Source organism: Ixodes scapularis, unplaced genomic scaffold (assembly GCF_016920785.2).
Source record: "Ixodes scapularis isolate PalLabHiFi unplaced genomic scaffold, ASM1692078v2 PGA_scaffold12__126_contigs__length_90152505, whole genome shotgun sequence".
NCBI lineage: Eukaryota > Metazoa > Arthropoda > Arachnida > Ixodida > Ixodidae > Ixodes > Ixodes scapularis.
Window position 1 is genome coordinate 35,492,590 of NW_024609838.1, and position 72,089 is coordinate 35,564,678.

The window sequence follows — 72,089 nt, forward strand, 5'->3', positions numbered from 1 at the left end:
TCTGGTGGAGGTGCGGGGTACCGCATGTTCGTGCAGCGCAGCCCTCCGAGTTCCCGCCGTACAAGTCCGAATCCAAGCTCCCGAGGACCCAACGAAGACCAGATCGAGACTCGATCAAGTCGCCGCACCCAAGGGCTAAACCCGGAATACGGACTTCTACCACCCAGGACCAGGCAGCCGACGATGGCCAACCAGTCGCAGACCCCCGCCGCTCCTGCCGTCGTCTACCTACCCGTCGCTCCTCGGACACCGGCTCCGTTCCACGGCGAACTCCACGAAGACGTTGAAGATTGGATCGACCAATTCGAACGCGTCGCCCGCCACAATAGCTGGACCAACGAGCAACGGCTGCAAAACGTGTATTTCTCGCTCGAGGGGACTGCCAGAAGCTGGTACGAAAATCACGAGTCTTCATTGACATCCTGGGACATTTTCAAGAGCCAGCTGAAGGCGACATTTGTCAACCAGCACCGCCGAGAGAGAGCCGAAGACTTACTTCGTACCAGGACTCAAGGCCCCAACGAGAGCATTACCGGCTTCGTGGAGGATGTTCTCCGCCTAAGCGCCCGCGCCGATCCTCAGGCTACCGAGGAGAAGAAGCTGCACCACCTGATGAGGGGTGTGAAAAGCGAGATTTTCGGCGGTCTCATCCGGAATCCCCCAACAACAGTCGACGAGTTCATCACGGAGGCGACAAATATGGAACGGGCCTTGCTAGCCCGCGCCAGACACTACCAACGACACCCTGGCGTAACTACTCTAGCGACATCTGGATCCGACCTGGGCACCACCCTCCCCGGCATCCGTGACCTTATCCGTGAAGCCGTCCAGGAGGAGTTGAAGAAGTTGCTACCTGCTGCCACAAGCCTGGCTACGCCCTCAGTCGCCGAGATTGTCCGGGAAGAACTTCAGCAGGCGCTGCAGCCAGAAGTTCTCGCCAGCGCCGCTCCTGAACCACCGAAGCTGAGCTACGCCGCAGCTACCCGACGACCACCGCCCCCTGCTCACCCGTATACGGCGCCACCTCGACGTGAACCTCTAGCGCCGCAGTATTCACGACGCCATGAAGATCGGGCGTACGTCCGCCCAGAACAAGCTGCTCCACGAAAGACCGACGTGTGGAGGACGGCCGATCGACGCCCGTTGTGCTACCACTGCGGGGAGGCCGACCATATCTACCGTCGTTGTCCCTACCGGCAAATGGGCCTGCGTGGGTTCCACCCGAACGACCCACGCCCGAGGTACGGCGAACGCCCTCACGACATCGAGGAGTACCTCCGACGTTCGCCCTCCCCAGTGTCGTCTCTCCGCCGTGAAGCCCGCTCCCCATCGCCACGACGTTCAGCCTCCCCAGCGCCACGATCCCGCCGAGAGAGCCTGTCTCCCCTGCGTCGTCGGGAAAACTGAGTGCGGCAACGCCTGGAGGTGACGTTGCCGAAAACGACGGAAGCAAACAGCCTCCAAGAACGCCGGAGCGCTCCCACTCTCTCGACGCCCCGCATTGCACCGACGCGCCTGCAACGGTGTCCAACAACCTAAACGTTGTTATCGATGGCCAAAACGCATCGGCACTCGTTGACACCGGGGCAGACTACTCAGTATTGAGTGGGAGGCTCTCTCGCCACCTTCGAAAAGTCACGACGCCGTGGGATGGGCCGCAGATACGAACCGCCGGAGGACACCTCATCACGCCTGTCGGAAGGTGCACCGCTCGCGTCGAAATTCACGGCGAGACGTGTCCTGTGAAATTCGTCATTCTACAAGACTGTTCCAGAGACGTCATTCTCGGCATGGACTTTTTGTGTGAATACGGCGCCGTCATCGACCTTGGAGAAAACAGACTGACGCTGCGGACACCTGTTCCGCCTTCAGAGAAACTCCAAACTGCGTCAGCCGCCGTCCGAGTCGCTGCCGACCACGTGAATCTGCCGCCGCAATCAAGTGTTGTCGTACCTGTCGTGACCGATGCAGCTACCCATAGCGAAGTTCTTCTGGAAGGTAACCTCCAGTTGCTCCTGGGAAGAGGAATAGGCGTCGCACGAGGAGTAGCTGAACTTCAGGATGGCCGCACTGTGGTCCTCGTGACGAACTTCCGGAATGAAACGCAACACCTCACAAAAGGTGCAGCCGTTGGCCACGTCGAGGATCTCCGAAACTCCGCCGAAATCGCCGCCATTACTGATGAATCCTCGCCACCTCAGCAAGACGGTACGTCGCCAGCGCAGCTCGACATCGACCCTAAGCTTCCGGACCCGAAAAGACGGCAGCTGATTAACCTCCTCGCCGAATACCGTGACTGCTTTGCGACGTCGTCGAAGGTACGCCAAACAGCCGTTGCGAAGCACCGCATCATTACCGAGGACGACGCGCGCCCTGTGCATCGATCACCGTACAGAGTCTCCGTTAAAGAAAGGGAGGTGATCCAGGAGCAAGTTCAAGAGATGCTGAACGACGACATAATCCAACCATCAAGCAGTCCGTGGGCCTCTCCAGTCGTGCTGGTTAAGAAGAAGGACGGAACGCTTCGGTTCTGCGTGGACTACCGGCAGCTGAACGCGGTGACGAAGAAAGACGTCTACCCACTCCCCCGAATCGACGACACGTTAGACCGGCTGCGCCACTCTCGATACTTCTCATCGATGGACCTGAAGAGCGGCTACTGGCAGATCGAAGTCGACGAACGGGACCGAGAGAAGACAGCTTTCGTCACGCCGGATGGGCTGTACGAGTTCAAGGTAATGCCCTTCGGACTATGTACGGCGCCAGCAACTTTCCAGCGTGTTAGGGACACCGTACTGGCAGGACTGAAGTGGCAGAGCTGTCTGGTCTACCTCGATGACGTCGTGGTGTTTTCCAGCGACTTCGACGAGCACTTGCGACGACTCCGAGCTGTTCTTCAAGCCATACGGACCGCTGGACTCACCCTCAAGCCGTCAAAGTGTCGGTTCGCCTATGACGAACTGAAGTTTCTAGGTCGCGTGGTTAGCAACGAAGGCGTACGCCCAGACCCTGAGAAGACTCGCGCCGTCGCGTCATTTCCAGTGCCGACCGACAAAAAGGCCGTGCGAAGATTCCTTGGACTTTGCGCCTACTATCGTCGCTTCGTTCCGGATTTCGCACGGATTTCCGCACCGCTCACAAACCTCACGAAGGACGCCGAGAGGTTCGAATGGGCCGAGAAACAACAGCGGGCATTCGACGAGCTGAAGCGACGACTCCAGACGCCTCCGGTTCTTGGACATTTCGATCAGGATGCGGACACCGAGATTCACACTGACGCAAGTAACGCAGGACTTGGCGCGGTACTAGTTCAAGTACAAGAAGGCACCGAACGAGTCATCGCCTACGCAAGTCGTACACTGTCCAAGGCAGAGAGAAATTACTCCACGACTGAGAAAGAATGCCTTGCGGTCGTCTGGGCAATCACGAAGTTTCGTCCGTACTTGTACGGAAGCCCGTTCCGCGTAGTCACGGACCACCACTCGCTCTGCTGGCTTGCGAACCTCAAGGACCCGTCAGGACGCCTCGCTCGGTGGAGCCTCCGGCTATAAGAGTTCAACACGACTGTGGTTTACAAGTCAGGACACAAGCACAGCGACGCTGACTGCCTGTCCAGGGCCCCTGTCGAAACACCTTCCGGCAGCAGCGACGACGATGATGACGAGTGCTTTCTAGGGGCAGTGAACACCGATGACATGGCACGACGTCAAAGAGACGATCCGGAGCTGCGAGCCTTAATCGAGCACCTGGAAGGGCGCGGCGGTACCGTACCCCGTGTTTTCTCACGAGCCGTGCCGACCTTCACCATTCGACAAGGTGTACTCTTCAAAGAGAACTTCGGGAACAACAACTCGCCGTGGTTGCTGGTAATCCCGACCGACCTTCGAGGGGAGATCTTTCAAGCATGTCACGACGACCCGACGTCCGGACACCTTGGATACAGCCGGACACTGGCCCGTATTCGTGAAAAGTATTACTGGCCCAAGCTCCCCAAGACCGTCCACCTGTACACACGATCATGCCACGAGTGCCAGCGACGCAAGAAACCTCCGACGAGGCCGGCCGGACTCCTGCAGCCTATTTCTCCTCCAACTGCACCCTTCCAGCAGATCGGAATGGATCTACTTGGTCCTTTTCCGCCTTCGACGTCGGGGAACCGCTGGATCATCGTCGCCACAGATTATCTCACGCGGTACGCCGAAACGAAAGCTCTTCCTTCGGGGACTGCTGTGGAAGTTGCCAAGTTTTTCATTGAGTCCATCGTCCTCCGGCACGGCGCTCCAGAAGTTCTGATTACAGATCGCGGATCATCGTTCATGGCACAACTGACCCAAGAAATCTTCCGACTCAGTCACACCAGCCATCGTCGTACAACTGCGTACCACCCGCAGACCAACGGGCTGACGGAGCGACTCAACAAGACAATCGCCGATATGATCTCTATGTACGTCGACGTAGAGCACAAGACGTGGGACGAGGTGCTGCCCTACGTCACGTTCGCCTACAATACGGCGGTTCAAGAGACCACTGGATTCACCCCTTTCCAGCTGGTACATGGTCGGAAGGTAACGACCATGCTGGACGCCATGCTGCCCCATGAGCCATCTGACAACGAGAGCGACGACGCCCAGGCGGTTGCTCAACGCGCCGAAGAAGTTCGCCAGCTCGCCCGACTCCTGATTCAAGACCAGCAACGCGTCGACGCCGGCCGCTACAATCTTCGTCGCAGGGACGTCCACTTCCAGCCCGGAGATAGGGTGTGGGTATGGACGCCCATCCGTCGCCGCGGCCTCAGTGAGAAACTGCTGAAACGGTACTTTGGACCATACAAGGTACTTCGTCGCCTCGGCGAGCTGAACTACGAGGTGATGCCCGACGGAACACGAACATCGTCACGCCGCCCACCACGACCTGAGGTCGTCCACGTCGTGCGCCTGAAGCCGTACTACGCTCGATAGGACTGTGGACCTTTTGTGCTCCAAAAGACTCTTTAGTTTATCGTTCTTTTTTATTTTGATTTGTTTTACACTGCATCGGGGCGATGCACTTTTAAAGGGGGGAGTAATGCCGCGCGCAAGGCTGAGAAAGCAACGCTCGGTCACGGTCCTCCAGAAAGTTCCCGTTTATTCATGTACCACACGTAACTTCTATCATTTATCCCTGCTTTTGTTTTCTAGAAAGTGCGTGTTCATTCTCGCCCCGATCACGCGACGCTCGAACCGCTTTCGCCGAATCTTCGAGATAGCGGCGCACTCTAGATAAGAGGCCGCCCGCGACCTTGTCGAGTCAGTCTCGCCCTAGCGCTCGATTCTGCTGACACGCCGACTTCGACGCCCGCGACGCTCTGCTTTCTTCTGTTTCCTTCTTTATTTTTATCACAAGTTCGCGACATTAAACGTTTATTTATTTCTGTTTATTTCTTCTTATTGGTCACGACTCACCACCCGTGACAATATAAACCACAACTGTTGAGACGCCGCCAGGGTCGCGACCGGCGACAGTATGACATTTCTATGGCGTCATCAGGCAGAAATCAAGGGACCACTTTTTTGGTCGCGGCAAACACCAGTCGGAGACGCGTTCCAGGCACCATACTGCACTCGGAGTACGCCGCTATTTCTCGTTAGGGCTAGGGAGCGCTCACCGCTCTCGTTCCGACGGCGAGGTTTCGGCGTTCGATGCCGGTCTCTTGCGTTCCATTTCGTCGCGGGAACTCGCGTTTCGATAAACACAACGCACACTTCCTGCTCGCAACTTCAAGATATGAAACACCCGAATAAAGAGAGCGACAGCCACGACGACCGCCATCCCGCTGAGCCTCCGACGCTCCGACTCCTCTTATGAACGGAAACGGAAGTGGCCTCACAGTGTTGCCGATGTGTGGAGACTACAGAAACTCAACGTTGTTTACGCTTAGTGAAATAAGAAGTGGGAAAAAATGGCGGTGGTAGAGGATCTGGGAAAGGGTAACAAGAAGTTGGCGCCACCCTAAAGCGGAGCGGAAACATGTAGGCTCCCTAGGCACACCTACTGTAAATGACTTGACGAAGTTAATTCTTCAAAAGAAGGTGATTTTAGCTATAGTTAATGTGCCACAATCAACCCAAACAAAATAAATTTCTTAAATCCTTAAACGTTATTACGGTAAACAACCTATACGACTACAATCTTCTTCGATATATATTAAGTATTAAGCAAAACATGTCTTATATTAGAAACATATTGGAATTAACTGGGAATATTAAATTTTACAACGCAAGTCCAGAGGAAATTCGGAAAATACCATACAGTAGAACCACATATGGTCATACCTCGGCAGACTTCACTCATGAGGGCTTTCATTCACCCTCACCTTCACAGGTGAGGTGAGGGTGAGTGAGTTTCTGAATCCCGAAAATTCATGTGTGAGGGTGAGTGAGGATCGTGAGGGGTGTGAGGGCCGCGAGTGCGTGAGGGCCGTGAGGGCGGTGAGTGCATGAGGGGCGTGAGGGCTATGAGTGCATGAGGGGTGTGGGGGCCGTGAGGGGTTTGAGGGCCATAAGTGCGTGAGGGTTATGAGTGGGTGAGGGGCGTGAGGGCCATGAGTGCATGAGAGGTGTGACGGCCGTGAGGTTTTTTTTTTAGGGCCTTGGGTGCGTGAGGGTTATGAGTGTGTGAGGGCGGTGAGTGCGTGATGGCCATGAGTGCGTGAGGGCTGTGGGTACGTGAGGGGTATGAGTAGGTGAGGGCGTTGAGTGCATGAGGGGCGTGAGGGCCATGAGCGCGTGAGGGGTGTAAGGGCCGTGAGGGCTGTGAGGGCCGTGAGTGCATGAAGGGTATGAGTGCGCGAGGGCGGTGAGTGCATGAGGGACACCAGGCCAAGCGTACATGAGGGGTGTGAGGGCCGTAAGGGCTTGAGGGCCGTGAGCGCGTGAGGGTTACGAGTGCGTGAGGGCGGTGAGTATGTGAGGGCCGTAAGGGCTATGGGGGCCATGAGTGCGGAAGGGTGTGAGGGCCGTGAGGGCTGTGAGGGCCGTAAGTGCGCGAGGGGTATGAGTGCGTGAGGGCCATGAGTGCGTGGGTGTGTGAGGGCTGTGACGGCCGTGAGTGCGTGAGGGATACGAGTGCGTGAGGGCGGTGAGTTCGTGAGGGCCATGAGTGCGTGAGGGGCGTGAGGGCCGTGAGGTTCAGTGAGGGTGAATGAAGGACTGAAGGTGAGTGTTACTGTAAGGATGAGGTTGAATGAGGGGCCGAGGGTGAGTGTAGTTGTGAGGGTGAGTGAGGGCGACCTAAAATGCCGACCTCTGCATATGGTACTCAAATGCTTAAACACCATCTTTCTTTGAACTAAGCCAATTACTAGAAGATAACATCATCATCGAACACTTAACATATCTCATTCTTTAAAATTGATGTTTCTGTGAAGATTTCTTGAGATGTAAACTTAGGATATAAAGCTTACGTTTTATTTTGACATAGACTATTATAATTTTCCTAAATGTTTCTGACTATTATTGCGTTTTTTTCTTTACTTTTCTTTCTTTTTGTCATCTGCCAATGAAGTAGGAGGGACGTGGACCTCGCTAAGCCGACAACTGTCAGATTTTTGTCCATGGCTCCTATGTGTGTGTTTCAACATGCAGAAGCAAATACATTGAATAAATGAATGTAACGCGTTCATTTCGTTTTAGGTAACATAGGCCTGTAACGCGTTTCTTTTCTTTGCAAGTAACAAGTAACGTATTTTGTTACTTTTTTCTTTCGGTAACGCCCATAACACTGCCTTTCGTTGTGCTTTGACTGCGCGCAGGCGCTCGAGGTGCAAGAGACACCGAAACGCTGTCGAAGGTAGGAAGCTCGCTCTGGCGGTGCGACAACTGAAGCTCCTCCCTGCCGTTCTTGCCTTGTCATTGACTATTATCTAGTGCAGTATAGATGGCACAAGCGGACCTTCCGTTGTAAAGCGAGCCGGAAAACACGGCACCCACACATAGTTTAAAACTTCACCGAATGTGCACTTGGCAGGTCAGTTTTACAATGCAAAATTTTAACGCGTAGTTCTTTTGCTGTAAAAAAATATGAGTGCAAAAAAATTGTCAAGGTCAAAAGTGTGAGCGTTCGCAGACGGCCAAGCTGGCGACGGATGGATGGATGGATGATGGATGGATGAATACGGCTGAGCCCTTTGGATCGGGCGGTAGCTTACGCCACCTAGCCATTTTGCTTTACCATTTAAGCTTAGAATATTTAAATGTGAAATCTATATTCACTCCGCAGTGCAAAGAAAGTGAGGCTATGAAACCCCCTTGCCATCAGTGGATAAGAAAATACCTAGTTTTCTCTCGATTTCTGCCACCATTCACTTAATCTTTGCTTGGTAATCTCTACAGTCTTGAAATCCACTCTCCCTTCGCTGTCTCTAAAACCCAATGACTTTATTAAGTCTATGTTGTCTTCGGTGGGCATAGGGTGAAGCCCTTTACAGTAGAGTATCAAGTGCTCAGCCGTCTCGTCCTCCTCTCCACAAGCAGTGCACACTGTATCAATTTCCTGGTACTTCACTCTGTATGTTCTGGTTCGCAGAACACCCGTTCTTGCCTCAAACAGCAATGAGCTTCCCCTAGAATTGTTGTAAATGCTTTCTTTGGCAATAACTCTTTTGTTTAATCTATAGCTTTCCAGAGCCGTCTTTGTCTGCATTCCCTCTAGCCACCAATCTCTTTCTGTGGCCTTAACTTTCTTCTTAACTGAGACTTGCTCTTCCGTATCTTCGCTATAGCCCAAAAACTATCCTCTTAATTTCCGAGTGCGCTGTCTCCACTTTGTGTCTACACTCCTCATGTATAAATAGCTGAAAACCTTTCGTGCCCATTGCTCCCCGTCCATTTGCCTCAACCTATCCTCAAATTCTACCTTGCTCACCGCTTCCCTGCTCTCAAATGATGCCCATCCCATGTCTCCTTGTACTCCCTGGTTTGGCGTTTTGCAATGTGCCCCCAAAGCCAGTCTACCTACTCCGCGCTGTTTTATTTCTAGTCTCGCATGCACTTCGGATTTCATGCATAGCACTGCGTTTCCAAAAGTCAAGCCAGGCACCATGACCCCTTTCCAAATCTCTCTCACCACCTCATACCTGTTGTAATTCCAAAGTGCTCTATTTTTCATTACAGCTGCATTTCTGTTGCCCTTACCTATTATATACTTTTCATGGTCTCTGAGATATTCTGCACCATCACATATCCATACTCCTAGATACTTGTATTTACTAGCTCTCTCAACTGTAATATTCTGTATCTTCAGCCTCTCAACTTCATCCTCGTTAAAAATCATGACTGCCGATTTTTCGCTACTGAATTCTAAACCTAATTCCTCTCCTTCCCTACCACAGATGCTCATTAATTCCTGCAACTCTGTCCTGTTGTTAGCCATTAGTACAATATCATCTGCATACACTGCATACACGACGCTGTTTACTTGGGGCGCCATCTCCCGGTAGGCGCAGAGAGCAGACGACGCACTCTGTTGTCCGCTTGCTGCGCCTGTCGAGAGATGGCGCCACATGTAAATAACGTTTTTAAATCGGTCGCCTCCGAACGCGCTCAGCCTTGACCTTAGCAAGTTGTTTCCTTAATTTTTCTTCTTTTTTTTTTTTTTTTTTTTTTAGAGGAAGAGGATTGCGTTTTGGAATTTCACACGGTAGAACTGACCCGCTCAGTGCACATTCGGTGAATGTTGGAGCTTTCCATGTGCGTGCGCCGATTTTTCCGGCTTGTTTTAGAGCGGAAGGTCGAGCCGAAGGAAGTGCTCTTTTGTTCAAATCGAAGCGCCGAGCTTGATTTCTACCTTCCACTACGTTCGTCATGTACTTAATGTCCCATTGCAACAAAAGCATACCGCAAAAGAAAGAAGCGAAAATTATAAAAGGAATTTCCTATTGCAATCAAATCGGAACACAAAAAAATCAATTAAGGTTTGTTGAAAAACTAGGATAATGAAAATCAAGCTGCTTTCTTCTAGTTTGGCGGGGGATTCCAGTGATAAAAGGTTGTTTAATAAACTGCACTTACGTACACTGGTGATTATTTCCCTTTTTCATGGTTTTCAGTGATCGGACGAATTGATCAATCAAGCTGCCATGTTAAAAATACATCTGGTGGTATAAAGAATCACAATTTCCTAGCTCCAGTCATTTAAATCAAATTAGTCTAATTTAAATCAAATCAATTTATTGCTTTTTTTAATTGTGTTTTTACCTTGGTTTGGATGCCCTTTCTTTTTAAAGAGGGCGTGGAACAAAAGTTCATTTGTCTCCACACTTCAAGCAATCTGGACGTTGCCCAAGCGAATCCAGCACAGCCGCCTGAAACAGCCTCACAGAAATAGCCTTTTATGAACAGAAGGTTATGGCGCAAACGAGCGGTGGTTGTTGAACATGGTAAAAACACTCCGAGAGCTTTCCTTTTTTCAATCTCGGAGTGTTTTTTGTGTGGTCTTTTATATTGTTAAAGGCTGTGCCTTCTGCAGTATACATTTCGTGCCATTGAATTTGTTTTACTCAGCAGGAATAATTAGCTGACCACAAGCATGATTTGATAACGTCAAGTACAAACCATGTATGACGTTGCTGTTTCTCATTGCATTATCTTATTGCGTGTAGCAGTAAGCTAATTGAAAGAAAGAGAGAGAGAAAGAAATATAAAGAAGGCTTGCGAGAGCCAGGCGGTCATCATTAGTTGGGGGTGGACGGGATTACAAGTAAACAAATTTAAACGATAGGTCCTTGAATGCATTATGGGACTTTGGAGATAAAGGTCGCTGGTGGTTTTTATATTTTGTACAGCAGGACAGGTGTCAGCTTGCTACGGACAACTGGGCTGCCTCAACATGTCCGGCTTCTACGACTCCAAAAGGCGCAACGTGAACGCCCTGCCGGCATCGCGCAAGACCATCGGAACGCGGTTCTTGCTCTACACGCGGAGAAATCCTACGGTGCCGGACACGTTCCTGTGGAACTCGGAACCCGACAGCCTCCGAGACACACACTTCGACCCCGAGCGGCTGACCAAGTTCTACATCCACGGATTCATGCAAGTTGGAAAGTTCCCGGATTACCCCATTGTCGTAAGCGGCTGCTTTGACGTCTTTTTCCGATATATCACGAGGCCGTCCCATGACTTCATGACCCGCCCCGGGTGGTAAACACGCCGAAGTACGATAAGAGTCGCCGCCACTGAACTGTATTATAATAAGCTGGATCGCAGATCGAGTCTTTGTCTTGCTGGGGTCGAGCGGCACCACCGGCAACCATATCGGTAAGATACCAGCTGAGATTCATGAGAGTCTATGGGTGAAACAGGGAAAACTGAAATTGCTAGCCTTAGTAGCTTGTTCTCGACGATGAAACTTTTATCGTGTTTTCCGAGAATGACACATTCATTTTCTGGGCGCAAATATCAAAAGCGTCAGAATACCAATATTTTCTTTTTCCCCCTCTTTTTTTTCAATAAATATTTTTTGGTTGAGGGTCTAGGGTCGCGGCTTTATTGGACGTAAACTGTAATGCGGATCATTTAGACAAAGGATGGCAAGAATCAATGTGGAGTCGTGTTCGTGATCTCGAAGATCATCAGAGCTTAGCAGACGAAAAGTTATAGGAGGCCTTTACTGGGGGCATTTGCGTCGTTTCGAGCGCCTGTACGGAGTACTTCTGGTGCAGTCATTGGCTTTATATTGCAGCGAGGGCCTCTGTGACGCACTAAGACTCGGAGCATGTCATTCATTTGTTGAACGTGTCATTGATTTAGCAACTGAAGCAAGCGACGCCGGCACAATCAAAAATGTTCCGGCACATTTTCTTTTTTTCTGGATGGGCGTTCGAACGTTTCACAAAGACTGATTTCATTTCCAGACACCCGATATAATGATTGCAGCATGTCATAAAATACTTGCCTTCGAGCACCACGCAGTGGCTTCAATATTCCTACCTTTGTGTGTTTCTCCCATAAGTTAGCCTGTATTGCCTGGTGTCAAGCATTGGCCGCCGCGGCGGTGCCACCTAAAGTCACCCAGAGCCGTTTATACTGAGAGAGTTTGGCCGATGGGCGGAGCTTGTTGGCCGCTAGAACCAGCGGATTTCGCGATAACACAATATGGCGTTACTTCTTTGTCTTGTTCATTCCTGTGAAATCGCGTAGAGTTCCTATGAGGCAGATCCACAATATGGCGGACGGAAGTAGTCATCCCCCGGTTGTCAGACTACGCTGCTGTGGTTGTCAGACTGCCAAAATCTCCTTAAGAAGGCCAAACTCTCTCAGTATAAACGGCTCTGAAGTCACCGGTTCCTAGGATAGTAGCGCCATTTTGGTTCATGAAGTGAGCAATTTCTCCTTGATCTCACCGCTTTTGGTAAGCCAATCTTTGGCTGGTGATGGGTAGCTTTATAGAGCCTTTTCTTTGCAAACGCCACCAGGTGGTGCTCCAGTCTTGGACGTCCCAGAGCTGTTTTTACTGAGAGTTTGGCATTCTTTGGGAGGTTTTGACAGCCTGGAAAACACATCAGCGTAGTCTGACAACCGGGGATGACTACTTCCGTCCGCCATTTTGCGGATCTGACTCATAGGAACTCTATGCGATTTCTCAGGAATAAAGAAGACAAAGAAGTAACACCATTTTGTGTTATCGCGAAATCCGCTGGTTCTAGCGGGCTACAAGCTCCGCCCATTGGCCAAACTCTCTCAGTATAAACGGCTCTGTGACGTCCATGACGTCGCAGCGAATTTTCAATTCATAAAAGAGCGTGAACAAATGCCATCCTACCTCCGCTGCTTGCAACGTCGACAAAACATGTAATCCCCAAGTCTCCAGACGAAGCCAAAAGAACCAAGAGGCGCAAGGTCAGTTTTAATTTTTCGAATATTATTGTAAACCAAGTTGTCTCTCCTAGGTCGTTAAATCAAACAGCTAAAGGCCATCCCTAAATCTCCAACTTTGTTGTCCGCATACACGAGCTTATCTCTCCTACGTCACTGCGCGGTGGTGGCGCGTCGGGCGCACTTCCGGTCTGGGGCTGTGGGCGGAAGTCCCCACGTGAGACGTGTATTCCGGCGTTGTTTTGCATGGAACCAAACCAAAACCTGCCTTCCCGTCAAAAGCCGCGACTGGGGCTATACACCAACTCATATTTACAAACAAACCGGAACACCCTAGCGGACGCCACCGGCGCCGCGCATGCGCGATGGAGTGTGGGCAAGAAGCTCGCCGTCGCCCATAAACAAGCCATTGAAATGAGATGTCGGCGTCGGTGTCAGTCCCCCTGCCCTTTTTCGCGTTCGAATTGTTAAATCTACGTCTTCCTGGGCAATGTCCTACTACTTGAGCAGCCTCAGTGAAATTACCTATAGACCTTTTCACCCTCCGCCGCATGGGCGCTGCCATCTTGGAATCACGTGATGCGGCCGCCATTAGGTTGCTTCAACTTGTTGCTCCGCTCTCCCGTCCGCGCCTTGGCGGATGCGTTGAATTCGTGCTTTTCGTCGCGTTTCGCCGCGTCTCTTGCCTTACTCCGTAAAGTGTCGTCAGATACTCATACTTACCATGCAATTCCATTACATCATTATGCGCGCATCTTCTGTAGTTAATTTTGTAACACGTTTTGAATATTTGTTTACCGTCGGCGTGCGGGATACAGGAATCAGCGTTAGCACTTGCGCACATTGAATGCATATATGACTTAAAGAGAGCCTCGAGGGTTCAAATATCAATATCTTAGGAGAACTGAGGTTGGGTTACTAATAAGGGCGGAACATTTTGCAATAGGAAGCTCACTGTTATTATATATATGAGTGCGCATTGGTGTCAAGGAAGAAAACAAAAACACTCAGCGTAATTAGCCACGTGTTTTTCCCGAAAGCATGGTGTTTTGTAGTTACAACAAATCGAAAACAATTTCTTTCGATTACACTAGAGAACTTGTGGACAAGACGCGGGAAGAAACGTTTAGTTTGAATTATTTTTAATGCTAGAAATAACGGTACCTTAACATCAGGCAACTTGTTTGTTCGCTATATCACACTTATATCTGTTTTACGTTCTTAATCGCGTGTGCGATATGAGCATTCGGTTTATCGGTTTATTTATGAATTCCACGAAATTGTATATCGTGCGGTCCCATGTCCATAGTCTTTAAATTGCTTAAGTAATTTTTTTAATATAACCATGCAGATTTAATTAATTTATTTCAACACAAATATTTGGACTCCCCGCGTAAGAAACTGTCACAGACCACTTGATAGAGCCTATGATTTACAAAATGTGACGCCGAAAAGAATCCTTCTGCATGAAAATCACCTGAGTGCAGCCGGTTGTCGACGGCGAATAGGGATTTACTTTCAGTAGCTGGCGAGGTCAAAATGTGCAAAGCGCATCGCTTCAAATCAGTGAACAGCTTTCGTTCATTGGGTGGCGCCTGGCGCTCGACTTCAGTCAAGCTTATCGGAGATCATTTCTTTTGCGCTCTTCAATTTCATTCGGCAAATTTTACGGAAGTTGAATGTTAGACTTTATTTTAAGTTTGGCATTCACTTATCGCACGATTTTCATACCTTGAGAATGTCGTAAGCAAATGTCCATAGAACAAAAAAGCTTATTTCATAAGGCCAATATTTTGAAATGCTGTTAATGAGTAGTTTAGTTAAAGAAATTTTCTAGTCAGCCTACGCTGGTGTATCAAAATATTTCTCGAGCGCTTAATTTCCTTAAATAAAACTTGTCGAGACAATATCACTTTTTATATTATCTACGTGATTATATGAAACTTTTCTAGTCATTATAAAAGACATTTCCAGTCTCGCAGTTAGGAAAGGTTGGTGTACGGAAACCAAATATCGAACAGTAAACTTGTCAGTTCATCTGTTCTTGGTGATTCAGCAGATTGTTAATCATGTTGTCTACCTGTTTTTTCACTAAGCACGCATGCAATATAGTCTGTTGGAATATAAGGTTAGCAGTAGCAGCTCTGACTTGAGCGCGAGCTATCTACCTTCCGTACCACTCGGTGCACGCACAGCCAAAGCACGGCGGCAGGCAAGGAGCGCACGGTGCAGGCGGAGCTTGTCCTGCTCTTTATTTATTTATTTTTCTTCTGGAAATTGGTGTCCGCGAGTACGGCCGTGGACAATGGTACTTTTCCCTGTGCATGAGCGCAGTTGTTTCACCGCCGAACCTGGCCGAAATTAACGATGGACGGAATCAGACGCATATAGTGTTCGTAAAAAAAGATCGCAATTTAGGCTCAAAACCACTTCGTGGTTTGTCAAGTGGCTCAGTACTATTGTTTCATTCGCTGTGTGCTACAAGAAAGAAATTTATATCGCAAAATTAATCGAAAGTGGCATCAAATAGCATGACAATCGCGTGCACGTTGAAACCGAAACCGACCAAATTGAAGCAACCTAATGGCGGCGAGTGCGCCAGCGCCCTCTACCCGCCGGTCAAGCAACTACTGAAATGAAAAGGTCTATAGGCTCGTTACTCCGCAAAACGAATACTACAACATGCGGCGATTCATTCAGCGTACGTACGCTAAAGCCTGATTCGCACGATGAGATTTCGCTCGCATTTTTCAGTCGCGACGTCGCTCGGGCTGCAAAAGCTTGAACCGTAGCTGAGATGGTCGACGTCGATACTGAAAATCGCAAGCAGAATCGGGCCAAGTGAATTGGGCATAACAAGTCGGTGATAGTCACTGCTAAGAATGATCAACATCTCCTTGTATCTAGTGTTTAGATCGAGCCAGCTTACCAACCATCAAACTTAAGCATTTTGAGGCCTGCACTTACTTCTTGTCGTAAGTACCGGGCAACATTTGGTCTACGGGCCAGTGTCGTCTAAAAGAGCAGACGACAAGCAGAAGCGTTTGAAAGAGCAGACGACAGTTCGAACGATCAGGCGGCCGTTTGAACTTGAAGACGCATTGGACGTAATCTGCGGGTGGTCCGCACAACTTGACGGTTTTCTGGCGTCCATGTTGGAACAAAACAAATAAATTTGGTGGCCACAAGTATCCGTGAATTCAACCCAAAATACTTCCCGCCCAAGCAATTGTGGTCCGACGGCGTCTGGTTTTCCCTTTTCACGGCACATATCCACGTTCTCGGACGAACCGAGCACGTGAAAACTGACTTTCAAACAGGCGTCTGCCACAGGTGGCCACAGGCGTCTGCCACATTCATACCTCGGCAAACCTCACTCATGAGGGCATTCACTCACCCTCACTCACCCTCATCTTCACAGGTGAGGTGAGGGTGAGTGAGTTTCTGAACCAGGAAAATTCATGAGTGTGAGGGTGAGTGAGGGCCGTGAGGGCTGTGAGGGCTGTGAGGGCGGTGAGGGCGGTAAGGGGTATGAGGGCCATGAGTGCGTGAGGGGCGTGAGGGCGGTGAGTGGCGTGAGGGCCATGAGTGCGTGAGTGGTGTGAGGGCGGTGAGTGCGTGAGGGGTGTGAGAGCCATGAGTGCGTGAGGGCAGGGAGTGGCATGAGAGGCGTGAGGGCCGTGAGGGCCGTGAGGGCGGTGAGTGCATGAGGTGTGTGAGGGCAATGACTGCGTGAGGCCCTCTTCAGATCGAGCATCTTTCTCAGCAATTTTGGTGTTAATGGCGGGTTGTTCTCTAGCTTTCCCTAGATCGACACGAATTGCTGAGATCGGGTCCAGCTCGAAATAAGCAAGCAACTCGGAGCAATTTGAATACGTTTGAAGCGGCTGCATCCAATCAGAGACGCAAACTTTTCACATGATACCTCGTGCCGGTGATGATGACACCGAAAGACTTGGTTCTGGTTTGAAATCGATCGTTTTTTTGGAAATAAACTGTTTCAGAAAGGTGCATTAGTATTCTTAACGAGATTTAAATGCATAAAAACACGTTTATAACGCATAATTGTGTCTAAATAGTGCAAGCAAAATAAAATTTTATGATGACGATGGCAAATTGCAGATATTGGTGTGATGGCGGGCGGCCCGTGTTGCTGGTGTTGCGACGTAAAGTTTCTGGGCGAAATTGCCCCATCTGAAGCTGGCCTGAGTGGCGTGAGGGCCATCAGTGCGTGAGGGGCGTGAGGGGTGTGAGGGCCGCAAGGGCGGTGAGGGGCGTGAGGGCGGTGAGTGGCGTGAGGGCGGTGAGTGGCGTGAGGGCGGTGAGTGGCGTGAGGGCCGTGAGGGCGGTGAGGGCGGTGAGTGGCGTGAGGGCTATGAGTGCGTGAGGGCGGTGAGGGCCGTGAGGGTGGTGAGTGGCGTGAGGGCGGTGAGTGGCGTGAGGGCCATGAGTGAGTGAGGGGCGCGAGGGCCGTGAGGGCTGTGAGGGGTGAGGGCCGTGAGGGGCGTGAGTGCGTGAGGGCCGTGAGGTTCAGTGAGGGTGAGTGAAGGGCTGAAGGTGAGTGTGACTGTGAGGGTGAGGGTGAGTGAGGGGCTGAAGGTGAGTGTAGCTGTGAGGGTGAGGGTGAGTTTGGGGCTTAGGTGAGTGTGGCTGTGAGGGTGAGGGTGAGTGAGGGCGACCTAAAATGCCGACCTCTGGCCACATTTACCACCGCTGCCCTGTCACCACCAGGGTCGCGGCTGGTGGCAACAGGACACTTTCCTGACGTCCGCAGGCGGAAATTGAGACCACTTTCCTCCACCCGTACACGCCACTTTGCGACGCCCAGCCGGCGGCCCAAGCCCCGCTGTTTCCCATTGCACTTCCGTAAAGGGAGTTTTTCGGTTGATTGGTTGATTGAGGTTTAATGCCGCAAAAGCATCTAAGGACATGACGCGCCAGAGATAAGTGGTTTCAGGGAGGAATGAGCATTAGCAGCTTTCGATAGATAAAGACCATGTGTATGATTTGTAAATAGGTGTGGGCATGAAGTTGTAATATAAAATAATAATGGCCCGTTCACACTCTTGCGACCGAGTGCGACTGGGAGAGAGGAGACCCGTTGAAACCTCTTAAAATTTCTAACTACGAGAGAACACACTGCCACGCTGGCGCCATCTATGCGGTGACCCCGGAACTGCATTTCACAATCTTGAGCGAAGGTTTTGCGGGATTTTCGAGGTCAAATGTGCGTAATACCTATGAGAAAGGCTCGTTTATAACGTTAAAGGCCTGTTCACACATGCAGCGGAGCGCTACAAGCATAGCGCCGACCTCGCGCTCAGCACGTGCCGACGGGAGCGTTCACCAGCTTTGTATTGCACCGTCAAAACTGTTGCTCATAGGAGACGATAAGTAGCTGACGGCACGTGAGCAGCGCTACATCAGCGCTTCGCTGCATGTGAGAACCGGCCTTAACAGTAGTTTTTTGAGTCAAGAAAGAAGGTATAATGCGCGAGAGAAATAGAAAATATGCCGTGCCGCCAAGTTTACACTGCTACCCAATAGATGGCGCCAGTGTGTCCTCCAAGGCACCCGGTTCGAAGATGTCGCAAGTGTGTGAACGAGCCCTGATGGGTGTAAAAAACCTATATCTCTTAAAAAGTTAACAACACAGTTATGTGGGACAAGTGGCTCGTCACCGAGTAGGATTATGAGGTGTATGCTCGTGATATATCTGAGAAAAATTATTCCGTCAGGCTGAGCCATACGCTCAGCATTCAAGCAATATGAGTTGAACAGTCAATGGTTCATGGTAGTGCTCACACTCAGAAGCCTCTTCCCTGCGCAGAAGATGGCCGTGAGTGAGGTGCGTGTGACCTATCCTCAGTCGGAACAAGACAACCTCATAAGAACGTTCACGGTGCCGTGCCCTTTCCAAACTCACTGAGCAACGGCTTTACTGTATGGAGCTTATTTGTTTACATTTTCATTCCACTCTTGATGCCAGTTTTGGCTGACACAACGTTTTAGTGGTCTATGGTAATCCTTATATGAAATATAATGGTGTACTTCTTTCTCGCCAGCAGAACTTGCTGCAAGGTATTTTTATTTTTATTGTTTCCGGGTGTATTAACGTGGCTGGGTACCCAACATAAACTATTTGATTGTTGTTTCTGGAAGTAAGATTAATTTTATTCTGCAGCCCTATGATTATCGGGTTTTTAGAAGCTCTTAGTGATGCGATCGTCTAGCAGAGAACTAAGTTAATCAGTGAAGACAACAAACTGCATGCAATTTGTTTTCAAAGTATGGTCAATGGCAAGACGAAGACCACGTATTTCTGACGTTAAAATGGTGGCTGCAGATGCAATTCGTTGGGTGCAGCAAACAGAGGGTCGAACTATGCCACATCCATCAAATATTTATGTCTAGATTTTAACAGAGTACCACGCACAGATAATTACTTGTTGATCTTAAATAACGGTACTCACGACATAACTTATATTTCGTTTTTTTAAAGTTCAAAATGGGGTGCTTTTAGGGCGAAAACCTCGGGCAGCTTCGCAATGCCTCCGCTAGATGCCGTCAGCCGCGATGCTGTATTTTGGGTTTTTATCGAAGCTATACACTGATCTCTGAGGTAAATAGCGTTGAAAAGGGCTTTATCGTGTTTTTACAGCGATCGCAATACAAGCTCGGCTCGCTTTTGTGTAAAAGTTTCAGGATTTGGTACGGTCACGTGTGTAGTGGTCAAATATTTACAACATGGTGGCAGCCAGGGGGGTCACTTTTGTCTAGTGAACGGGATACCAGTTCATCGCTCTAAGCCCCTCTACCTCGTTGACGTACAGAAACATGACGAACACCATGATGATGCGCTTTTGATGCTCTCTGATTGGTCCCATCAGCTCGCAGCGTTGGCTGCTTCTGGGGCCCTAAACTCGTCAAACACAAAGTTAGAGCCGAGAAAGTTGGCGGAGCGCGCCGATTGGACGCTGGCTACAAAAGCGCGAAGTCATCGTCGTGATCGTCCAATCGGTGCGCTCCGTAAACTTTGGCCCCAACTTTGCGTTTGACGAGTTTAGAGCCCCTGGACTTCAAGCGAAACGAAGTATAGGCTTTTGCGAAAAATCGGCTTCTGCGCGCTGCCATTTTGTCTGCTAAGCTGTGGAACACCCTTTGAGCATGCGCTGTTGCTCTGTTCTGCGGTAGATCAGACGCTGCGCATGCGTCCACAGCTCAGTGACTCAGCATGTTTTCGCCCGGGTGATGACAAAATCCACCTAGAAAAATCAAAGCCCATGAACAGCCTCCAGTGACGTCATCACACTCGGATGGCGCCAACTGAGTTATTGGGCCCGACGCCGAGTGTCCTTTGACGCAATGATTGAACACGAGTCAGCTCCACCCCGTTGTCATATTTGACACAGCTGGTAAAGAAACCAACGAGGTATGCCGATGATACAGCTAACACACTTGATTTAATTCTGTCGACACACCCTGACCTTATATCTTCTCTTACGTATCTTCCAGGCTTAAGTGATCACTCGTTGTTAAATTTTGATCTCAAAGTTGCTCCCCCAATCAATACTAAAAAAGTAAAGCTTATTTCTGACTACATAAAAACCAATTTTTATCTTATGAACCGAAAACTGTGCAGCTATCTGGACATATATCTGCCAGAATTTGATCAGCGAAACGTGCAGGAAAATCGGAGGTTATTTTGTTTAAAAGTAAACGAACTGATTGATGCGCATGTACCCGTCAGGTGTATTCAATCTGATGATAAAGCACCTTGGTACACTAACACCCTAAAACGTCTTTCCAATAAAAAACAGCGACTTTTTCGTTCAGCTAAATTACGTAACACGATTGATCGGTGAGAAGCATACTTTGCTGCTGACGTCGAATATTCCCAAGCTGTATCTGACGTCAAAGAAATTTTTTTAAGAACACTTTACCGAGTCTATTGTTAAATGACCCCAAAACGTTCTGGAAGACTGTTAATATGAATGACGACGGCTTAATTTCTCTTAGCGATGAGTCCGGCAGAATATCCATGAGTGTTTAATAATGTGTTTTCAAATAGTTTTTCTGTAGGCGATGGAAATGTGTCTTATGACGTTCCACGTTGTGAGTTTAGCCCTATGTTTCCAATTTCCATGGAACCTACTGAAATTGTAAAGTTAATTGATTTTTTGAAAGTATCATCGTCATGTGGTAGCGATAATATTAACTCAAAATGTCTAAGACAAACTAAAATGTACTCATCCTTTTTTTGGCCAAAATTTTCCAGCAATCCCTTGAGTGCGGAACGCTCCCAATAGAATGGAAAACTGCGAAGGTGGTTCCACTGCATAAGTCTGGTAACAAGCATTCTCCGTTAAATTATCGAACCATTTCACTAACAAGTATTCCCTGTAAAATAATTGAGCACATTCTGTACTCTCATATTTTTAATTACCTAGGATCCAATTCATTTTTCGCCCCTGCTCAACATGGTTTCCGTCGCTCATTTTCTTGTGAAACGCAGCTGCTTCATTTCACCCATTGTTTGCATGCTATACTGGACAAAAACCATCAGGCTGACTGTATTTTTCTCGATTTTTCTAAAGCATTCGACAAGGTTAATCATAAGTTACTAATGCTCAAACTTTCTTCATTAAACCTAGGTCCTAACTTGTAAAGCTGGGTGGAATGCTTTCTTACCAACCGCTCACAATATGTAACTCTAAATGGCATTAATTCATCCCTGACTGATGTAGTATCGGGCGTGCCCCAAGGTTCAGTTTTAGGCCCGCTTCTTTTTCTAATATTCATTAATGATTTGCCAAGTTGTGTTTCTTTCTCCATGCATTTATACGCAGATGACTGTGTAATATATCGGGAAGTTCATGATGATGATGATGTACGCATTTTGCAATTTGATTTAAATAATACTACTCTTTGGTGCAAAAAATGGCATATGGAACTAAACCCTAACAAATGCAAACATATGCGCGTTTCCCGGCAAGGCGCACGCCCTTGCCGGGAAACACTAACCGACATTCAACTTGAATCTGTAAACTCATATCGTTATCTGGGTGTTACTTTATCGTCGACATTAACCTGGAAGCCTCATATTGATATAATAATCGCCAACGCTAACCGCATGTTAGGATACCTACGACGAAACTTCAGAACAGCCCCAGTTAACTTAAAACTTCTTCTTTATAACACTCTTGTACGGTCAAAATTGGAATACGCAGTCTCTATTTGGGATCCTAACCTAGCCTTTCTGCATAAAGCTCTCGAACTAATTCAAAATAACGCCGTCCGTTTCATTCTGTCTAATTATAATCAAACAGCTAGCATATCATCAATGAAGTCTAGTTTGTTGTTACCTTCTTTGTCATTGCGCAGAAAGTTTTTTCGACTTTGCCTGTTTCATAAAGTGTACCATCATCAGTCGCTGCGAGACCATTTCTTTACATTGCCTAACTATTACTCTTCCCGTCTGGACCATCCGAATAAAGCTGGATTAACACGTTGCCAAACAAACACTTTTTTTTATTCATTTATCCCGCATACATCAAACGACTGGAACCACCTTCCAGCAGATATCGCAACTATACCCGATTATTTTCTTTTTCGCCAATCTTTGTCTACAATGTTTGGTGAGCGGGGGGATCGGAGGAAGGTTTTCCCTTTGACCTGGTTATGCTGTTGGGTCTGCACAGTATTTGGAAGTCCCGAATGGCTCTACACAACGCTGATAAAAATGTACGGGAGGCGCGGGAATATTTTCGTGAAAGTGTATCTTTGTTAGTTGAAGTCAACAGAGCACAGAAGTGCGAGCCTGAGTGGCTTCCGCGCATTGGGGCACTTTTGTCCATGAAACAATTTTAGCCTCCGACGCCAGTCACTTCGGACTGGTTTCGTTTAGCCTTGCCCTGCTTCCTATGGTTTGAGCGATATGCCTGCCTATTTGACAATGTAAAAAAACCCGGCAATAAAGAAAAAAAAAAAAAAAGATCGGTGGCCGAGTGGTCTAGCGCACACCAGCTCGGAGCACGTGGAGCGAAAGCTCGCGCTGCAGAACCCAGGGATCCTGGGTTCGAGCCCCACCCCTGCCCGTTTCGATCTGGATGAGCATCGTACCGGCGTGCGGTCGTGTATCACGACTGCGTGATGCACGTTAAAGACCCCAGGCTAGCGGCTGTACCGCACTGGCTAAATTCCTCATCTACAGCTGGGAGACTCGTCGCCCCTGTGAGGCAGACCAAGTTCTAGGCTGTATAAACACACACACAACCCAATTTTTTGTTTGGTGAGCCAACATGAGTCATTTTATTTTGTTTATTTTGTCCGTAACAGATATTGCGTACTGCTTTTGCCAATGGAAGCGTGTTTTTGATATTTGAATTTCTTGCCGAATGTATTTTTTTGTTTTGTTTTGTCAGTTTGTTTGATTTTTGTTTGCTTTGCCCCTCCCTTCTACAATGCTTCGGCGCTTGAGGGTATGAACAATAAATAAATAAATAAATATGAAATATCGTACGCAAGAACTGCGTGACATCGGAGAAGACTTCACCCTAAAAAAAGAAAAGAAAAAGAGCGTCGTCGTACACCCTTTTGTCCCATCTCATGCTCCCCGAAACTTCGATTCGACGCACAGGGCATTAAACTCGAACAGGCGTCCCCAAATTTTACGACGGGCTTGGTGACGGTGCGATATAAGTTATAACTTATTAAACAGCTAAAGTACGTATCAGAGACTACAGAAAGAAAACTCTAAGGTTTTGCAGTAAAGCAAACAAAAAGCCATTTGTTTTTGTAGTTAGTAACACGTAAATTAGCTCTTTAATAAGGTGTACCACACGGCCATCAAGCCCCTCGCGAAAGCTTGTACCGTCAGTTTGACGTCAGTCAGCTGTACGTCAAACAGAAGGTTTGGGGTGTCTTATATGGGACAAAGGGTGTAAGAATATACCCTTTTTTTTCTAAAAAAAAAACGTTCTGCCCCATAAAAGAAATAAATTCTACAAAATAGGAGGGTCTTGGAATACGGCCGCTTTCAAGTTTCTATTATAGACGCGTACACACCAGTTAAATAAAAATTAATAAAGATTATGTTAACTACGAGATTCCGATTATACACTTTATGTCCGCCTTGGAGTATAACCGTTAAGTCGGGACGGCACTGCTCGTACATGATACATAAGACACGGTGTTCGTTGCAGGCATGATGACATGCATAATTATCTTCGGACAGGTCTTAAGCATGTTTGAAACATGAGGGCTTCACATATACGTCTGCCTCGAACATGTCTGCGGGCAGTTTTTTGTAGGACGATTGTGACAAGGACGAAACACGCTTGAGACAGTAAAGAGTTTTAGAGAACCGTTCTTGCACATTCGATGCGTTACGCCGGACCCTCCGGTACGAACTGCGCATGTGCGAATCTTCTGCTGTAGCGCATGCGCAGTTTGTACCGGAGGGCCCAACGTACCGTCTGTATTGGCTATATGCTTTGTAACGGGCGGTAGCTCGCGCCACCTAGCCTATGTCTATATTGAAACACGCTTGAGCCAGCGTCTGCAGACTGACTTTTGCATGATGTCGTAGCAGCGCTGCGACCGCGGTTAACGGTGCCTTTGTGCGAACAGAGGATGAATGACGAGCTCCTCAAGGTCGGCGACTTCAACGTGTTTGCGGTGGACTGGTCCAAGGCGAGTCTGTATGACTACATCCAGGCGAGTGCGAACACCCGAATCGTGGGCCTGGAAGTGGCCAGCCTGATCGAGAAACTGCGAGTGAGTTTGTTGGCCAAACCGATATCCTGTCGTCGTGGCAAGTCTGTAACTTTCGAAATATGCCAAACAATAATGGCAAAGATAAAAAAAAAAATGCAGATATACGAGTTTTCTGATCTTGTTGTTGTTGCTATAGTGACAGTCTTTTGCAGCGTAAGAACTGCAGGGGAGGTCGGGCTCCAACTCAGGAATAAAACCTTTCCAAAATTCAGTTCGGCACTTTTGACCCCTCATCTCAGGAATGACACATGTGCCGTACTAAGGGCGGTCTTCTGGTACTGGGAAGGAAGATGTCGAAGATGCTTCTAAGCAGATAATACGGGACTTGCACATTCAAGACGTGGTGCGATGCGACTCGGGAATAGACCAATCTCACCAGGTACTTTTCGCTACGTTGCCTGTGCCGCGGTGCATCCAAGGAACTTTAGTCTTTCTATACGTGCGATAACCTATATACGAACCATAACCTCGCTGTGGTGCTGAGCGTGCAGAGCGTGAGACGGTACGAGCCCTCTTGTGCACTGACCTGTGGACTAAAGGCATCATGCATGCGCCAAACCCTTGGTGCGATCGGTTTATTGAGTACAACAGTCGCGTAAGCGTTCATTTCAGGCTCGAGAGTTGGGTCTGGTCACGGCCGGACTGGAAGCGCGCGCTCTCTTTCTCTTCTTACGGCCTTTGCAATTGGGGCAATCGCCACCTCCCGCCGCAATTCGCGGGGGGCGCTGTCACCTCACCCCTGGTAGAGTGCCTTCATACACACGCGCGCCTTTGCTTGAGTGGTGACATCTCAGCCATTTTTCCGCTCAATCGTTTTTCATGCCTTTTGAAGTGCGCGCAATCCGGTGTCACTCAGCTCGAGCGCGTAGCTTTGGCTAATGCATAGACGCCATTTTACCGCCCAAGTCATGCAGCGAGTGCGCGAGAGCGTCACGCGCTGGCACATTCAGTGCAACAATGGATGTCTTCACCCTGAGACAGACAGACATGCAGGCACCCTAACCCCTGGGCTACTTTTGCCACTTGCACAGAGCGCGTCTGACAGTGTATCTAAGCGCTGTCGCAACCTGCGGCCGAGATTTTTATAGCCTTTGACAACTGATCCTTACGTTTAGATCCTCAGCCACTACCTAATACGCTTCTGATGAGCCCAAAACGGTGAATATTTGCTTGTGAATGGGCCCAGCTGAACATGAAAAGCATGCAGAAAAATATTCGTTATCCGAACCAACTTGCTCAGCTAAAGCCCGTAACAAGGTGAATATTTGACGCACATCTCCGAGAGATTCGGGAGTAAAATGTAGTAAGTAGAGGCAGCGAATGCAGTTGAGGAAAAACTATACTCGTCTTTACCTCCAGGACTTCTGTTGCAACTCAAGAATAGGAGGAGACGGACCCCTTGTACGTGGAGGAACTTTAAATGATAAATAATTCGTACACTCTCGTGAAATGTAAGCAGGCCCATTCTATCTATTGCCGTGGTCTGCATCATCATTTCATAGGCCGCACATGAAGTCGGTCAGCTGCTCTACACGAGGGTGTAGTAGACTGTACAATTTTCGTACACTGCATATTACAGCCTAGAGTGCTTCCTCGAGGGCTTGTGCACATATCCAGTTGATGTTTCGTTTCTGTCCGTAACCGTCTTTGCATGGTTCATCAGAAGTATTCTGAGGAACTTGTTGCAAATTAAACCAGCTAAGCGTTTTGAGTGACTGTTGTCAATGCCCTCTGGGCAGCTTAAGATTGGCGCGTCTTCAATATAGGGTGCAATGAGTAGTTGCTGAACTTCGTGCACATTTGTTCGCGGAAGGTGCTTAACGGCCATTAAAAAAAAAAGCAACAATGTTGTCCAGAGGTGTGATGAACCTAGGATTTAGATAAGGAAGTCCGCTATTATCCTGGCCTTGTAATAAGACGAACAGAGGATCACCTCTGTTACTCGTAGTCAACAGCATAACACAGGCGTCGCACCCAAAGTCACTAATGAGTTTAATCAGATAGCCACCAAGGTACCAGACCAGAGTACGTCACGGAGGGAGATGGAGCTCAAAGCTCTTTCAGTTTTTTCAGGTCAGTGGTGACCTAGGAAGCTCGAACTGCAGCGCAAAGCAGCTCGAAGGGACTCTCCGAGTGGGGTGAAGTGGGGTGAGGTCGTTGCGCCCCCGGCGGCAAGCAAGTGAACTACATACGGAGAAAAAATGGCATTGACTCCCGGGCGATTGCAAAGGTCGCAAGCGCCTCCAGCCCGGCCGTGGTCTGGTTTACCTGTCGGTGGTACGTAATCGGTTCTAAATCCCCTTTTATGAACAGAATTGCATCAAGACGCCTATGTGGGTTGGAGGTGTGTTCTCTCCGGTTGTATATCTTTGTCACTATCGAAACTGAAAGAGATCAGGAAGGAAGTGTACAGCGAAGAAAACATTCTCGTCTGCCATTGACATGCGAAAAGGACGGTTCCCGATGGGATACTATACATTACCGCCATTAGTAGGGCAAACGTTCAAGAGCTATATCAGCCACAAGGTGGCACTTAATTGCGGAAAGAGTCTATTTCCATAGAGGAATACTGCGCCGTGAACGCACGCTTGGGTCACCAAAAAAAAAAAAAAAAGGGGGGGGGGGAGGGGGCATCCGCCATATTGCAAAGATAAGACTTTTGTCAGAAAGGTCACCAACGTGATTCGCTGATCCCGTTTCTATGCTAGGTTCTTGTTAGCACCATGTTTGTGCTCTAATTTAAAAAAACACACAAATTTGCTCCTCCACTCGTTTGCGCGACGAGTGCTTCGTTTATAATTTATATATATAACTTTATTTAATTAAACATTGTTGACGAACATCAGGCGCGAAAAACTCAAAATCTTATTGAAAAAAAAAAAAAAAAAAACACAGCCGTACTGTTTGAGCTTTTTTCTTTTTTTGCCGAACTTACTTAGTGCGGGATAACGGGCACTATAGTGTGTTTGTAATAGCGTACTCCACCAAACCAAAGAAAGAAAGAACTTTCGTTTTTCCTTTCTTTCTGCTGTACAATGCAAGCTTCGGGGACAATGCAAATGGAAATACAAATCCAGCGAAGACAAGGGAAATTGAACAGCAGCTTCGAAGTGTCGGCGACTTACTACAGCACGCTTCTCCCGATGTTTTCTTCAAGCTAGCCTTCGGCGTCGCACCAGAGTCGATGCACGTCTACGGTCACAGCCTGGGTTCCCACATTGGGGGCTACGCCGGCGAGAAACTTCAGGGCAGGCTGGGACGGATCACAGGTACAGAGGGCCGCATGTCAGCTCCTGCAGCCGAGACGGCCTTACGCGCTCTTTGGAACGACCTTACCGTGCAGTACTAAAATATGGGAGATAACGCAAGCTAGTTAATGAATGGTCGTATCTACATAAAACCCGAAAAATTAACATTTTTACTCCTTGTCTCGGGTTTTTATACGTTTGACTATGACCATCAGCCTATCACAAAGTTTCTTATATGTTTGTTGCAACGTAAAACTAAGCCTAGAGTTGTTGTAATGCAGAAGTGCATTAAAACAGACTCAGATTTCGGTACTTTCCGTCGCGAGCGTCGCGTGCAACCCCCCCCCCCCCCCTCCCCCCCCCCCCCCCCCAGTGGGAGTTCCCCTGTAAAAATTATTTTTGACTCTATTGAAAACTAGTTGACTTCTTGTTCACTCCGATTACTTTCTTTGCCTTTGACTTCTTGTTGTCGAATTTGTGTTGAATTTTTTTGTTAAACTCCTGCAGCCTTGTATAAAAAAAGCTGTTAATTTTTTGTTAATTCTGCGTTGATTTTATTTTTTTGCTCACTTGCTGTTGACAGCGTCACCAGAAAGACTCCAGGGCCCGTTTGCTCGAAGCACTAACCGCGGCTAAAGTTAGCCGCAGATCCTAGGAGAGGGATTTTGAAATCACCTGACTGAGGCTCGGTAGGGATGCGGGAAAACATGGCGGTGCCCCAGTGAGTGAGCGCCGGTCGCTTTGGAACTAATATGTCGGTGTAGCTGCAATATCGGGCGCGTTAGTCAGCAACGAATAAGGCAGGAGGCTTTCGCTTTGCCTTACCTCACTTAAACCGCAAAGCATGGGCAATGACATCGCCTCATTTTTTAGGTAGTGTTTCGATTCTGGGCATTCCTAAGCCTAAATTAACGCGATAATTGTCGGCATGGCAACGTCTTTGGAAAGCAGATTGTTGCTAGCACACAAAAGCAGACAGCGTCCCAACAGACCTTTTTTCTAATGGCGAATTCCACTGGTCGTTTTGGAGCGCGCCGGGATCGACTTTTCTGGAGCGAGCCTATTTCACTGGGGGATCGGGATTGAGACCGACATGTTTCACTGGTCGTTTTGGATTAGCTCCCGCTCCAGATCTTGATCTGGATCCGATGGCGAATTCCACTGGGCGTTTTGGAGCGCGCCGGGATCAGTTGACCAGATTCGGAATGGAGCTCACAATCCGAACGGGGTCGCGCCGGCGATGGATCCCCATGTGGAACATGACCACTGCTCCGGGATCGGCATTTGCCTTCATGTCATTCGACTGCCGGGGAATCCCCTTTCCGTGGCCGCCGCGGTCGTTTTGAAGACGTTTTCGCCATCGCGGTGCTAACACGTGTTCAACAACAGTCGGGCAACATGTTGTTGCCGCCCGGCAAGAGTGTTGCCCGATTTGTTGCCCGACAACCCTGTCACACCGTGCTGACGGCGAGGACAACAGGCGGACCACTCCGCCATCTTGATTGTTTACCTTCGTTCGTGTGCGGCGCGGAATCGCTGGAAATGTGACTCTACAAAGCGCTAGTGCGTCCGAAGGGCCGGGAATTACTACGGTACGACATCAACCATTGGCTGTAATTAGAAAACTTGACACGGGGAGTATTTTCCGCTTTTTATTTTATCAAGATGTTCTTCATTCGCTGACAAAGCAGATAGCCCTAACCGAGGAAAGTGACATCGCTGATATATGTTCGGCATTTACGCCACCGTATGAAGTGTTTCTGTCCGGTTCTTTCATGCAATTCCTATTTCTGCTGTAAAATTGCGTTAGCACCGGCAGTACCCCAAACCGTCTTTTGTAACGTGGTGTTGAGCTGAACTGACAGTGCTTCAAAACTGCGACACCGGCACCATCGGCCTTCATAACAATCACCAACTAGCCCAAGTATCCACCATTTGGAATAAATAGTTTTCAACGCTGTCTACTTGTCTACCGCTTGCTATGTGATCGATTCCTTCCCCCAAAACGTCCTGGTTTTTTTTTTTTTTTTTAACAAATCAGGTGTCTGGTAGCGGCTGGTTCCAAGTTCCAAGCATCAACGTCTACGAGATCGCGGCGCTAACACGTGTTCGACGCACGAGCGGCAGGAATGGCTCAGGAGCGTCTAGCAAAGATTGCCGGAATGCCCGTAGCGCGGCGAAACTTTTCTCTTCTTTTCTCCTTCCTGGAAAACAAACCGGCTGTCGAGCCAAGGGGTAAGCAAGCGGCCATTACCATTTCTTTTGAGGCGAGATCAGGCGAGATGCCCGCGAGAAAGGAAGTCACGTGTGTGCGCCGAGGGTTGACCCGGCTGGCTTCCGGTTGAATCCGCCGAAATCGGGGGAGCGACTTTTCTCGGATCCAGATCGAGATCTGGAGCGGGAGCTAATCCAAAACGACGAGTGGAACAAGTTCGTCTCGATCCCGATCGCCCAAATAGGCTCGCTCCGGGAAAATTGATCCTGGCGCGCTCCAAAACGACCCGTGGAATTCGCCACGAGAAAAGTCGCTCCCACGATTTCGGAGCCCTCGGCGCACACACGTGACTTCCTTTCTCGTGGAGCATCTCGCCTGATCTCGCCCATCTCGCCTCAGAAGAAGAAGAGGCACGTCACGGGCTGGGCTCCTAGATTGTCTCGACATCAGAAGAATTCCTAATGGCCGCTTGCTTACCAATTGGCTCGACTGCCGGTTCGTTTTCCAGGAAGGAGAACAGAAGGTATTTCCCGGCGCTACGGGCATTTCGGCAATCGTTGCTAGAAGCGCCTGAGCCATTCCTGCCACTCGTGCGTCGAACACGTGCTAGCTCCGCGTAGCGAAAACGTCTTCGAAACGACCGCGGCGGCCGCGAAAAGGGGGCTCCCGGGCAGTTGAATGACGGGAAGGCATTCGCCGATCCCGGAGCAGTGGTCATGTTCCACTGAGGATCCGTAGGCGGCGCGACCCCGTTCGGATCTTGTGCTCCAATCCGGATCTGGTCAACTGATCCCGGCGCGCTCCAAAACGCCCAGTGGAATTCGCCATAAATCATCCAAGCACCGAGGTGCATGCTACGACTGTAGTTGCACGCGTCGCACGTGCTGGCGTCTGCAGTAGTAACCGTTCTAAAGCAAAAAGTATAAAACAAATTTTGCCTTGCACGCGCATTCGTTAAAGCCTTATTATGATTTTTTACTTCGAATCTTTTATAAGATTCGAAGTAAAAAATCCTTATAAGAGGAAGGCCAGCGCGCGTGGACCGTAGAATTACACTTCCAGCGTTCTCCTCGCGATGCTTGGATAATTTAGAAGTCTGTTGGGACGCTGTCTGCTTTTGTGTGCTATACGCCTCGCAAGTGGGCTCATTTTCGTCTTCTGCGCATGAGAAAGGAAGTAGCGGTGACGTCAGGACGGCGAGCCCTGATTGGCTAATCGCGACTCCCTATCTGAGCGTCGTCTGCTCCTTTGCAACGTCGTCTGCTCCTTTTCAACGTCCTCTGCTAGCAACGTCGTCTGCGTCTGTCTTACCTTTCCTGCGACTTTCGGAGCAAACTCGACTTCGTCTTTAAGAGAGGGCAGACGAAATAACTCGATCGGTATGTTGTTTTTGTCTAACAACTAGCAGACGCGCATCAAGGAGGGAAGTCAAAGGACTCACTGGCGAGGTGTCCCGAGGCGCCGAGGTTTGTTTGCTTAGAACCGAGATTGAGTGTGTAATTAGTGTCCGCAAGTTCCCTCCCAAACACTTTTCCCCTCCTTTCGTGTGCGGCGAGACCCCTCCCTCTTTAACGGCGTCGGCGGGTTGGCGCAGTTAACGTCGTCTGCTTTACGTCTGCTAGTCAAAGCGATGGCTAGCTGCTTTACCTTTCCCGCGTCTGTCGGAGATTCACCGCTTTTCCACCAGTGAGAGTCACTGTTGCCTCGGGAAACAAGGAGATAACAAGAGGAAGAAATTGACCTCTTAATCTAAAATTGAGGTCAGCGATCAAAGTATAATACGGGAAGGGTTCACATGGGTCAAGCGGGCATATTCCATTCAGCACGCCAACCGGTCGTGGGCAGACGGTCGTCGAGTCGCGGAGTGCCTGCTAGGCCTAACTGCCCAGCTCGTTTGGTCGCGTTCGGTGGAATCGTGGCCGTTGGAGCTTTTCCCGGGTGTTTGTGGATCCAGCGTTCTTGTTCGTCGTGGTCTGTTTCAAGTACTTTTTACTTTTTTCTTGCTGCTTGAAGTCGGGACGCGTCAGAAGCCCACGTAGAAAAATAAACGTCCGTGGGTCGTCGCGACCGCGACGTTGTCGGCCATGCTGATTTGATCGTAAGAAGTTCGTAAGACAGCTTCGGAGCTGTCGTAGGATTTCGTCGTAACCTGCGCAAAACTTACGAAAATTTCGTTTCGTGAATGCGAATTTGTTCTTAAGTTTTGTCTTACGCACATTTTTGGCGTAAGATCGTTTCGTGAATCTGGCCTCTGCACTTCCGAAAGTCGCAGGAAAGGCAAGACAGACGCAGACGACGTTGCGAGCAGACGACGTTGCAAAGGAGCAGACGACGCTCAGATAGGGGGGTCGCGATCAGCCAATCAGGGCTCGGCGTTCTGACGTCACCGCTACCCCCTGCGCAAGAAGCAGACGAACGATTTTGAGCCGGAAAAAGAAGACGACGACGACACTGCTGCTGGTAACCCTTTTCGTGTCTCTGAATTTTCCTTACGTAGCCGATAAATTGCGTGTTTATACAGCACATTCGGCGGTTAACAACTAACAGAACGACATAGGATCTTCGTGCGCCAAGGACCTCCTGAGGGGAGGCCAGGACATCAACAAATATGACCTCGGACATCGAGTCATCGAACGCTCTCATGTCCATTGACATGGATGAAGCACAGGCAAGCACATCGACGATCATCAAAGACGGCTATGAGATTCCACCCATACACTGCGCCGCTGACACAATGAGCAGCTCCTCATCGACAATCGTGTCTACTAACGACGAGTTGCACTCCGACGACGGTGACTACGAGGTCGTTCATGGAAAGAAAAGACGAAAGACAAGCCAGAGCTCAGCATCGCATTCTAAAGAGAAGACCAACCTACAAGTCGGATTCACAGTACTGTACATGCCAACTGACACCAGCAAGGTTGCATCGCTCAGCAAATTTAAACTGACTGACTACCTGAACAACGTCGCACCAGACATGGTTAGTGTAGTTCGTATCAACAAAGCTCGTAATATCGTTGCGGTTGACGTTAAAAGGCCTGCACTCAAAGCCGAACTCCTGAAGCTAACCAAGCTATGCGCACTGCCGGTGCGTGCTTTTCTACCTAGCGACCGCACAAATTGCTATGGCGTCCTTCGAGACATCGACCCCGACTGCACAGAGACCGACATAAAAGCGCGACTACAGTCAACCGCCTCCATAACGGAAGTGAAACGCCTTGGCAAGACATCACCCGTTGTGCGAGTGTCGTTCGCAACAAAAGTAACTCTTCAACATGTCAATGTCGGTCTTGTAAGAACGGAAGTAATTCCCTACCGAGCACGCCCCTTACAGTGCTACAGGTGTCACAAATTCGGCCACATCACAGCTGCCTGCGCAGAAGAAACCCAGTTATGTTCTCGGTGTGGACAATGCCACAAAGACAAGTGCGAAGCCAACCCCTGCTGCGTCAACTTTCATGGAAATCACGCCTCCAACGCACCTGAGTGCCCAGTGAGGGCAAGGGAGGCAGAAGTAGCGAGGTACAAGTTAGAGCATAACACCACATTTCGTGAGGCAAAAAGTGCTGTGCATGCAAAAAGACAGACAAACCAAACTACGGATTCAAACAACATACAAGAATCGAGCGCCTCCGCCAACAATACTCTGCCTCTGACGGCTCAAGACCTTCCCCCTCTCGAAGACGTAGAGAGCACGCCTGCAAATCTGGTCACCGATAAATGTACCGCAACAACTACAGTACCAGTTTCTAGGAAACCTTCGTTTTGGGACAAACCACACATCAAAAACATCACTTCACATAAGACCTCCAACGTGCACATGACGGGACCCAACCAAGAAAGTGGAACAAGACTGACTCTGTGTTTAAAGCCATAATCCCACTTATGTTCACTGCTCTTCGCAAGATACTGGCCACAACGTCACAGACATCAACACTTCATCAAGTGATCAAAGCCGTTCTCACATTAGAACCCATTATTGCAATGCTATGCTAGAACGTTTCCAAGAAAGCCTCACTTGTCAGTACAGATATTTTCTTTACTGTAACTCAAAAGCTGAATGGCATCGAACAGATGAGTCAGATCATATTGAAACTGAGTCTGTTGCAATGGAGTGGAAGGAACCCTGTTCATCACAAGCCCTCTGCGAATTTATATGGTATACGCTTCGTAAAACGCTCTCATCAGACAATTTAAGGCACAAACACCTCATACACTAGTATGAATCACAGATCTCAGTGCTGCAGGACAGCAATTTTTCACCATTCGCCTGCCCACACCAACTCATCCACGATGGGAGACATTAATAAGAGGACCACCAAGCATCTTCAACCCCTCTCCTGCTCAGTTTTTCAATGGAACTGTAACGGATTAAAAACGCGACTCCCTGAGCTCCGCAAACACCTATTGGACAACGCCTACAATGCAGTAGCTCTCCAAGAACCAAGAATGTCAGCCGGCGACATGCGCATTGCGGATCATGTAGTGTACGCCAGCAAACCACATGTGGCAAGAGGGTTTCCGCGGGCAGCACTACTAGTGCGTCGAGAGTTGCCACAAAGTGAGGTGGACCTCAATGATTTATGCACTGAGAGCGCGGAGTTCGTGGCGGTGACGGTGGAATGGAGAAGACGTCCACTCACCATCGTCTCGGTATACGTGGCCCCTAACGCACCCTGGGACACCCATGTACTTGCGGACATTCGAGTCCGAGCCAAGGGAGACCTTATAGTAGCCGGAGACTTCAATGCGCCCTCGCAGTCTTGGGGAGACAAGCAAGACTCCCCACGGGGGCGGGAGCTACAGGCAACGGTCGAAGCACTTGACCTGAGGAACATCACAAGTGGGAGCCAGACGTTTATCCGCCCTGGAGTGACGGGAAGCGTGATTGATCTCACCTTCACAACTTGGTCCCTGAGGCTCAGTGCAACCCCTCAGGCGGACAGCTGGGGGAGTGATCACCTTCCAATTGTCATTGGAAGACCGCCGAAAGTCCCCCTTAGGACTTGCCAGATAGGCGACTGGGACCACTACAGGACACTGCTTGGAGAAGCACTAGGGGGGGGATTTCCCTTCAATTCAGAAACACTGTCGCGCGTCCTCAAAGAAGCCACCCGTGAAGTCAGCGTGCCATTAACACGTCCTAACCCTGACCTCGAATGGCTTAAACTCCGAGCGAGAAGACGGCGAGCCCAGCGAAAGTCATGGGTCACCGGAAAACCGGAGGATATCCTGGCCTATAGGCGACTGGATGCCAGATTCAGGAAACACGGAAAGAAACTGGCGCGCCGACAATGGCGTCTCAAGTGTAGTACTCTACACAGGCCATCCGGAGGAAGCCGGGCTTGGAGGATGTCGAGAACACTGGCGGGCCGCCCGATACCCCGAAACCCTGTCCTAGGAATGGCCGTGGCCATGAACCTCAGACCAACGGACATGGTAGAACTCCTCGCGGATACTTTCACTAAAGTTCCGCTGGTACCGAGAGTGGGACCACCCCCCGAGAATTGGGACAAGTTCCGTCATCCCACGGCACCTCTGATGCAACAACCGGACACCGACTTTACTCTGCACGAGCTGCAGTACGTCCTTGATTCCCTTCCCAGACACCGCGCGTCACCAGGACCAGATGGAGTCACCAACCAGGCCCTGAGAAACGTCAACGAGTTGGCACTCCCAGCGATGCTAGCTCTCATCAACAAAGTCTGGAGGACAGCTAAGCTGCCAGACGCCTGGAGGGTAGCAACAATGATACCACTGCTGAAGCCCGGCAAGCCCCAAGACCAGCTAAGCTCATACAGGCCTATCTCCTTGACATCATGCCTCGGGAAAGTGATGGAGCGTATGGTGCTACGCCGTCTTGTTTACCACCTAGAAGGGGCAAGGGCTTTATTGGACTGTTTTTCGGGATTCCGGCACCATCGAAGCACAGTAGATGCAATGGGAGATATCGTCAGCTCACTAGAAGAGGCAAAAGCGCAGGGTTGGTCTGCGGTGGCCGTCTTCCTGGACGTCCGCAAAGCGTTTGATGCCCTCCCCCACAAGGCCGTCATATCAGCTCTACGCCGTATCGGGGTGAACAGACGTCCACTGAAATACATTTGTGCGTTTCTTAGTGAACGCACCATGTGTGTAAAGGCAGGCAACGCGGTGAGCAACCCCCGGAAAATCATCCGAGGTGTTCCCCAAGGGAGCGTTGTTAGCCCGCTACTCTTTGCTCTGGCCATCGCGTCACTCCCAGCGGCGGCAAGGGTTGGAGAAGAGCCGGCGTACCCTATCAGCATGGCCGTCTATGCAGACGTGGCACTCTGGTCCACTGCCCCCAGCTACAGAAGGCAACGTATGGTATGCGCTCTCCAGCGAGCCCTGACAAATGCAGTGTATCGTCTCCACCAACTGGGCTTGGCAATATCAGCCGAAAAAACGATTGCGCTGTATACGCTCCAAAGAGGCCAAGCAAGTTCATGCCCACACTATGCATTGGGAACACTCCAGTGAAACTGGCGAAAACGGCCACATATCTTGGCGTCACGTTGGACTCAAGGCTATCCTGGGGCCCAGCAATGAGGGAAGTTCTTCAAAAGATGCGAACCCATACAAACATCCTCCGGATGCTCGGCGGAACTACTTGGGGAACCTCATCTCACATGATGCTGCAACTGTATAGGGGGCTCATACTGGCCCGCCCATTGTACGCCCTACCTTTCGCCACACTGAGTGCCAACCAGCTCAAAAACCTTGAACAAGCGCAACGCGTGGCACTCAGGATTTGCCTCGGAGTTCCCCGCACAGCCTCGTCTCGACATACGCTCACAGAATCCAGGATTAACTCTGTAGAGAACATCATGCAAGAACGGGCGCTGGGTCATCTGACTCGAATGAGCAACTGCTACTCGACCATCACGCTCCTAATGAGGATCGCCGAGCGCGCTGAATCAAGACTAGAAGCGCACCTCTGCACTCTTGGTGACATAGCTGGCACACCAGGACCACTCGCTCCACTCCCAGAGCTGCACAAAGATCCCCACCCCCTGCGGATCAGCCTACATATCCCTGGACTGCGGTCCAAGAAGAACGTAGCAGTGGTCGTAGCAAGGCAGCTCACGGAAGACCACTTAGTTACCCAGTACGATGGGTCGACCCGAGTGTACACCGACGGATCGGTGGACCCCTCCGGAGGCACAGCAACAGCAGCGGCTTTCTTCGAGGCAGCAGCTGTGGGTACCAGTGAGCGCCTGGATCACCAGGCATCCTCCACCACGGCAGAGCTAGCAGCCGTACGGCTCGCCCTCTGGGGTATTCGGACAGGCTGCACACAGGCTTTACGCTGGGTCATCCTGAGTGACTCAAGATCAGCCCTCGAGCTGCTATCTAGGCTCGAACGGGCAACGCCCCTGGCCCGTTCAATCGCGCAGGATGCGGTCGAGCTTCAGCAAGAAGGCAACAACATTGCCTTCCAATGGCTCCCGAGCCACTGTGGCATTAGAGGCAATGAAGTCGTTGATTTTCTAGCGGTGCGGGCTCACAAGGACCCCGAGTGCCCGCTTTCAACCGTTCCCCGCTTCTCAGACGCAAAGCTCCTTGTGAGAAGAGCCATCGCCCTACAGCACCCGGACCCCGTAGTGGTGGCGGGTGCCTTCCCAGCTCGGGTACCGCGCGGCTTCGACCGCCAAACTGCCGCAGTAATGCACGGATTACGGACCGGAAGCGCCTTCAGCCCGGCGTGGATAAGTCGCTTCAGACTCAGTGTTGACCCCATATGCCAGACCTGCGAGGAAACGGCCGACGCCGAACATCTCCTCCTGCACTGCAGTGATCACGAAGAGGAGCGGACCAACCTCCGTGATGCTTTTTCCCGCCTAGGGCTACCTAGTACCAACTTGGAAGAACTCCTGCGTCCAAGAGCCTCACGAGCTACTACGGACAAGGCACTCTTTCTTCCTTTCTTTCTTTCTTTATTGGTTTTCCATTTCATACAGAATGGAGGAGGCCGAGGAAAAAAGCTACAAACGCAGCTTGTGGGGCCCTCGGCCCCCTTTAAATGATGGCAGCATCGGACTCACAAAACACTCACACACAGTAACAAAACACTTTCTGGTCAATCAGATTCACTCATTCGATACAGCTCCACACATTAGTATACAGTTGCAATTTAACATGATTAGGTCGGGTAAGGAACATAAAACAATTCTAGGAAATAGCTCGTTTTCATCTCAGGCAGTTCTAAGGGCACCGGTACTCAAGCTTCCTGAGGAGCGCGGAACTCCTCGAGATCCTCTATCTTTCAAGAGATCTGGGTTGCTTGCGGCTCCTGGGGCTCTCGGAGATCTTACATCCAGAGGTTTTCGGGAGTTCCAGGAGTCGCGAGTCAACACTCTGAAGAAATCCTTTTCCCCCTTCCCCATCTCTCCTTCTCTATCTCTTTTTCCCTTAATTCCCTTTCCCATCGACAGTGACAAGTGCGCCCAGAGAGTAACTAACAACAACGTCGATTTCCTAATAAACATCGCTTCAACAACAACAAGCAGATGAACTTGCCCTCCGCATTAATACCCGGCCAATTGAGTCAAGTCAATCTGCTTTCCAAAGACGTTGCCATGCCGACAATTATCGCGTTCATTTAGGCTTAGGAATGCCCAGAATCGAAAGACTATCTAAAAAATGCGGCGATTTCATTGCCCATGCTTTGCGGTTTAAGTGAAGTAAAGCCAAGCGAAAGCCTCCTGCTCCATTCGTTGCTGACTAACGCGCCCGATATTGCAACCACAACGACATATTAATTCCAAAGTGAGCGGCGCTCACTCACTGGGGCACCGCCATGTTTCCCCGCATCCCTACCGAGCCAGTCACGTAATTTAAAAAAATCCCTCTCCTAAGTACTGCGGCTCACTTTAGCCGCGGTTAGCGCTTCGAGCAAACGGGCCCAGATGCTCTGTTTACTTCATATTTAAAATATTCAGTGTAACTTTCTGTAGTCATGTTGTCAATAGAAAAGCCGCAAACTTTCTGGTGACCTTTTCTTTTTTCATGTTTTTTTTTTTGGTCATAGTAGTTCTGGCTGTATGGGCAACGAAGCCCGCACGCATTCGAGGTATCACTCCGCGGTTCCACCGGTCGGAGGCACGAGTATGCTACGCTTGCTATTGGCTGACAGTGGTCCTAGTTTCGGAACATGCTCCTCTTTTCGCCGAAGATGACCTCGGTGTGTTGCGATCTTTGATTGCTTTTTTTAATAAGGAACTCGGTCGCGTGTCATCATGATTTAGGGATTTCTAGGATGCTTAGGACCAGCAGAGTGAGTTATCGCCATATTTAGGCGATCTTAAAAAGCTAAGTGCGCGTCGACGCGTGCCAGGAAGTAGATTGACAGATCGAAATGCAGCTGCAAATACTTTTGTGTATACAGACGATTGCAAGCAAGGCGAGAAGCCGCTGCCATGTCTATGCTCGTGCGTAAAAGCCCGTGCAACTTCAGGCTTGCCAAAGCTATCTTCACGCGCACACTGCACGTGTTTGCAGGCATGGTGCCCCCCTCTCCTATGGGTTTTCAGCTGCGCCAGGCTCTATTCGCGGCGACAAGTTTGGCTATCGCCGCCTGGTTGATTTTTTTTTTTCACAACTCAGGGTGAAGATACTTCAACTTCCTCTGCTTAAAATCAAAAGTCAAATTAGTCGCTAGTTGTTTATACAACAGGAGGTTAGTCTGCCAAAACATGGCGACATTGTTACCCACTGTAGATAAGCAATTTAGTCAGTGCAGTACGACTGCTAGTCTGGGGTTTTTAACGAGCACCCCGTAGTAGTGGTACACGACTGCACGACGGTACGATGCTCATCCACAGACCGAAACGGGCAGGAATAGGAATTGAACCCAAAAAATTGGGTTGTGTGTCTGTTTATACAGCCTAGAACTTGTTCTGCCTCACAGGGGCGACGAGTCTCCCAGCTGTAGATGAGAAATTCAGCCAGTGCGGTACAACCGCTAGCCTGGGGTCTTTAACGTGCATCACGCAGTAGTGATACACGACCGCACGCCGGTATACGATGCTCATACAGATCGAAACGGGCAGGGGTGGGGCTCGAACCCAGGAGAATTGAACACAGGATCCCTGGGTCCTGCAGCGCGAGCTTTCGCTTCACGCGCTCCGAGCTGGTGTGCGCTAGCCCACTCGGCCGCCGATCCCAACGTTGACCGATCCTGCTGGTGCATGCACGTGCAATGCCAAGCTTCTACGCACTATGAAAATGAAAACATAACCGCGTGAATAGCACGTGCATGCGCTACAAAAAGTGAGGAAAACAGAAGTGCCCCTGGTAAGCTTCTCTCAGCGAATAGCCGGGGGCACACTGCTTATACATCATACAAAAGCGAGTCTGCAAATACAAGTCGCCGGAATATCCGTGGTTCAAATGCCGCGTGCCAATTTCCTGCTTGAACTCATTGCCATGCGGCATTTGAAGGACGGATATCGCGGGGACTCGCGTTCGAATCTGTATGCAGTCTCTCTTTCGTTATGCATAAGCAGTGTGACCCCGGCTTTAAGGGTACAGCAAAGTGCCACATAGATGGCACACTTGTTCTTGTGGAGATACCGAACGGAACGAATTGCCTCCTTTAAAAGTGAGAAATGAATGTATTTGTAAGACAGATATGGAGCTATAGGCCTTTTTGTATGTCGGAAACAAACAGGCTCAATAGTTTTGACATTTTTGATACCTTGGTGTATCTGATGGGGCTGCCCTGCCCGTTTCGATCTGAATGAGCATCGTACCGGCGTGCGGTCGTGTATCACTACTGCTCGATGCACTTCAAAGGCCCCAGGCTAGCAGTGGTAGTGCGTAGGCCAGATTTAATTACTATTGATTTATTTAAGGAATACTACAGACGGTTTTTCAGCGTCCAATGGGGGGAGGGAGAATTATAGAATTATATTAAGTTTCAAACAGTTGATTCTCATCTACAGTATAAACTCCAGACGGCCATTCATTGGAGCTGATCACCGTCACTCTCCAAATTTCATACACACGACATACACACGACACTTTTCTTTTGTGTTACCGCCAGTTTTTATTGAGGGTTTCTGTAGGAAAATAAAAATTCGTTATTGCGTGTTTATCTCGAGTTCATCCACACTGCTCGCCAGGCCTGGACCCTGCCGAACCATTCTTCCAAGGAATGCCGACCCACGTCCGTCTCGACGAAGGAGACGCCCTCTACGTGGACGCCGTACACACGGATGGCTCTCGTTTCGCGATGTCCTTCGAAGGCAAGTTGATGGCGTGATTTTCCTAAGCACACTTGATCTCAGCAGCAGCCTCAGGTTTGGCGTAATAGGGAGCCACCCTAAATGCTGGTTCACAAAGCCCCGTATTTTTTACGCTACGTTACGTCACAAAAGCTTACGTCTGCTTATGCCACAAGTCACCGGGAGATATCTGCTTCACGTTAAACGTGGCCACCAGTTCAAAGAGATAGCACGCGACATTCGAGAAACGAATGTTTTGGGGACTTACGGATAACGTAAGAAAACGAAAGCAAACGGTAATGACCTATATTTTACGCCAAAAAAAAAAAAAAAAGTTTAGCAATTCGTTATTGTGTTCCGCGTACCGCACTACCGGAACCTTTGAAGCCACCGGTCACGGTATCATCCGGGCTCGAGCTTAAAAGCATGCTTCAAACGCTCCGATAGTGCGCTACGCGGAGCACGGTAACGGTTTGCTAAAAGTCACTATTATTGTAACTACTCTTTTGCTTATGGTGCCGGCTCCGCTCCCAGGTTATACAATATGTGACGTCACCCCACTTGAAAGTGCGGGAAAAGCTTAATGCTGGTTTTGGCATCACTTTCGTCTGCCGTTTTCTGAATATCTGTGTAAATTTAAAAATATTAAATAGCGTGCCGAATAGACTAAACCGTAGTGAAAACGCCATTTCTATGAGAAATTTCTTGTGTCCAATAAACACATATGAATCATACACGATATATAAGAACATATGATAACCACATAAGAACTATAAGATATACAGTATAAGAACATATATAAGAACCATATAAGAAACTTATAAGAAACTTCTCACAGGTGTCCTATATGGTTCTTATATGTTCTTATATCTTATGTTCTTATATGGGTCTTATATGTTCTTATATATATTTTATGATCCATATGCGTTTATTGGACACAGAAATTTCTCATACAAATGAGGTTTTTCAATAGGGAAGCCTGGGTGTTCCGAAAAAATGTTTAGATTGAGCAGCTATTAAAAAAAAGCGCATTTAACGATTGGGCACTCCAAAATACTCAATTGGTCATCAACACGCTGTTCAGACAACAAGCCTGCATTTTCCCTGACCAAGTGTGGGCACTGCGTATGAGCAACAACCAAATTCAGGTGAAGTCAAGCGCCTGCTCGCGCATGCGCCGAGCAGAGCCATTTGTACTGGGGGGGGTTTGGCCTTCTTAACGAGATTTTGACAGCCTGGCAACCACAGCAGCGAAGTCTGACGACCGGGGGAATGAATACTTCCCTCCGCCGTTTTGTGGTTCTGACTCGTAGGAACACTACGCGATATCTCAGGAATAAACAAGACAAAGAAGTAACGCCATTTTGTGTTATTGCGAAATCCGCTCGTTCTGGCGGGCCACAAGCTCCGCCCATTGTCCGAACTCTCTCAGAATAAACGGCTCTGGCGCCGACGCGACAGCAGCGCCACGCTACGGCGTGACGTCACAGACGCCTTGCTCATGACTGGCAACAAACGTTAGAGCCAACAACGATTGGCGAACGATTGGGTCCTACCAAACGACGTTCTGAGTAAACTTGTATGCGCAAACCCAGAGGACGAACACGAATGAGTGGAGAAGGACACGCGCTCGTCATTGTGTTCGATCTCTGTGTTTGCGCTTACAAGTTTGACCAGATAGCCCAACAAACAAGTCCTGCTAAACTAACGACGTTTGCCGAACGAGGGTTCTATACCCAACGACGTTCGGAGAACTAGCGTCATTACGAAACCGAGGATGACTACCGCGTGGGTCAGATGAATGTAACCCGCTCTAAATAAATAGCAAAACTTAGCTTGGCATGCTACGGCACTGTAATTTCCCTTCAGAGAGATCAGCTGCGTGGCGGATTCGATTTTCGTGAAAATATCGATGAAATCACTTGCTCCAATCCGTTCAAAACATGAAAACAATTTTTTTTTATTTGTTCAAAACAGGGTTCAACCTTTAGCGATACTAAATTTAAAAATGTTTTTGTATTTTGTGTGGAAATTTGATTGGCCATATACGAGCAAGTAAGCACCAATGTCTTGACTGCTTGTAGCAGAGCTAGTTGGTGATTCATGCTTCTGGAGATGCCAGCTGAGCATAGGAAGGTATACACGAAGAGAAAGAGAGAAGGTGTGTTTTTCCCTTTCTCTCTCTTTCTTTCTCTTCGTGCAGCTTCCTACGTTCAGCTGGCATCGTCAGAAGAATAAGAAAAAAGTCAGATCGATTTTCTTCTCTACCTTTTCTGTTTTCGTTTCATCGATCGTCCTAATAGCCCAAAAGTATTTTATATATTTTCAATTCTTTATTTTTTACTTTGACTTGACAAAAGTTTGTAGGGGGTATTCGCTGGACACCACATTTGAGCACGATGTTTTGAGCGCATGCTCGGGACGAGCTCACATTATTAGGCTGTTAAACCGGCCATCTTGATGGTGTCAAATGCACGTTGAAAAAGAACTGTGGTATAGCTCACTATCGGCACGTGCACAGCACTGGCGCGCAGAGTTATGGCCGCCAGTGATTACTCCCTGCTAAATTGCACATAATTTTCTTTAGATTTATAACTTCTGGTTATAAATTTGAGCCGGCTCGCTAGAAGAGCGTCTCAGCTGAGACTAGGTGAAAGAAAGCACTGCAAAGGCTAGGGTGCGCTAGAGCCTTGAGGCGCAGTTTGAGACCCGCTCAGCTCGTGCGCTGCCTTTGGCAATGCTTTCTTTTACCATGCATTCTCAGCTGAGACGCACTTTTTGGCAAGCCGGCCCTGTTTCCTTCGATATTTTCACGAAACGTCCTTTCAACGGCAGACCTTTTCGTTGCAATGTTGCTATTGTGAATATAATTTCATTCTAGTCGAACTACAATCGTGCAGCTTACATTCAAGATTGCATGTTTTTACATAGGTTGAAGGTTCGAATCAATGGGGAGACCAAGTCGTCTGCTTTTTCCGCAGGAGTTGCGATGACGTCAGAACGACGCCGAGCACTGATTGGCTTTTATTGAAAAGACAGTGGGTATAGAACTCAATGCTAGATGCCTTGAGTATACTACCAACTATTTTTTTTTTTGTGTTTCAATCAACCAATAGGAGCACGACGTTTTCACATCATCGCAACCCGTTTGCAAGAAGCAGACAAACTTGCGCTCCGCATAAACAGTTACAATCTTCGGGCTTCCATACACCTCTACGTCCCAGTAATTAAATATCCTAGACATGTTATGGTGACATTCATTGTATAATATACCATGTCTCGCAAATTCCGCATATTTCTGCAAAAAAACTTTCTTAAAAAACTTTAAGCATATGCCCGCGTCTGTACTAACGCACTTTAGCGAACAAATGTGCATGCTTTACCCATACGCTCTAAAAAATCTACTGCGCCTATATTTTCCCCTCCAAGCACATGAGAGAGAGCCAATATGCTGCAATCTAAGGAGGCAGCTCGGCGAGTAATCGGAATGATTAATCGATCAATCAACCAATCGGTTAACCCATCAATTAATCAGCCAATCAATCAGCCAATGAATCAAGTTTTATGTTCACGTCTTTGAGATTGCAGCAATTGTGGTTATCCTTTACGGAAAAGGAGACATTGTTTTCTTTTTGCGGCGTACATTGCTTTCGATCTGTTGGAAGAGATCTCGCGCGTCTTGGTTCTTTTGGCGTTCAACTGGATGATTCGTGGTTACATGTTTCATTGACCTTTCAAGCAGCGGTGTTAAGGTTGGTTTGCTCATTATTTTTGCTAACCGGAAGTTCCCTGGGATGTCAAAAACTGGAGCACCACCTGGTGGCGCTTGCAAGGAAAATGGTCTATTGACTGTTTCTTCATAATATTTCTTTCAAAACAGGACGGGACCACTAGAACAAATTGTTTTCCTTTTTTTCTTTTGTAAATTCGATCGCCAAAGGGTTATCAATATATTTAATTTAGGGCTCGGAATGATCGACCCCGTGGGAAAGGTGGACATCTACCCGAACGGCGGAGCTCGGCAGCCGGGGTGCGATTCGGACATTCGCACCATATCCTTCAAGCACGGCGCCTGGCAAGGTGAAACCCTAATAACCCCGCATTCTGATTAACTTAAAGGCCGACGCACCAACTTCGGTTTTCTGCAGGGAAGATAATCCTCTTAGTGCTCCCCTCTCCTAAGCTGCGAGTGGAGCCAAGCTGGGGCAAGCTAAAAAGCGGAGAGCATATAGGAAAGGAGGAGGCGGGCGCCGTCTACCAACAAGCCCGCGTTTGCCCATATTTTTTTGGGACTTGGGCTAGGTGGCGCAAGCTACCGCCTGTTACAAAGGCTATTACCATCCATCCATCTATCCATCCACCAAAAAGAGACCGGGGGGGGGGGGGGGGGGGGGGCACTGCGCGTGCGCAGAATCCAGATTCGCGTAAACCGTCTGCGCATGCGCAGTGTCGAGAGCAGCGCCGCTGCAGCGGTGTGACGTCACAATGTTGAGTTGGTGTAGAGTGTGCTGAAGCAGGATACGCTCAGCGTATCCTGCTTCAGCATACAGGATACGCTCAGCGTATCCTGTATGCTGAACTACAGGATACGCTCAGCGTATAAAATAAATGACCGAAACAAAGTGTAACACAAGGGTCTAACACGGGAAAGCGTGAATGGGTGTAGGGAAATTTTGAATTGGTGTTAGCAGAGAAACTTTAATTACACACTAATTCAAGTATTTCCGCTACATTTAGCGTGGGAATTAGGCGTTACACTTTTGTGGTACGCTTTCTTGTGGACATTTTTTTTTTTGTTTTTTTATGAAACTTTACCTTTTGTCTGCGTACCAAAAGTTTTTCTTAATACCCAATGCGTCAAAGTGCGTTGGACATTAGACTCAGCTTTGCTTTTATGGGCACCAGAAAAACCCAGGGTATACTTTCTGCGGCAATGAAGAGGAAGCTAGGTGGCGGAGCTAGCGGCTCTATGTTAAGCCCGATCCAAACCAGCGCTTCTTTTTGCGCCTGTAGGTCGTGCGGCTGCGGATGTGACACATTTTCCGACGTTTTTGCTGTTTCCGGGCGCGCTTTCTGAGTCAGAACCGTGCGCTTTGGTTTGGACGGGCGAAACTTCGAACGAAGTTTCGCCCGTCCAAACTTGTGCGCTCGCGCACGCAGGCACGAGCGCACAAGCAAAGTGCAACTGCGTCAGACTGGCCGGCCAGACGGCGAGAGAAAGAGAGAGAGAGAGATCGCGTTGTCATGTTGGAAGAGAATAAAAGGGGGGGAGGAGAGGGCAGCCAGACGGCGAGAAACGCGGAGCCGGAACTAGCTTGCCCTCCACCGATTGGTTGGGACGCAGGAGCGCCCTACTACGTCACCGCGCGTTTTTGTGCGCGTTGAGAAAGAAGTTGAAATCAACCAACTTTCTTGTGCGCGCCCGGAAGGAGCGAAGAAGTGGCGCGACGTCACGAAAATACGTCACATCCGCAGCCGCACGACCTACAGGCGCAAAAAGAAGCGTTGGTTTGCATCGCGCTTTATTGAGCCAAGTAGTTCCGAAATTGTTTGGGTTTCGATTTGAGTTGGGGTCTTGGCGTGAGGGACACGGCATTTGCTACAGTTCATCTTTTGGTATGAGGACCGCGGTTGAGAATGCTGAACCGCGATCGCCGTGCATGCAGGCATCCGCGTGTATTTCCTTGCCTTTCACCCGTTTCAAAGCACAAACCACCCCTTTGACTGGAGAACTCCGACTGACTTACACGGTAAATTACACCGTGGTTCACCTCGTCGAAATTTATTTGTCTAGCGAGCGAAAAATATATGTGGCGTTGATTAAAGAAATGACGTGAATTTCATCCGCGCTGCACTCTTGAGATCAATGATACGTTCAACTTTGGTAATAAAAAATCATAACGCAGCGCGATATATACAAAGAATCTGCAGCGAACTTATACCAAGAAAACTCAAAAGAGCTCAAAAAAAAAGAAATGCTATAAGTTTGGCACGCCCTGACTAATACCATATTAACATTGTGAAATCAAAGCTAAAAAGAATATTTATTTTTTATTTTTATTGGTTACACTTAGAAATTATTTTGGTTGAAATATATCCAGCGGCGGCAGTAACATGCTCCGGCCTTGGATCCATCGCCACAAATATTTGACCCCGGGTATAGTGACGTCACTGATTGCAGTAATTGGCGTAATACATCGTCAATATTGTTCTCTTTCCGACGATAATTTTGTTCCTGATGCTTGGTGCTTTTTTTTGTAATTATGAGAAAACATCAATAAATGTATAAACTTGTGTTGATTTGATCGATCACAAACTAAACAAAAATAGAAACCAGTAATCCATAATGGGCATTTGATCTACTTTTATTCTCGATCATCTCGTGTCTCACTTCAAAGTTCGCAAACACTGATAACGGTTTCTCTGCCTACCCGAGAGCACTTGATCAGAAAGGCACTGCATTTATCTTAATATTTGAACCTTGCAAGGACGAGCCGAAAATTTCTTTTTTTAGACTTTGCATACATATGAATACATATGACACGTTGTAGATTTACATCAAATAGGATGTTGCAACGTATGAACTGCTACTCGCCCCGTGACCCGATCTGACCCGACCTTACCTGACTCCACCCGACCCCACCTGCCTCGACCCGACCCGACCCGACCCGACCCGACCCGACCCGACCCGACCCGACCCGATCCGACCCGACCCGACCCGACCCGACCCGACCCAACCCGACCCGACTCGACCCGCCCGACCCGACCATTCCAGACCAGACCCGATACTGAGATGGCTGTGTTGTATCAAGCCTGATTTTAGATGGCTTCAGTTGCCCTTACCTGCAGCGCTATCAGACCATGCATTGTACTGACAGGTATCCGCGAGACAGTCGCCTGCAAGCACGAACGAGCGATCCAGCTCATGACGGCGTCGCTGGAACTCGAAACGAATCCCGACCCCGACCTGTGTCGGTTGGTGGGCTTCGCCTGTCCGAGCTTCGAAGAGTTCCTCAGGGGCAGTTGCTCGGAGTGTGGGGAGGACGGTAGTCAGTGCGCCGTCCTGGGCACAGCCACAGTGCCCAGTGGAAATCCGGCCAAGTTTTACCTCAAGACAACTGACACCGCCCCGTACTGCCGTGAGTCCCCTTCTTTCTCCTTCCCCCGTAAAGTAGTGCAGAGAAAAAAGGGATAGTCGAGATAGTGTATTTCACGTACGATGTGACGGAAATCTTTCCGCTAAATTTAGCGGGAAAACTTCCCTGCTCACCACCATGGTGTCGCGTGACACCATGTCACGTGACTCAACGTCATGGTATCACGTGAAAACATGACATCACAGGACGTCATGGTTCGCGTGCAGCGCGATTGCATGTAGCCTGTGTGCAGCGCAGGACGAACCACGCAGCAGGAAACCTGACGATAACAAGTCAACAAGCCACAGGGTGTTTTATTTTAGGCTTTAAAGACTCGTTTTCAAAAAGTACCCACGAAAGCTACACGGTCGGTGCAGGTTATACCTCTGTCAGACGGGCACCTAAACGGACCTTTGCGCCAAAGGTCTTTAGGATTTTCAAATGACCTTTACGTTCTGCCATGCCAGACAGCGCAAGTGAATGTCATTTACACGATGTTTACAGCGATTGGCGTCTCGTAGCTCGGTTCAGACGCATAAATCATGTTCACGCCAGAAAAATATTATTTTCTCGTTATAAATAAACTATTAAAGTTTTCCCTGAGCAAACAATATATTAACAAAGGCAAAATGACGAGTTCAGTCGAGTGATTACAACGAAGTCCACTTCAAGCCCAAGCAAAGTTGTTTTTTGGCGATTAGCGGCAACCCTGGGCGTAGTCCTAACGTTGCTCAGTGCTCCCACTCCTTACCGTGCTTCTGCTACGCTTCTGCCCTGTTCGGTTCAGCGTCGTGCTCGCGCTTGAGATTCATCGCACGCGTCGGAGGTCCTCCAGCCGATCCTCCCAAAGTCGTATCAGCGCCCAGGTCGCTTCAGCGCTCCAATGGAGGAGCGACGACCCCTTCCTACTCGTGGACGCTCCCTCCTGCGTCGTTCGACGTATCGCACGACGCGAGAGTGAGATACAGAAATATATACAGTACAGGTGGTAATACACTATTAAAGAATGATAAAATATAAAGTAGAGAAATGAAACCTAGATAACTATGGTTGTAAGAAAAAAAGTGAAAGCCGTTTACAAATCCCTGTAACGCCGAATTGGAGCGCAGCTCTTGAGGAGGAGGAGTGAAGGGTACTGAGGGGAGGGTAGACCCCTCCCCCTTCTCCTCCTCCTCCCCTCACTTTAATATGCTCCGGGGGGGTCACGTGACCTCGGAGGGGGGGTGTCACGTGACTTCGGGGAGGGGGTCACGTGACCTCGGGGAGGCGTGACTTGGGGGTCACCTCAAGGTCACGTGACCCCCACGTGACCTTGGGGGTCACGTGACCTGGAGGGGTCACGTGACCTCGGGGGGTCACGTGACCTCAGAGGGGTCACGTGACCTGGGGGTCACGTGGGGGTCACCTTGGGGTCACGTGACCTTGAGATGACCTTGGAAGGGGTCACGTACCTTGGGGGTCACGTGACTCGGGGGTCACGTGACCTTGGGGAGGAGACCACGTGACCTCGGGGGTCACGTGACCTCAGAGGGGTCACGTGACTTGGGGTCACGTGACCTTCAAAGGGTCACGTGGGGTCTTGGTCACGTGACCTTGAGATGACCTTGGAAGGGGTCACGTGACCTCGAGGGGTCCCAAGATGACCCCACGTGACCCCCAAGGTCACGTGACCTTCAGGGGGTCACGTGGGGTCACGTGACCTTGAGATGACCTTGGGAGGGGTCACGTGACCTTGGGGGTCACGTGACCTTGGGGTCACGTGACCTTGGGATGACCTTGGTTACGCCGATGCCGACGGCGACGCCGACGCCGCTCAAGCCGGGAACGGGCCCCTAAGAGCTGCGCTCTAAAAAAGCCGCTTACAACTCCCTGTAACGCCAAATTGTAGCGCAGCTCTTGAGGAGGAGGAAGGAAGGGCGCTGGGGGGGGGGTTAGACTAACCAGGGGGGGGGGGGGCACGTGATCTTGGGGGGTCACGTGACCCCCAATGCCGATGATGTCATCACTGACGTCACTGATGACGTCATTAGTGACGTCACTGATGACTTCACCAGTGATGATGACGATGACGATGCGAATGTCGGTGACGTCATCAGTGACGTAGCTGACGACGTCATCAGTGATGATGACGATGACAATGCGGATGCCGGTGACGACATCAATGACGTCACTGATTTCGTCATCAGTGATGATGACGATGACGATGCGGATGTCGGTAACGTCACCGGCATCCACATCGTCATCGTCATCATCACTGATGACGTCACCGGCATCCACATCGTCATCGTCATCATCACTGATGACATCACCGTCATCCACATCGTCATCGTCATCATCACTGATGACGTCATCACTGATGACGTCACCGGCATCCACATCGTAATCGTCATCATCACAGATGACGTCACCGGCATCCACATCGTCATCGTCACTGATGACGTCATCATCATTTATGTCATCATCACTGATGACGTCACCGGCATCCACATCGTCATCGTCATCATCACTGATGACGTCACCAGCATCCACATCGTCATCATCACTGATGACGTCACCGGCATCCGCATCGTCATCGTCATCACTGATGATGACGTCATCAGTGATGATGACGATGACGATGTGGATGCCGGGGACGTCATCAGTGTCGATGACGTCATCGGGGGTCACGCGACATCGGCGGGGGTCACGTGACCTTGGGGGGGTCACGTGACCTCAGGGGAGTCACGTGACCTCGAGGAGCGGGTCACGTGACCTCAGGGGAGTCACGTGACCTCGGGGGAGTCACGTGACCTCGGGGGGGGGGCACGTGCCTCCCCATGAAGTCACGTGACCCCGGTGGGGGGCTCGCGCGGTGCATTATGGGATATTTTCCATGATGCACCGCGCGGTTACGCCGACGGCGACGGCGACGGCGACGCCGACGCCGCTCAAGCCGGAAACGGGCCCCTAAGAGCTGCGCTCTAAAAAGTGAAAGCCGTTTACAACTCCCTGTAACGCCGAATTGGAGCGCAGCTCTTGAGGTGGAGGAGTGAAGGGTACTGAGGGGAGGGTAGACCCCTCCTCCTTCTCCTCCCCTCATTCTTTAATATGCTCCGGGGGGGTCACGTGACCTCGGGAAGCGGGGTCACGTGACTTCGGGGAGGGGGGTCACGTGACCTCGGGAAGGCGTGACCTGGGGGTCACGTGACCTTGGGTGTCACATGGGGGTCACCTCAAGATCACGTGACCCCCAAGGTGACCCCCACGTGACCTCAGGGGGTCACGTGACCTTGGGGGTCACCTTGGGGTCACGTGACCTTGAGATGACCTTGGGAGAGGTCACGTGACCTTGGGGAAGAGACCACGTGACCTCAGAGGGGTCACGTGACTTGGGGGTCACGTGACCTTCAAAGGGTCACGTGGGGTCATCTTGGGGTCACGTGACCTTGAGATGACCTTGGGAGGGGTCACGTGACCTTGGGGGTCACGTGATCCCAAGATGACCCCACATGACCTTCAGGGGGTCACGTGACCTTGAGATGACCTTGGGAGGGGTCACGTAACCTGGAGGGGTCACGTGACCTTGGGGGTCACGTGACCTTGGGATGACCTTGGTTACGCCGACGCCGACGCCGCTCAAGCCGGGAACGGGCCCCTAAGAGCTGCGCTCTAAAATCGAGAGGAGGAAAACCGAAGTGCCGAAGCGGGCGGTGCGAGCAGGCGACGACGAGGCCTACTATAGATAGCTGGGGCCGTGAGTACAGAAAACTATTCGTACAGCGAGGTTTGTACAGAATATACGTGAAACACGCTCTTTTTTGATATAAAAATGCAAAAGCATTGATTTTAGATATCGGTACGAACTTTTATTTTATTTCGCTGCTCTAGTGTAGACCGCTGCTGACGAGAGTAAGTCTTTAGCAGCCGTAAAGGAGTTGCGGGAACTCAGGTTCCCGAAAAGGACCTTTACGCTAAATGCCGTTTGAGTTGCCGTGTGGCACTGCCTAAATGACATTTACTACACTAAAGGTCCTTTTAGGTGCCCGCCTGACAGGGGTATTATACGGTTCGGGAAGGGGGGGGGGGGGGGGGGGGGGGATAATGTAGGGGGATAATTGTCACGATACGTCGATTACATAACTTAGATATTTTAATTAACATTTTAATGACAAAAAATAAACGTATGATTCTAAAGAGAAACTTGCTGACCGCCACCGAAAACCACGAAATCAATCATTTTTAGAACGACCTTGAGCGCGTGGGAAGAGCAGTAGTGCGCTAAAATTACTACTCGTGCAACGAGCACAAGGCTGGCAGTGCATGAGAATACACGGATGAACAGAGACGGGAAAACCGCGCGGACGCGGTTATCACACCGGTAGCCTCAATCCTGCTGCACGAGGGGTAATTTTTGCCGCTCCACCGTGCCTCCTACGTGCCCCATATCTTTCCTAAATGGATTCTTTTATTAGTGGTTTCGATTACATCCCCGCCAGTTTGTAATTGAAACCCTGTGTTTATTTTTATTAATTAAAAAATGAATTCACATATTTTAGGTAATTAACAGATTCATCGGGACGATCAGACCCCTATTTTATGTCCCTTTGGCCGTATATACAACTCCCTTGCTGAAGGGTATGCACTTGGGCTAGTTGGTGATTCATATTTCTGAGGATAAAAGCGCTAAAAACAAAGGACAGGTGACAGAAACGAACCAAGACGGACAAGAAAAGAAAAAGAAGAACTCCCCTGCACATACCGGTGAAGCATTCCCACTTTTTTCTTAACGAATGTGTAAAGGTTTAAACTAAAACACCATGTAAAGAAATAACATCTTTTCCCCTTGGATATTGTGCTCGTTGAAACTGATCAGGTAAATTGCTGCGCATGCTCACACTTATACAGAGTGTCCCAAATAACTTGCATCAAACTTTACAAAAAGAAAAAGAAACGGGGCGCTCTGCGAGTGTGAAACTAACTGTATGTTGTTAGAAGCCGTCTTGGGAAAGTGCACAATTTTTTGCAGTGCGCCTAATTATTTAGTTTATTCAAATTATTCGTTTAAGAGCCGAGGTGTAAATTGGAAAGCTGCAGAGCGCGTTGAGAAGCGTCCAATCAGGTGTTTCAAGCAGGATACGCTTTGCCTGCTTATTTTAGAGTGCAGCTCTTAGGCGCCAGTTTCCGGGTTGAGCGGCCTCGCCGTCGGCGTCGGCGTGACCGCGCGTTTCATTATGGGACGTTTCCCCGCTAAAGTTAGCGGGGAAACGCAGCATTTCATGGATTAGAGAACATTAAAAGCAAAAATCGCTGTCAATCTTTTCTTTTTCTTTTTTTTACAATTTGCCGATTACGTTCAGCTTTTACGAACTGTTGCAGACTTATCTGGCTGCGACAAACTGCAGCAAGATATTAAAGCACTGGCATAATGGTGCGAAAATAACAGCTTGGTTCTCAACCCGGCTAAAACCAGATAAATATCTTTTCCAAGGAAAACATTCCAAACCATACTTTTTAGCACGCTTTGAAGAAATGCTAGATTGAGCGCTTTCAGTTGTAAGAGATGTGGACGTTTGCTTAGATAGCGAATTGAAATATTCCGAGTTTGTGACGTATTTCAGTGATTCGTGTTACCGCACACCGAGGCGCGATGGCCAGAATGACTCGCCAGTTTAAGAGTTATATTCTTGCGTTTTACACATGCATCGATCGCTCGTTTTGCCTAAAGTATATTTTTTGTAGCATGGAATGAAGTTCGTTGAATAAGACAATCGAAAAAGTAAATTGAAAATACACAAGTTTGTTCGACTCGCTTTACGATCGTTATTTTAATAAACTGATTCATTTCAGTCATGAGCAATTGTTGAAACTTTTAAACTAGCATTAGCTCTCCGAAAGAAGGCAGGCACGGCATTTTGTTTCCTTTTTGCACAAATCTCTCTGCGATTTCATTATTTGTCCAAAACGACGCTTTTATCGTTTATTCGGATGCTCAGAGTCAAAAAGCGTAACACCCTTGGAACGCATTCAGTATGCGTCTGTGATGAACAACTCTGAGGTAGATATATTCTTGCGGGAAAATTTTACCATTCCATTTCTGCTAATGCTTTTTGAATGATTGTTTTTCTTCGTTTTCTTTTTTTCTTCTTCTTCTTTTAGTTAGTACCCGTGTTTAGAAAGACGCTGTGTGAACCTTCTTTCAACTTTGGTGTCTCAATAGTTTATACCAGACCGCGTATGTAACTGCGAGTACTGTTTTATAGACTACGGTGTTTGCATGTTCCTTTTACTCTGCATATTTTTGAGCGCTAAAATGTATTCCAAGTGCATATTTTTGTTTTAAATACTTCGCGAACGCTGTCATTAATGTGTTGTTTTTTTTTCGACAACGTTCTGTCCGATCATTCTTTTTTTTTTAAACAAACATTCTGCATCAATGCAATATATATCTGACAGTCGGTGCACCCTTCCATAGGCCCACGGGCTGTTTGGGAGCACCGGGGAAAAAAAAACATAAATAAACACTATTTACAAACAAGTTGCCCACACCAAAAAAAAAAAAAGGGGGGGGGGGGCACTCCGTGCGCGCACCAACCGATTTTCGAAGAAGGGATGCTTCTGCGCATGCGCAGTGCCGACAGCAGCGCCACCACGGTGGCGTGACGTCGGAGAGTTCAGTTGGTTCCATTTAGCGCTCTCTGGGCGGCACCATTTTGTTCGACATCAGCGCCCTCTCCATACATCCGGGAAATTCAGCGGGTTTGGCGGAGTAAAACGAGAGAGAGGGCACGCGCCCGACTCCGCTAGCAGGCGACAAACCGGGAGGTTGCCATCCTCCATCTTTGGGCTGTACCGGCGGGCTGTACGGAACATCGAACTCTCGCTCGTGGCTGCCGTTGTGAAGTGGTTCGCGTTCTTAGAATAGTCATGGCTACTCAAAATCAGCCTAGAGCTCTCTGTTGTTCTATTTCGGTAAATGATCAACTAGCATATCTTTTTTCCGTTACTTAAAGGAGCGGTGCAACGATATTCAATTGAAATGTTTTTCACTTGACACGAGCTTACTGGCACACCTGGGACTCAAGGATACTCACACGCAACGCCACTGGCCAAGAAACTCCTTTGTTGCGGTGTAATTTCAAGGACAAAAGCGATCATTTTCATTAAATCTCTCCTTTGCAAAATTTGATGACGTAACGTGGGGATCGCAGTACACCCAAGTGACGATATTTGAATGCGGTTCATAGATTGGACCCGAGCATTGCGTGGGCATTCGACTTGGGCTCGTGATAATTGCTAGCTCGAGATGCATTCAGGTAGTGGCCTGTGTCCAATCGCTGCAACGACGACAACAGCCGAGCTATAACAATGTCTGGAACTCAGCGCGTGTCCTGCGCTTTGCCAACCCCAGCGCGTGGCTATGATCAACACTGGCGGCATATAATCGGCTCCAGATCACGTGGCCGCTTGTTCTGGCTGCGAGTTGAGGGGGTGAACGCTGCTCGTTTTTCTTAAATTTTTTTCTGGGACTTCTATTGCGTGGGGTGAAAAACGAACGCGTGTTTCATACGTCATTAACAATTAGGGATCCGTTTTAAGCGGTATTTGCGTAAAGTACAAAAATTGTTGATCGCTCCTTTAAGTAGCAGTAAGGGGGATCGGTGGCCGAGTGGGCTGAAGCGCACACCCAGCTCGACGCGCGTGGAGCGAAAGCTCGCGCTGCAGAACCCAGGGATCCTGGGTTCGAGACCCACCCCTGCCCGTTTCGATCTGGATGAGCATCGTACCGGCGTGCGGTCGTGTATCACTACTGCGTGGTGCACGTTAAAGACCCCAGGCTAGCGGTTGTACTGCACTGGCAAAATTGCTCATCTACAGTGTAAACCAGTGTCGCCCCTACTGGCAGACCAACTTTACGCTGTATAAATCGCTAAAATGTCCAATTTGACTTTGAGTTTAAATAGCAGTAATTGAGTCAGCCGGCAGTACTACCCTCAACTACTGCGTGTATTGCGGCAGGCGAGCACGTTTTTATTTATTCTTTCAGACTTCCACTCATGGTCGCTAAAGGCCTACACCAGTACGAACTTTGTATAGTAAAAAAGGTACAGCAACCGGATTTACTTTTCGCCAAAGAGACCGGCCAATCTAACACAGTCTTCCCTATTTATTTTTTTTTTTATTTGCACGCAGGTAACAGCGCAGTTGGACCCTGTTAGTCTTTTTATCAAGCATAGTATTTCACGATAACTGGCGTACCAAAATCTGCGCATCTGCGTTGAAGTTTCCAAAATGACGCGATTTTAAACAGAGTTTGTACGCCAGCCGGATGCTAGGTACAGCCCACTCGGCGGAGCAGACGAGATGCGGGTGAGAGAAGGGGAGGGCATTTTGTTCTCTTTTTACCTTCTCTGCTATGACCCTAATGGACGGTCTATAGACACGGGATAAGTTCTTGGTGCTGTTATAAAAGAATGTATACTGGTTCGGAAGACGTGCGTGACCGTTTCTTTCTGACAGTGTACCATTACAACATCAGAGTCATCCTGGCAACTCTGGCAAGGACGATGAATGGACGCATTTTCCTGGACGTTAAGGGCGAGGAAGGGCACGCGACTCTCAACCTTAGTCTGAGGTACGTATACGTTCCTACTTCACGTTAAGAAAGTATCAAATATATTAAAATGTTTCACGCATTCTGGCACCTTAGGAAGACCAATATCCTATATATATCTTTGTTTCGCCATAAGCGACAGTGCAGTCAGAGGCTGTATATGGTCATCAAAAGCTTAAGACATGCGGGGCTTGGCGAGTCTTGAGGGTCTTGTTACCACCAACCAGCCAATAAGATTGCGGCACAAATAATACCGGTGCTGTGACGATGAACTGTTGACTCTTCTTTTGACTGGCTCCATTCGATCGTTGCATCGGTTGCGGTAAGTCTTAAAGTTAAACGAAGTATAATCATCAAGTAACAGCTGTGACAACGCCAAGTCCGTCAAACACCATCGTTATTTAGTGTACACGAAAAAAAAGAAAAAAGTACAAGCTTCAGAATTTATATTTTCAGTGAAGAGGAGTACAAGTCCGACGACCAGATGACCTACCTGACCACCACGAGAGAGAAGATCGGGTCGCCAGTGGCGTGCTCTCTGAGCTTTACGAGCAGTTCTTCTCACTCCCAGACCCTGTCTGTGCTCCGAGTCGAAGTGTTCCTGATGAACGTCCTGAAGAACGTGAGGTACTTATCTCTGCCGCAAATCTTTAGGGACAGCTAGCTCTTACCAAACTATACGTTTCGACAGCGAGGAGCTTCGTTCGTGGGCGATAACAAAATAATTAGAATGAAAAAAAAATGGGAAAAGGTGTGATGGGCATTTCTGCTCTTCTAGAAATGAAATGACTTCCTACAAGGCCGGCCATACACCATCAAGCGCCCTGGGCTAACACCGGCCGTGGCGCGTTCCCCGCCTCACGCTCCCCATGTAATGGCGCCCAGGGCAACCGACCAGGTCGCACACCCCAAAAGCCGGCCCTGACTTTCTTTTTCAAACAGAATAGCGAGTTGTAGGAGAGCGTACGTAATGCGCACGGGCTGAGCTCAAACAGCGCTTTCGATGGGCGCATGGAGGCAAGGCAATTTCTTTCCGTGCGCAAAGCTTTTGCGACTTTATTCTAAAACTCCCTAAGTGATTCCCTGCGAAATGCATTACGCTCAAGTGTAACAAAAATTCGTTACACGCGTGGCCGGGACAACGTAAAGCAAACAATCTATTGCAGGCGATGCAAACGCTTACAAAACATGTCGGAGCTTATTAAGTCATAATTAATTATGCTAAATTATCATTCGCGATGTTTACCAAGTGCCACATCAGGCGTCGATTCCCCGGACCGTGCGATCCTCAACACGACACCTTTGCTTGGCTGCGACATTAGCGGGAGACGAACTGTAGAGCAAGCAGCTGGAGTATGATTCAAATAAGCCTCTTGTAGTTGGTGACTGTAGTCGTGCGCGTTCCGACAGACGAAGCGTAGCTCCCTATGTGATCTGACAACGTCACGGGTCCTGAATGATTGTAAACCTGTCTCGATCGTTTGGACAAACCCGGGGAGGATAAAAGTGTGTAGCGCTTGCAACGCATCCGAAATCACCCGAAGCATTCGGTAACCAAGCATAACAAACCATGAAAAACGCGTAATGCATGCAGTACACGATTCTGTGCACCCCAGGTTTATCAAAATGACCGAGGCATTTTTCTTTTCTCATGCATATTTATTTTGACTCTTGCACAACTTATGTTATTAAAGTGGAATGTTGATTATGAAGTTAAATTCTTATCTCATTCGACCCCTTCCCCACCCACCCTCTTTTCGCTGCAGATCCAAGAAAGCAGCAACTGTTTCGTTTTGCCCCAATTCGACTGAACAGGAGCCGGTTGGCCGAACGATACCGTTGTCGTTGTGTAAGCCTACCGATGACGTCAAATGGATGAGATAAGAAAACTTTAACGACATTAAAAGAGTCGGCCGTCATCCGGGACATTTTCGACCCCTTCTACCTAACCATACTCCCTTAAAATTACTATATGGGTGTGAGGTCTTCGTCGAAGAAACGGTTAGCTTTCCATATAGGTCGCATATTCAAGTTAGGAACGTTGCGAACGTTTTCTCAGCCTGGGGATCGACCGGTTCGCAAATCTTCAAACAATAATTCAAAAGTCCATGATGCACCATTGGCGTTCCTCACCATTTTAAATAAAAATTTAATTTTTTTATTTCGTTTTTTGCCTGATTTTTTGAAGGTCATCCTGGTGATATCCCACACCGCCTGGTGATAGTGACGAAATTGCAAAGGGTAAGCAAGTTGGCGAAGGAAAGAAAACATACTTTTGCTTCTTAACTTCTAGGCTAGGTGGCGCAAACTACCGCCCGATATAAATTGTGCAGCCGTTAGCGTCCATCCATCCGTCGAGACACGAAACGTGTGATTGGATCCGAGTCCTCGCCGTACTCTGACCAAGCACTCGTCACCAATACATGCTCAGAGTTCGTGCCCAAACAAAATGGTGGACTCGATGATAACTGGTGTAACAGCTAATAGTTGGCGACCACTTTTAAGCAGAAGAAAAAAGTATATTCGGCACATTCGAAGGCGTTCGATATATGAAGTGTTGCACGGCTACTGCATAAAAGTTTCAAATTTCGAGGATAAAATAATTTTGACAGTATACTCTTTAAATTGTTTTATCTTCAACATCGCGCCGTTGTTATTGCTCAGTTCAAGTTACTGACCTTTACACCTAACGGCTTCATAACTTGAAAAGTCAAAAAGTGACAGGCAGCAGCCAACCGTTAAGTATATAATGCCATAAGCATCAGACCGACGGTCACAGCCATTTCAAAGCCCTTCAGGACATTCTCCATCTGATATCAGATGGAGAATGTAAGGGAATGTCCTGAAGGGTTTCGAAATTACAGCGACCGCCATTTTGAGGCTTATCATTATTACGCTTATTGTATACTATTTAGAAATAACTGATAATACATTTACACAAGTCGTGTGTATTCGCGATCAAAAATTATCAGCCAATGTATTGAGCAGTGGGTTATGGCACTGCGTTACTCAGAGCACGCTCAGAAGCTTTTGCTTATTTGGAGAGTTGTGCGAATATTCTAAACCTCGAATCATTCGCGAAATGGGTCTGCTCTACGATTCGATTCGCAGCATACACTTACTGCTGTTCGAAACATCCTCGAGACCAACGAACAACGCGTCCGACGACAACGAACAACGCATCCGATTTCGAATACTCGAGAGTATTTGAAACAGTCGAATATTCGAAAAACGGGAATGAAGTCTCCAGAATTTTCTGACTTCTCGCGTCACAACTCACTGTTTCGGCCAGCGTCTAGCGTCAAGTTTCACCGCTTTGCACCGGCGCGCGCGCGTCAAGCTTCACTGCCTTGCACCGGTGTGTTTAGGGAAACGGCTGACGTGTCAGAGCATCTCAGTTGGCTCGAGTGTATTGGAAATTTCGCTCACTATCGAACACAACTTTCTTTGAATTTTTCAGTTCGACCTCTAATTTCAAAAGACAGTGCCCGAAAAAAAAAGAAGTATCGAGCTATATTTAAATTTCTTTTGTTTCCGGGTCTCTGCTTTTTTAATACAAATAAATATATGGAATGCATCTCATGTAATAAACTTGTTTTTCATGGGTGTTGCCTTTTAAAATGTTTTTCAGTCGTGATTTATTAGAATATTGATGCCTAATTCATGCTAAATGTAAAATGTTCATGTTCGAAAATATTATAATGGGAGATTTTGTTTTAAATAGTGCAGAAAAAACAGATAACGTCGCGAAAAGATTATATATATATATATGGCAATTTTTTCACTGGGACTAAACTAAAACATTTTTGAGTCGTATTTTTAGTTTTCGAATTTGTTACTTCTAAATGACAGAAGGCGAATTTTGAGGTTAGGTCGACCGTCACAGGTCACGTGTTTGGGGGCTTCGCCAGCCTCGGATACCTTCCGCACAACAAAGATCCTTCTCACGTGGCTTTTTAAACTACATTGAAAGCGCAAAATGTTTATTAAAAAATAACTTAGTTGTTTTCCGTTTTTGCAAAAGATCCATAGCCTGGCCTCTTTGACGATAAATAATTTCCAAGGTTTAGATAACTCCCATAAAATTCAATTTGATGACATAAATTATACATCAAATGAAAGCTTAAACTAAAGCCTAATCAACAAGTACCATATCGTTATATCCAAATAAAGACATCTTGGCGGAATACGCCGTTGAATACAAAAAGAAACTTTAAAAATACAAATTTCAACAACAATATTTGTTTTTTGTTTAAAGCCAACTTTTTAAATTTTTTTTTGTATGAAGAGTTATCGGTTTTTTGTCTAAAACATTAAATAAAAATAATAAGTAAAATATGACTTGGACATACACAGTGTGTACACTTAACGCCTCGAACCCACTTTAGACCGGTTCGCCAAAATCTGTTTTCAACGTATCGCGCGGAGATTCGCTACAAAGTTGCGGCAAGGTGGTGGAAGCATGGAGTGAAGATATCAACGAATGAGCTTAGCTGGTTCAAAAACGAAGAAAAGAAAAACCCGTTTCGGGCCACCTGCGTTAACTACCATTATCATCATAACCTTAAACAATAGGGTGCCCTATTGTCTGAAGACCGATGGCTTCACTGCGTTTTCATTGGAGTTAAGACTTTTTTTTTCTTACTCCTTCCTCAGGTAAGTTCGCTCTTTGCAAATTTTGTTTTAAAAAAAATGCACCACGTGTGGGCAACGCTGCACAAAATCGTAGCACGATAGCTTAAGAAACCGATTTTTGCGGTCGATTTAAAGAGCCTGGCTGCTATTTCAGAAAACCGGTATGTTTTCACGGTGAGAAACTCGCTACGGGCGCTTCTGTTTTCCTCACTGTGGGCGGTGCACGTGCTACCCACGCGGTTACGTTTTCATTTTCACAGTGCATAGAACCTTCACATTGCACGTGCTTGCACCAGCAGAAGTAGTTTAAGTATCCTCACTCTGAGTTGCGAAAAAATTCCACTAGGCGGCGCTACCCAAACGTTTCGCCACGAATAGCCCAGTGGACAGTGATATCAGGGCGCGGAAGGCGATTAATAAAGCGTGATAAACTTTTTGTCACAGAACCCATCCCTAAATTGTTCGTCCGTCCGTCCGTGTGTTTTACGTCAAATTTACCTGACGTCACGTCGCTTATATAGACCAATTCGGTTTCCCCCTAAATTTAGCGGGAACTTTACGTCACATGACCTACCGACACGCAGCTTAAACACCGATTCAGCCTCCCCGCTCAATTTGGCGGGGAAATTGACGTCACATGACTCACGCACCAAGTCAATTTCCACGATAAATTTAGGAGAGAAATTTATACAAAATATATCTTCCTCTGCACCCCCCCCCCCCCCCCCCCCAAAACCACCACCACCACTGCTTACTGACTTCATAACAAGTTTACACTATCGCTCTACATTTTATGCGATATTCTTTTAATGATCTATAGTCGCATCCAGGATGCACTTGTATTTTATGAAGTTATTTTGGCGAAAAACGCCGTTGAATACAAGAAAAAGAAAGTCTAAAAGTACAAGTTTTAACATCAATTTTTAAAAGAAAACGTCATTCTTAATTGTTTTTTTTTTTTGTTATTTCCTCTTGTCCGAAGAGCCCTTGGTATAGTCTGAAACATCAAATCAAAATAAAATCTAATATATGACTTGGGACATATACAGCGTGCACACGAACAGTTCGGATACACTTTACACAGATTTCACTCGGACTCCACGGACGTGACACATAGCTGTCCTCACGTCGATATATATGCGCACGTCAGCATAGCAGCCCTGAAGAACGCGGCGAAGCCGATGAGCCATGGTCAAAACCATAAGAAAACCGTTTGTTCGGGGTCTCGTGATCACACAATAACGCCGTTTGCTACCACCGGCCTGTTGGAGTCCTGACGTTTTTGTGAAAGGGTCTTGAACTGTTGTTACACTCGCGGTTATTGCTGGGAACGTTCTTCGCCAGCAATGCATCGTCGTGGAACCTGGTGTGGCCGTATGATACGTACACGGCAGCTGGCTATGGTCTTGTTGATGGTGCCTGGAGGAACGAGAACTCTTCTCTTCGGAAATCGTAAGTTGTCTCTTGGGTAAATGGAGCGAGAACAGCAGGGCATGTTCTTCGAAAGCCCGACCTCCAGCACGCATTTTATGCCTTCCACCGGTGTTGGCGATAACGCGTTATTATTTTTTTTCTCGCTAACATAGTAACGATCTCGTTGCACTTTTAAAACCGTAACGGATAACGTACTTAGATTACTTACTTCGAGAAACGGGTAACGTAGTTACGTTACACGTTGCATCCTCCCAAAACTTAAAAAAAATCTCAATTAAAATTGTGCGTGTGTGTGTGTGTTTCAAGGCGTCAAGTAACGATTTCTTGCACTCATCCCAGTCGCCTTCAAAACGTTGCCTCTATTTACCCCGTGTAAACATTGCCACTATCCTGAAATATAAAGCTTATGCATACCTGTAATGTCAAAACAGTAAAACGTTTCAATTCATAAATAAAAAATACCGCAAAGGTAACGCCAGTTACCTTTCGTTGGTAGCTAATTGTAACGTGTTCCTTTCATTCTGAGGTAACGTAGCTCAGTAGCGCATTTTAGACGGTCTTTTCGACTTAAAAGCGGAGTGGGTTCCGCAGGCGGTGACAGTCGCAGAAACAAAAACAGGCGTGGTAACAAGAAGGAACTGCAAAGCGTACGACTTCGGTGCCCGTAAGAAACAGTCCAAATATCCCGACAAACCATTTTTCTAATCAATTACGTGTCCATTCAGCATGTTTTATCAGTAAGGATGATAAAATAATGCATTGGCAACCGATATCAGGAAGGCTCGCGCCGCTTTGGAGTCGAAAAGATCGTTTGCTAAAGACGCCGGCTCTCGGCGCCGTATGCTCGTACGTTGGCGCAGTTGGCATCGTTGCATCGCGACCACTTGCGCCATCTCTTGTCTCCCGTGCGAAACGACGCCGTATTGTTTGAAGACCTTTGGCTTCGCCGCATTTCCATAGGAGCTAAGCCTTTTTCTTTCTTTACTTTTTCCTCAGGTAAGTTCGCTCTTTGCAAATTTTACAGAAAAAATGCACCATCTGTGGGCAATGCTGCACAAAGTCGTGGCGCGATAGGTTAAGAAACCGAAATTGGCAGTCGATTTAAAGGAGCGATGCAACAATTTTTGTACTTTCCGCAAATACCGCTTAAAACGGATCCCTAACGTTAATGACCTATGAAACACGCGTTCGTTTTTCACCCCAAGCAATAGAAGTCCCAGAAAAAAATTAAAGAAAAACGAGCAGCGTTCACCCCCTCAACTCGCAGCCAGAACAAGCGGCCACGTGATCTGGAGCCGATTATATGCCGCCAGTGTTGATCATAGCCACGCGCTGGGGTTGGCAAAGCGCAGGACACGCGCTGAGTTCCAGATATTGTAATGGCTCGGCTGTTGTCGTCGTTGCAGCGATTGGACACGGGTCACTACCCGAATGCTTCTCGAGCTAGCAATTATCACGAGGCCAAGTCGAGTGGCCACGCAATGCTCGGGTCCAATCTATGAACCGCATTCAAATATCGTCACTTTGGTGCACTGCGAACCCCACGTTACGTCATCAAATTTTGCAAAGGAGAGATTGAATGAAAATGATCGCTTTTGTCCTTGAAATTACACCGCAACAAAGGAGTTTCTTGGCTAGTGGCGTTGCGTGTGAGTATCCTTGAGTCCCAGGTGTGCCAGTAAGCTCGTGTCAAGTAAAAAACATTCCAATTGAATATCGTTGCACCACTCCTTTAAAGAGGGACCAGAACCGCCATTGCCGACCATGCAGGCTTATCCGCGTTTCTTTCCTTCCGTTTCACCCGTTTCAAAGAACAAATCACCCCTTTGACTAAAGCACTCGGACCGACTTATACAAGGTAAATTACACCATGGTCGATCTCGTCGAATTTTATTTGTCTTGTGACAGACATAGGTATACAGCGTTCATGTAAGAAGTGCCGTTAATTTCATCAGCATTGCAGTTTGGAGGTCATTGATACGTAAGATTTTCAGGTGCAGAGAAATGAAATCAAGAAAACTCGAAACAGCTAAAAATTAAATGGTATAATGTTTGCACATCTTGACTAATATTATAGTAACATTCTTGAATCGATGTTTAAAATAACAGTTTTATCTATTTTTATTGGTTAAGTTACATCCAGAAATTATTTTGGTTGAAATATGTTCAGCTGCGCTGTGTCACGGTGTGCTTCGGCTCTGTAGCCTTCAATTTAATTCAATTCCATTTTTATTTTCAGATCAAGTCATACAAAATAAAGAGCTGGCCCACAAAAGCAGCATTCTGCTTGTATGTGGTGTTAGGCGACCAACTAGAGTACATGTTGTTACAAAAAAACAAGCAAAAAGAAAGAAAGCACTCCGCAGCACAAAAAAAAAATGAAATAGCTCCATTGACACAAAAACTTGACCCCAAGTATAGTGACGTCATTAAATGTGCAGTTTTTATATTACGACAAATTGCAGTAATTGGCGTAAAACATCGTTATTACTGTTCCTGATGGCTGATGCTTGCTTTTTTTTTTATTACGATAAAACATTGATAAACGTATAAATTTCTATCAATTTGATCAATCTAAAAGTGAAGAGAATTGGACACCCCTAACTTATAATCGGCATTTGTTCTTTTAATATTGATATTCATGTGCCTCACTTCAAAGTTTGTAATGAGTAGAGAGAGCGGTAGGCGTTTATTAAACAATGATGTCAACCAGCGCCTGGTGCTGGTTTGCTACATTGTGAAATGAACGGAAGCGAAAATCATAAAAATAGAAGAGAGAAAGGTAAACAGAAAAAGATAGAAGAGAGAAAGGTAAACAGAAAAAGATAGAGGGAGAAAACACACAAAACCAAAGTATTAAAAACTAAAAAAAAAGAAACTAAAAAAAAACTAACGAAAATGTTTCACTGGAAATTGTCATCGGCCATTGCTGTTCATCTACTCCCCTACAGTTTCTTCTGTAAGCGAGTAGCTGCTAGAAATTTCAGCAGATCTTTCGTAGCTTTATAACCCTCAGCAGAGATCCATGGACCAAGCAGAGTACGAATGCTTACGTCTTGTTCATTTTGTAGCCTCAGGTCTGTCTTCATAAGCTCTCTTTCACGGCTGTAGTCCTTGCATTCACACAATACATGTTCGATGTTATGGGTGACTCCGCACGAAGCACAATCAGAAGACTCAGCTCTACCGATTTTATAAAGGTAGCTGTTGGTGTTTGCCACATTCAGTCTCAAGCGATGTAGGACCGTCTCGGCTGCCCTTGGTAGTCCCCGAGGTGCCCGAAATCTAAGTTTGGGATCGATATTGTAAAGATAGAAATAATGATATTGAGGATTTCTCCAAAGGGAAGATGCTATTTCTTGGCCTATATCTCTAATTAAGTTATTTGCATCTGATTTAGAAAACGGGACTGACACAGTAATAGCGCTCTCATGAGCGTTTCGAGCGGCTCTGTCAGCGATAACATTTCCGGTTATACCAGAGTGACCAGGAATCTACTGTATAATAAACTGGTGCCCTTTGCATGAAGCTTGGCGAGTTGCTTCCAGAATATCATGTGCGAGTTGCAAGTTCGGGCTACATTTCTTCATCGTAGAGAGGGTGTGTAGAGCAGTTTTAGAGTCCACAAAGATAGCCCAAAAACTATACTCTCGGCTCCCACGCGAGCAACAGCTGCTCGAATTGCTGCGAGTTCCGATGCTGTTGACGACGTAACGTGGCTCAACCTTGCTTGTATGCATGCGTCCAGAGACGGAATATAAGCTCCCAGGGTCGATGATGCTGACATTGTAGATCCGTCGGTGAAGACGTGTCTAAATGAGGCATAAGTTCGCGGTTTACGTATTCCAGCACTGTCTGCGTAATCACGGGGGTGGGCATTGTTTTCTTCGAAGCGATTCCCGGAATACTCGTTCTTATTTCTAAGTGAGGGTACCTCCATGGTGGATAGCTTGGAATTACCGCAGCTTCAAAAGAAGTTGGGATGTAATCCTCCAAGAGTGCGATAACTTGTGCAAAGCCAGATGATGGTCTCTCTGTTACCATATTTGTGAGGTGATGCTTATATGTACGAGATTTGTGACGAAGATGGGCTCTTAACGTTTCTTGCGTTCTTAAAACGGCTGGTGAAATCGCTTGTGCTTCCGCAAGAGATCCCAAATTAGAAGTGCCTTTAGGAAGCCCTAAACATGTGCGAAGAGCTTGTGCTTGAATACTCTCGAGTTCTTTTAGAAGAGTACGTGAGATGTTATGCATAGCAGGCAGGCTGTAGCGCAGAAGTCCGAGAAATAAGGCATTATAAAGGGCAAGGAGTGCGGAGACAGAGCATCCCCATTTGGTTCCACTAATCATCCTGATTATATTGATGAAAGAGGAGAGCCTCTTTGTAAGGAGCTTTACATGGGGGCTCCAGGTCAGCTGCCTATCGAGAGTGACACCCAGGAAAGTATGTTGCGTGACATATGGAATTTCCTTTCCGTCTATTTCAATTGGGAATTGGTCCGTGTGTTTTTTTGTGAATGCCATCGCTGCTGACTTTTCCGGCGATATGTGCAGACCTCGGAGGTGTAGGTACCGTGCGGTAATGTTAATGGATTTTTGTAGCCTTGCTTTGTTGATATACAGAGATCTACTGCAAGATCTACTGACAGGTATCCGCGAGACAGTCGCCTGCAAGCACGAACGAGCGATCCAGCTCATGACGGCGTCGCTGGAACTCGAAACGAATCTCGACCCCGACCTGTGTCGGCTGGTGGGCTTTGCCTGTCCGAGCTTCGAAGAGTTCCTCAGGGGCAGTTGCTCGGAGTGCGGGGAGGACGGTAGTCAGTGCGCCGTCCTGGGCACAGCCACAGTGCCCAGTGGGAATCCGGCCAAGTTTTATCTCAAGACAGCCGACACCGCCCCGTACTGCCGTGAGTCCTCTTCTCTCTCCTTCCCCCGTAAAGTAGTGCTTGCAGAAAAAAAAAAGGGAGAGCCGAGACACATTGCGTCCTCTTTTTATCCCAAAGGGTGTATTTCCCGTACGACGTGACTGAAAAATCTTTCCGCTAAATTTAGCGGGGAAACTTCCAAACTGACCATCATGGTTTCACGTGACGCCATGTCACGTGACTCCAAATCATGGTGTGTGTCACATGCCATTGTGACATCACACGACGTCATGGTTAGCGTGCAGTGTGATTGCGTGTAGCCTGTGTGCAGCTCAGGACGAATCACAAGGCAGGAAGCCTCGAGATAATAAGTCACTCCATACCTTTCTTAATCTCTCGGTTCTTTGCGCACCTCGTGCGTTTGTTTACGCCCCAACGCGCCTTCGTGATTTTGCTCACCCCCGACCTCGACCAATCGGCGCGCGCTTGGCTGCCGCGTCATGGTGCGTTTCCCGCGCCTATATATATATATATGTTACCCTCTGATCGGCGGGCTCCTCCTGGCATTCCGATGCGCCAAATACGCATTTTTGGGCACTTGCTCACCGTATTCAGGGTGTTTTATTTTAGGCTGCAGACGTGTTTTAAAAAAAAAACAGCCATCAAAGCTACGCTAACGCGGCTTGTGCAGGTGAATTATCAGGTCAGGGGGATACAATACAGAAGAAACATTGTCACAATGAGTCAATCAATCAAGTGAAACATGTTAGTTAACATGTTAGTAAAAATAAACGTATGGTTGCAATTGGAAACCTGCTGAACGTCAGCGAAAATCGCTAAATTAATAATTTTTAAAAATACCTTTAGCGCGTGGGATCCACAGTACTGCGCTAAAGTTACCGGACGTGCAACAGTCAAGGCTGGCGGTGAGAAAAGGTGAATGACAAGAGAAAAAGCCGCCCGGGGTCATTATCGCACCGGTAGCCTTGCTGCTGCTGCGCGAGTGGAAAATTTAGCGCTCCACCGTTCTTCTCACGTGCCCCAGATATGTTGCAAATTAGCTCATTTAGTGGCTTTCGATTACACCCAGCAAGTTTCTAATTAAAACCACAAGTTTATTTTTACTAATTAAATCAATTGGCTGAATATTTTGCCATTCTGTTAAACGCGATGAAATGCAGTAGCATTACAGGAACATCGTTAGTGAAAACAATAGAGAGTTTTCTTAGATCGTTTTTTCTACTCCGCAAGGCTCTCCACAATGAAGACGCCGCTATACTCCATTCGTTCCTGAGACTACGGCGGAAGCTACGTCCTCCTTTGACTAGACATGCGCCTCTCTTTCGCCACGTGATCACGCTACCACTTATACCCACTTGCAGCGCGTGCGCGCCGCTGGCCTCGATCGTGGAGTTCCGAATCTCGCACCAGGTTGCAGAGAGCGTTGCGGGACGGAAGAACCGATCTAGGAAAACTCCCTTATTAGAAAAGGAAATGGTGCGGTGATGAAGTAGTTGTAAATATGCCTACACACATCGAGGACGGCATCAAGAACGGCGTCTAGGACGATGTCGAGGACGACATCCTAGAGGACAACGTCAAGAACAACATTTAGGGCGACCTCTAGGATGACCTCAAGAACGGCCTCTGGGGCGACATCGAGGACGACGTCAAACACAACGTGTAGGACGACCTCTCGGACGATTTCAGGACGACCTCTAGGACGACGTTAAGGACGTCAGCGACGTCATGCCACGTTTGCTTCAGCTACCGGCGCTTACGAACTTACGCGAACGGCGTTTGCGCGAACGGAGCTTGCGCAACCGGCGCTTACGCTTCACTACAACCACGGGTGTTGCGTAACCCTGATAACGCAACCTTGAGCGTTGTTGGGCTTTCTCTCTCTCCCGCGCGCGCACGAAGGGAGCTTACGCAGCCGGCGCTTACGAGCTTACGCGAACGGAGCTTATGCAACCGGCACTTGCGATTCACTACAGCCACAGGCGCTGCATGACCCTGCTAATGCGACCTTCAACGCGGTTGGGCCCTTTCTTGCTCTCTGTCCCTCCCGCGCGCGCGCTAACGGAGCTTAAGCAGCCGGCGCTTACGCGAACGGCGCTTACGAGTTTGCGCGACCGGAGCTTACGCGAGCGGATGTTTCGCAACCGGCGCTTACGCTTCACTACAGCCACGGGCGATGCGTGACACTGAGAACGCGACTTTCAGCGTGGTTGGGCACTCTCTCTCTCTCTCTCACCCGCGCGCGCACGAACGGAGTTTACGCAGCCGGCGCTTACAGGAACGGCACTTACGAGCTTGCGCAACCGGCGCTTACGCTTCAGTGCAGTCACGGGCATTGCGTGACCCTGATAACGCGACCTTGAGCGTGGTTGGGCTCTCTCTCTCTCTGTCTCTCCCGCGCGCGCGCGAGCGGAGCTTACGCAGTCGGCGCTTACGCGAACGGCGCTTACGAGCTCACGCGATCGGAGCATACTCGAACAGAGCTTATATGCTTCACTACAGTCACGGGCATTGCATGACCCTGATAACATGACCTTGTGCGTGGCTGAGCTCTCTCACTCTCTCCCGCACGCGCGCGAACGGAGCTTACGCAGTCAGCGTTTACGCGAACGGCGCTTACGAGCCTACGCAATCAGAGCATAAGCGAACGGAGCTTATGCTTCACTATAGCCATGGACATTGCCTGACCCTGATAACGGGATCTTCAGCGTGGTTGAGCTCTCTCACCCTCTCCGGCAAGCACGCGAATGGAGCTTTCGCAGCCGGCACTTACGTGAACGGCGCTTACGAGCTTACGTGACCTAAGCTTAAGCGAACGGAGCTTACGCTTCACTAGAGCCACAAGCATTGCCTGACCCTGATCAGGTGACCTTGAGCGTGGTTGACCTCTCTCATTCTCCCGCACGAGCGCGAATGGAGCTTACGCAGACGGCGCTTATGTGGATGGCGCTTACGAGCTTACGCGATCGGAGCTTAGGCCCGCTTCACACGGGGCAATTTCGCCCAGCAATTCTTGACGTCGCAACATCAGCAACATGGGCCGTCCGCGTTCACACGCAGCAACCGAATTGCTACGACTTGCGGTCATCATCATTCAATTTGATTTGTCTTGCACAATTTAGACGCACAGCAACGCGCTAAAAACGTGTTTTTTTATATCTTAGAATTGCGTTGAGAATACTAGCTCATCTTTCTGAAAAGGTTTATTTCAAAAAACGATCCATATCAAACCAGAACCAAGTCTTCAGCTGTCATCATCACCACCACAGGGGTGTCACGTGAATATTAATATCGCGTCCCTGATTGTCTGTTGCCGCTTCAAACGTTTCCGAGTTGTTCGAGTCGCTCGTCCGTTTCGAGCTGGACCCGACCTCAGCAATTCGTGTCGATCTAGGGAAAGCTAGGGAATAACCCGCCAGCAACCTCAAAAATGCTTGAAAAGCTGCCCTGTATGAAGCGGGCCTTAAAGGGCAACTCCGCTTCATTTTTTATTTTGAAAAAACAAAAAACAATGTAGACCTCTTCAGTATCGCCTAGGAAGACCACACGTCAAATATTACGACGCAGTTCTGCCTAAATGCTTCTTAAACGGTCCGGCAAACTTTGCAACTCGCCAAGTTGCCGAAATCGGCTGACTCGAGCGGGCGAATTCAGGCGCAACCAACAGTGAAGTCAAGGCTACGGCATGGGCGGAGCCAACATTGAGCTTAACGTCATCATCATGGCCCCCTTTTGCTTGTTTTTACTTCTCCGATCGAGCGTAGCGCATGACGTCAGCAACGTTTCCTCTCGGCGCTCAGCGGTGTCCACGTGATTGGCGTACGCGCCTGCGCAGCGCGCTTTTTGGGAGCAGACCAACCGCCCGCTGTGGTCCCGCCGTTAACGCCGTCTTCCGCGTCACAACCACCGTCGTCGTCTCACCGTTTGTGATTATTTCCTCTCGGAGTTTTGTCCACACTATGGACACCACGTGCGCAGCGTTGCAGACTTAAGCCGCAGTTGTGCAGCCGTCGTCGAATGCCGTAGACACCAAAACGTGGCGAAGAGTGAGTTGCAGGCGACACTCGCGC

The 72,089-nt window shown here is 48.4% G+C and overlaps 1 protein-coding gene across 1 annotated transcript; it reads left to right on the plus strand.

The window, feature by feature from the left end:
• The first annotated feature begins 10,863 nt into the window (after nt 1-10,863).
• On the plus strand, nt 10,864-59,248 carry LOC8053982 (pancreatic lipase-related protein 2-like). The gene is made up of 9 exons (XM_040207730.2): nt 10,864-11,100; nt 24,480-24,626; nt 27,784-27,895; nt 41,234-41,356; nt 45,299-45,415; nt 48,214-48,474; nt 56,968-57,082; nt 57,518-57,688; nt 58,828-59,248. The coding sequence occupies exons 1-9, from the start codon at nt 10,864-10,866 to the stop codon at nt 58,943-58,945; spliced, it is 1,401 nt and encodes a 466-aa protein (XP_040063664.2). The 3' UTR covers nt 58,946-59,248.
• Nucleotides 59,249-72,089: the final 12,841 nt, after the last annotated feature.

What these genes read in the sequence shown, in the direction of transcription:
- LOC8053982 (XM_040207730.2), top strand. Translation starts at nt 10,864, where the DNA reads ATGTCCGGCTTCTACGACTCCAAAAGGCGCAACGTGAACGCCCTGCCG. An exon ending in TCCCGGATTACCCCATTGTC is followed by an intron (nt 11,101 to 24,479) that starts GTAAGCGGCTGC and finishes TTGTGCGAACAG; the next exon opens with AGGATGAATGACGAGCTCCT. An exon ending in TGACACCGCCCCGTACTGCC is followed by an intron (nt 48,475 to 56,967) that starts GTGAGTCCCCTT and finishes TCTTTCTGACAG; the next exon opens with TGTACCATTACAACATCAGA.